We start from the raw sequence: 72,089 nt of genomic DNA, 5'->3' as shown, positions 1-72,089 counted from the left end.
AGCTTCCATGTATCCAGAAATACCACTTTTGGCAATATACTCCCAGGCCCCAAAACACACAGCAGAAATGCTATCTGCACTTCTATGTTCATTGCAGCACTATTCACAATAGTGAGAATCTGGAAACAACTTTTATGCCCAAGAATTCTCAATGATTAGTTAGAGAAACTACGGTATATCTAAACAATGGAATACTATGCAGCTGTTAGTGAAAATGAAGTTGTGAAGTATGCTTATAAATGGATGTACATGAAGAGTATCATGCTGAGTGTGATGAGTCAGAAGGAGACAGACAGATATAGGATTACGTTCATTTGTGGGATATGAAAAAACATAACTTTAGATTAATACCTTAGGACAGTAGAAATAAGGGCCAGGATGATTGGTCCACTGTTAGAAGCCTACCTTATGGGCTGCGGGAGATGGCAGTTGGGATCGAGAAGAGACCACTATGACAAAGATAGTTGGAAATGATCATGCTGGAAAAGAACTGTGAAGTGAAAATAGGTAAAGGAAGAAACATGGTAACCTATCAGTTCCTGTGTTGTAAACCATGATGCCTGAAAAGGGAGAGATCGGTAGATAGGTAGAAGAAAGGGAGAGACAGAGGGCGGGGTGAGGAGAGAGAGAGGGAGAGAAAGGATTTCAGGGGGAAAACTGGGGACACTGTAGGTGGGAAATGTTCACTGGTGGAGCAATGGGTCTTGGAACACTGTATGACTGAAACCTAATCATGAACAGCTTTGTATCTCTTTATGTCCTGGTGATTCAGTCAACCACTCAATGGTGATTCAGTCAACCACTCATGGTGATTCAGTCAATCACTCAATCAATCAATAAGTAAATAAATAAAAATCAACTCTTTGGGCCCAACCATACCTAGAGGGCACTCCAGCTTTATAGGTACATGAATCAAGTATTTTCCTTGTTTAAAATGAGTGTGGTATGAGTTTGTCACTTTCAAACATAAGAATTCTGATTAATCACCATGGAATGTTTGTTTAATATAATGTTTTCTGAATAATTTTTATGAGACAAGATCTGTGAATAAAACCTTCAAGTGAAGAAAATAACATTCAATTATTTCTGTTACTTATTCATTTATTCAATTATTATTATGGAGAATAGGATTCAGGTGAGAAAACAAGAAATCTTTTACTTATAGCATGAACCTCTAATGTCTGGACTGCAAATTTCTAACATCTTTAGAATGGCTATAATATAGCTAGTTCTGCTTGAGAAATAATTGACTTCTGTCCAATATTCTGAATTTTGCCTTATTGTGTGGCCTGAATAAGTACTTCTATAAATAGAAATTGTTAATTATCATTAGAACCCACTTGAATGTTAACAATAGTTGTGATTTATATTTTAATTTAATTACTTTTTCTAAAAGAGACAAATTTGGATGTGGCAGATTGAATCCCATTGAGTCCTGAAGAGGTCAGGGAGTAAATGACAATTATAGGAAGAATTTGATGAATTGGAGGAGGGGAAGGGCTTAAAGGCCAACATATTTCACCACCTGAATTTAATAAAATTTATTTATTACATTCTCATAATGAATGACAGCATCACTTGTTACAGCAGTTCAGGTGAAATATAGGATTTTTCTAAGAACACACACACACACACACGGATACATGCACACACTCTCTCTCTCTCTCTCTTACTCACACATGCATGCATGAATTCTATAAACTCAACATTCTCTCGCAATAGCACTCATAAACACACACACTTATAATCTCTTCCCATCTTTCCATCCTCCCCTGCAGTCCACACAACCCCTCATCCCTATCTCCAGCTACTTAAATACATGCTACCCATCTACAGTTTTCATCCAAGCAATTGCTAAAGAAACAACAAAAGTGTTCATGTGTGTACAGATTTACTCATTTTATTTTGCCTCTTTTATATACCTTAGGCATTCAACATTTTAAAAACGCAATACTGTTTATTATAGAATATACCACTGCCACCCCTAATATCTACAAGCTACTAGAGAAAAATAAATTATCAAAGAAGCTACACGACAGTCCTGAATTTTCTCGTTTGGTATCAATTAACCTCTAACAAGTTTTATAATAGGTTGGGTCCAAAATGCTGCTGCGTGTCAGTATTTCCTGGGGCACTATCTTGAGAATCCAAGTATGGAAACCCTTGCTCATAGCATTTTCACTCCCGGTGTGGGTATGGGCAGCAGCATTGGTACCTGACCACATTTTTTTTATGCATTGCCTCACTTTTTATTTTTTAATGCTTATTACTGAAACACCATGAGGTACAGTTGTAGACTTACAAATTTTTGTGCTTGGGTTTCAGTTATACAATGATCCAGTACCCATCCCTCAATCAGTGCCCATTCTCCGTCATTTACATTTTTTTTAAATTTTTGTTAGTGAAACACCGTGAGGTACAGTTATAGATTTACAAATTTCTGTGCTTGGGTTTCAATTGTACAATGATCAAATACCCATCCCTCCACCAGTGCCCATTTTCCACCACCACGGGTCCCAGTGTCCCTCCACCCCCATCCCCCCATCCCACCATGCCTTTGTGGCAGGGCATTCCCTTTTGTTCTCTCTCTCCTTTTGGGTGTTGTGGTTTGCAAAAGAGGCATTGACTGGCAATCATGTTGGTCTATACTCTACTTTCAGAATGCTTCTCCAATCCTGGGAGGATCCTCCAAACACCCTTTATTTGGTGCTCCTTACTCTATATGAGCTCCCTTTCCCCCTAGAATGTGTGGCTGGATTCCAAACCATGGAGCAAAACTCCTGGTATTAATCTCACTGGCCACTTTTTGAATGAAAGCTCGTGTCTCTGGTTCCATGCCAAACAATTTAAACAAGCATCTGTAATAAAGGTTCCCCACTTATTTTGTGAAATGAGGGTCTTTCTTAAGAGCCTTTCAGACTGGAGTGATAGCTCACTGGAACGACTGTGGACTTTGCCTGTAAAAGAAGCATACTCATTTCCTGGCACAACATAGTACCCTGAGCAACACTGGAAGAGACCCTTGAGCCAAAGCAGCACCTGAACATGACTGGATGTGTCCCCAAAGAACCAATAATCATCAGAACATCTAGTTAGAGTAACCGTCAACAAAATAGTGCCTCTTTTCTCCATTCATAGTACTCAAAGTTCTGACTGCAATATCATTAAGAATACTAAATAGTTCCCGTAAATTTTATTCTTCTTCATATATATTTACTCTAAAATAATTTAGATTTCGTTTTAAACTACAGGTAAAAAAGTAAAATTATACCTTTTTTAAAAAATTAAAAATAATGCCTATACATAGCCAGGTAAGACTCAAAACATAAAAAAGCAAGCAAGGAAGCAAGAAAGAAAGAAATTAAAAATTAAAAATAATGTTGTCTCCAGTGCTAAGGATCAATCACATATCATCATACAATGGAAGGCAAATTTTGAATCACTGAGTTATAGCCCTGTTCTTAAATATTTACAAAGGTCTTATTTGATGTCTCATTACATTTTCTCTTTTTATTAAAAAATGCTTTTTGTAGTAGACCTGATTGCCTCCTTACCTCCTACTTCATGACCTTTGCTTCTCTTGTATAATTTCAGATACATATTATATTTTAATATAAATAAATAAATATATATAAATATTATAAAATATTGTATATTTTAAGATATATATCTTGTATATTATAAGACCCAGTTGTCACCTTATCCTTCCTAAATCCATGCTTTCCTTTGACAGACTTTCCAAGATCATGTATGGCTTGCTTTAACTTGGCATAAATGGAAACCTTATTTTCTGTATGCTCTCACGCTAGAGGTGATGATGTTTTTGATCCTGGAGAAGTCTTTTCTGGGGAGTTTTCTGGCTGTTTCTACTTGACTTCAAAATATCTAAAGGTAAGTCTTCATCTTTTTTTTTTTTCGTTTTTGGGTCACACCTGGCGATACACAGGGATTACTCCTGGCTCTTCACTCAGGAATTACTCCTCACGGTGCTTGGGGGGACCATACAGGATGCTGGGAATCTAACCTGGGTAGGCCATGTGCAAGGCAAATGCTCTACCTTCTCTACTATAGCTCCAGCTTCCACCCCCCCATTCCCATAATTCATCATCTTGAGGGCCTCAGATTTTTACCTTTGATTTAGAAATTCCTCTTTACATTGACACAGTAAATTGAAACCACAAAACCATTGAATGGCATGTTATAATGGTAGCAACCATGAGCAAACATTGATAACCCATAAGTTGGCATGAATGAATTCTGTCTCAGAGGCTTCACTTCTGAGGATACCTGTCTGTTACGTATCCCAGGATCAGAATCTACATCAGGCCATCAGTAGAAATTTTCCACCCGAAAGCTAGCCATCCACTGGGATCAGAATCCTTGATCCATCTAACTTGTAATTTTTCATTCATGACTTGTTGACCTTGTTTCAGTTAGAGGCATCCAGAGCATAACTCAGCTTTCCAGCAGTTTCCACAAGAAATCCAAATACCTAAGAATGTTATCATTTCTGACGACACTGTTAAAGATTTTTTTGGAATCCCTCGGTAAGATACTATCATTATTGTTATAATATTACTGTTCTCCATAGTCCAGATCTCCCGAATGGACTCTCTACCCTTCTCACTCCAAGTGCAGACTCCCGTTTATGATGTTCCTGAATATACTTCTAATAGTTTCACACAGGTTCTCCCCTAAAGAGCACAAGTTAAGTTCATACCACTCCAAGTTCTTATTCCTAAACTCCCAGAGTCGGTTTGGTCCTCAAGCTTGTGTTCTCCCTTAAAGAAATACCGTGCTTCCTTTCTCCATGTCTCTCTTTGCTTGCTTTGTTAAACGAGTGTTCTCTCTTGAACATATATTCCATTCCACCCTACACCGGTTTAACAAGTTTCTAAGTGTTTTTCAATAAAATCTATTTTGCTTCACTAAACTAAATATTTTAAAGCACCAGAGCAATGTTAAAACTAATATTTGTATCTTTTAAACCACAAATTTTGAAAATGAAAGGTGGTAAAGCAATGGAATACTACTCAGTTGTATGAAGTGAAATCTTCTTATTATTTGTATAAAAATGGATAACATGAGGATATTATGTTTAGTGACATAAACCAGGCAGAGAAAGACAGGCATCATACAAGTTCATGCATATGTGGCATATGGAGAAAACAAATTAAAAGAATAAGTGGGACAGACAAACGTCTAAAACATTATTTATATTCTATGATTTATAACTCAATTAATAATGGTTTCTCATACACATAATTCCAACATGACACTCCTCATTCTCTCAAAAAATAACCCTTCCCTCTCCCCCAAAACCCCAAAATCCCTCCCTCCCAATCCCCTGACTCAATTGTGTGGATCAGTTCTCCCCGTACATTGCCCTTGAACCTTTGTTGCTACCTTGCTGTGTGTCTTTACATCCCATATATGAGAAAAATCTTTCTGTATCTGTTCTTTCCTTAAGGCTAACTTTACATGCATGATATCCTCTAGTTTCATCCAATGTTGAAAATTGCATAGTGTTGATCTTTTCAAAGCAATAAAAACAAACTATAGAACTATAAGACTATTTAGTTACCAGAAGGAAAGGTGTAATCAAAGTGGAAATACTGATCAATGGTGAATGACAGAGTAGGCCCTTTCAGTGGTGAGTGTAATATGATACCTGCATGTTGATTCTGCATAATCCTAAAATTTAAGCAGTTCTATAAGGTAATTATAAATAACAAAAAAGTATTTAAATAATTGACATTTATCTATGATTTTGACATATCTTTTGTGTCAAACTATCAGAAATAAAAATAAAGTGAGATAGATATATGGTGTATCACTATACTTTTAAATAAGAGAAGTGATGAAAATTTCTCTGTCTTGATGAACTGTCATATAAATTGATTCCAAAATCAAATTTATATACTCAAGGAAAAATAAAAGTCAACCAATTTAATCTTTTGCCTTCACTCAGGTTACCATCTATTGATCTCTGGCAGACAAAACAATTTTTATTTTATTTATTTTTAATTTTTATTAGTGAAACACCATTAGGTACAGTTGTACATTTACAAATTTTTGTTCTTGGGTTTCGATTATACAATGATCAAATGCCCATCGCTCCGTCATTGTCCATTTTCTACCACCATGGATTCCAGTATCCCTCCCACACACATCCACCCATCCCACCATGCCTCTATGGCAGGGCATTCCCTTTTGTTCTCTCTCTCCTTTAGGGTGTTGTGGTCTGCAAAAGAGGCATTGAGTGGTAATCATGTTCAGTCCATAGTCACAATTTTAATTTTCAAGGGATTTCTTGGCAGAGATTTGGCATTCTTTGCTAGCAACCAACTCCTTTTCTTCTGCTTTTTTTTCTAGAAATATATACTTATACTAAGACTGACTAGTCATGGCAGCAAATTGACAAATGTCCCTGTTTTTACTTCAGTTCTGTTGACTAATTATCATATATTATTTGCAGTGGATAGAAAATAACTGCCCAAAATTCTTGGGGTAATGGGAAATGTTTATTCTTCCCTTAGTTTGGAAAATCCCTGTCGCTAGTATAGTGACATTCATCGAAATTTGCAAACACAATGATTAATAAGAGGTAAATCATGACTGCCACTTCAAGGAAGAATGGGCCTTCAGCAGACATCTTCGTTTGCAGAAGGATAGCTCTGGCCTGGGTGTGGATAAAACATGAGAATTGTGAGATACTGGCAGTTAATACATGCTCTGAGGCTATGTGGTGACACCGCTGAGAAATGTGGAGAGCCCTGATTAGGTAGTGTCATGGGGGAGAATGGAATGATGAAAAGAAAGCAGAGCAACAGGACAAGGTGATAGATTCCTTTGTATAAAATTTTTCATCTCTATTGTATTAATCTGTGAAAAAGAGAACCAGCTTCTTATCATTCTTTCTGGCAATATATTATACTTAAATAGTGCTTCAGGAAAAAACCGGTCCCCTTGTTAGTTAATATAGCCCGAATATCTGTGAGGTCTTTGAACTCTATGTAAACACTGCTGATGACTTAAACCAATCTCACTATTTAACTACCTAAACTGCTATGGTCTCACCATTTAACTCTCTAAACTCTGATGGCTCCAAATCTTCTAAGATCAACTTTCATCTCTTCCATGATATCCAGGATTCTCTTCCCAACCTTCAACTCTCCCTTACTTTCTCCATCTCTCTACCAACTATGCTCTCCATGCCAAAATTTGCGAAGACAAGCTTTCTTGAAATATAGATAAGTTGACTTCTCTTTTTTTAACATTTAGGCAATTTTGATTTACAAAGTCATTTATAATGGAGTTTTGTCATACAATATTCCAATTCTAATCACACCACCAGTGTCTTCATCCCTCGACCAACAAACGACCCATTTCGCCCTGCATTCCCACCGATTTCCTTGACGAACACATTTTGAAGTGTAACTATTGTACTTTGGGTTCCATACTTACAGTGGTTTTGGCATTGGTGGTTAAGACATACACCTCTACTTTTTCATGCTGGCCTTCCTAGATCAATGCCAAATTATACCCTGTAGGGAAAATATATGAGAACAAATCATTAAGCTCCAAATTTTTTTGCTTTTTTTTTATTAGTGAAACACCATGAAGTACAGTTGTAGATTTACAATTTTTTGTGCTTGGGTTTCTATTATACAATGATCAAATACCCATCCCTCCCCCAGTGCACATATTCTGCCACCATGGGTAATATCCCTCCCATCTCCACCCCAACCCCCATCCACCCTGCCTCTGTGGTAGGGCATTCCCTTTTGTTCTCTCTCTCCTTTTGGGTGTTGTGGTCTGAAAAGAGGCATTGAGTGGCAAACATGTTCAGTCCATAGTCAACTTTCAACATGCATCTCCCCTCCTGGGAGGATCCTTCAAACACACTTTATTTGGTGCTCCCTTCTCTATCTGAGCTGCCCTTTCCCCTAGAATGCCCTGCTGGCCTCTAAGCTATGGAGTAATGCTCCTGGTGCTGATCTCAGCTATTCTTGGGTATTAATCTAGTATTTTGTTACTTTATATCCCCCAGATGAATGCAATCTTTCTATGTCTATCCCTCTCTTTCTAACTCATTTCGCTTAGCATTATACTTTCCATGTTGTACCACTTGTATGTAAATTTTATGACTTCATCTTTTCTAACAGCTACATAGTACTCCATTGTGTAGATGTACCAAAGTTTCTTTAACCTGTCATCTATTCTTGGGCATTCAGGTTTCTTCCAGTTCCTGGCTATTGTAAAGAGTGCTGCAATGAACAAACAAGTGCAGATGTCACTTTGACTATACATTTTTGCCCCTCTGGGATATATTCCCAGGAGTGCTATTGCTAGGTCAAATGGGAGCTCAATTTCTAATTTTTTGAGAATCGTCCATACTGTTTTCCAGAAGGACTGAACCAGTTGGCATTCCCACCAACAGTGAAGGAGTGTCCCTTTCTTGCCACATCTGCGCCAGCATTGGTTACTTTTGTTCTTTTGAATGTGGGCCAGTCTTTGAGGAGTGAGATGGTATCTCATTGTGGTATCTCATTTTGATCTGCATCTCCCTGATGATTAATGATGTAGAGCATTTTTGTCAGGTGCTTTTTTGCCATTCGGATTTCTTCTTTGAGAAAGTTTCTGTTCATTTCATTGCCCCATTTTTTTGATGTGGTTGGATGTTTTCTTCTTGTGGAGTTCAACCAGTAATTTGTATATCCTTGATATCAACCCCTTGCAGATCTCTGTTCGACGAATATCCTTTCCCATTCTCTAGACTGTTTTTGTATTTGGGTCACTGTTTCTTTGGAGGTGCAGAGCTTCTTAGTTTAAGATAGTCCCATTTATCTCTGTCTGTTTTCACTTGCTCGGCCAGTGGCGTGGCATCTTTGAAGATACCATTAGCTTCAATGTCATGGAGGGTTTTGCCAACTTTGTCTTCAATGTACCTTATGGTTTCTGGTCTGATGTTGAGGTCTTTAATCCATTTTGATCTTACTTTTGTACATGGTGTTAGGCAGAGTTCTGAGCCCATTGTTTAGATGTTAAGCTACAAATTTTTAAAATAATCTTTATACAATTTTGATCAAAAAGAAAATAGTGTGAACTGGAGGGGACAACCCTTGGCAGCCTGCAAAGCATTTTACTTTTCCACATTACAAAAGAGGAAACAGTGAAGGAGGTCAGTCATAACGCAAGTTAGCTGACCCTGCCGAGCTGTGGTCAGTAGGGGATTTTGTGCTCTTCTCTCCTTCCACCAGAAGTCCCAACCCTATTAGTTTTGTCTCTTAAGTTCCCATAAAACAAAAAAAGTTTTACCACACAGGCACCCATGTAATGAGCCTAGCCAAGGTGATAAAAATAAATTTCTGCTAATTCATAAGTTAAGCGTGGTGGTAGAAACTAAATATCATGTTTTTTGTATTGAATCAGCACGAATACACAAATTACAAACTTTTTCAGGATTCAGTTTCAATCATAGTATATTTTAACACCCAACCTCCACTAGTGTACAGTTTCATTGCTATTGTCCCCAGTTTCTCTCCCACCACTCCCTCTCCCAACCCCAAACGCCACCTGACAGCCTGCTGTCTCTACACTATGGCAGGCATATCTCTCTCTCTCTCTCTCTCTCAACTTTTGGGCATTATGGATTGTAATACAGATACTGAGAGGTTATCACCTTTGTTCCTTTACCTACTTTTAGTACTCAGTTCTCATCCAGAGTAATCACTTCCAAATATCATTGTCATAGCGGTCCTTTCTTTATTCCAAATGCCTGCCTTCAGCACTTGTGGCAAGTGTCCAACCATTGACCAATTCTCCTGGCCTGTGTTTCTGTTATCCCTGGGTATTAGTCTCATACTCTGGTTTTTTAAAACCCAAAAAGGGGTAGTCCAATCAGTATATCCCTTTCCTTCTAACTGATTTCATTCAGCATGATATTCTTCCTTGTACATCCATTTATAAGCAAATTTCATGACGTCAGTTTACTAACAAGTGCATAGTATTCCATTGTGTAGTTATACCATAGTTTCTTCTGGCTATTGTGAATTGTACTGCAATAAGCATAGAAGTGCAGATGGTATTTCTGTTATAACCATCATGTTTAATGTAGGTTTCCAGGTTCCATACATACTGAATCCACTTACAAACCCACATTTTATAATTTTTTTAACATAATATAATTTATTATGATGCTTTCTAAGAGACTGACGCTATTAACAAAAACTCAGGGAAAACATATTCTATAAAAGCAAAAAAAACCTTAAGAAATGATAACAGCCATATGTTATCGATAACAGCTCCTCAAAGATCCTTGATATATTGTCAATATCTTTCTATAGACTTAAAATTCTTCAACTTCATTTCTAAACATTATTTAAAGTTATATTAATTTTAATAGGTGCAATCAGTTTTATAGAATATGTATTTGATTCCTTCATATTTTGCATAAACAAAGTTTGAATTCACCATATCACTGTAGCACTGTCCTCCCATTGTTCATCAATTTGCTCAAGAGAGCACCAGAAACATCTCTATGGTGAGAATTGTTGTTACTGTTCTTGGAATGTCGAATACGTCACAGGTAGCTTGCCAGGCTTTGCCATGCGGGAGGGTTACTATCAGTAGCTTGCCAGGCTCTCGAGAGGAGCAGAGGAATCAAATCCAGGTTGGCCGCATGCAAGGCAAACGTATTACCTACTGTGCTATCGCTCCAGCCCATATATATATTTATAAATAAATATGTGTATTTACACACACACATACATATCTATATATTCATCTTACATGGCCCTTAAGCTCCAACTCTGATTTCTTCCTCCTTCAATTATTTACTACTTCTCTCCCCATAGTTGGGGCTCAACTAATGTGCCGAGTGCCTTCAGAATGCATTTCTGAGGCTATGATAAAGGCATGCATAACACATAAATGCAAAGAAGGCACAACGCATATGTAGATAAATGTTATATGGACACATAATTGAGATGACTAGTTTACACACTGTATTGGCTTCAAGTACAGTGTTCCTAATCTCAGCAAGTGTGTATTCATACTCCATGCATTGTGAAATATGCAGCTACTGTCCACAACCAACCAACAACACTCCCCCACATTATTCAGTCATTTACTTCCCCTCTTGTAAGCACCGTTTTGATGTCAGAGTGTAAAGGTTTGATTTTGTTTTTGTTTAATTAGTCCATTTGATATTTTTCGTTATATTCCAGAAACAAATGAAATATTTTTTAAAAAATAAAGGACAGGAGGTTATATCAGGCAACAAATGAAACAGTTGACGTGGTTGAGAACCAGCAAGAGTCTTTCAGGTCAGTGTGAGGAAAGGAACATCCAGTTTTCCTTCCCAGCATATTTCCAAAGGGCTGGCTTGGAGCAGGGTACATGCTGGGAAGAACAGCAGGACAGTCTCAGTGTCTTGAACATATAGGGGCCTATTTTTTTCTTTGAAATTGTAATGGTATTGACCTCCATTGCAAACCACAACACCCTAAAACAAAGAGAAAGCAAAAGGCATGCCCTGAGGTGGGGCTGGCTGGGGGAGATGGGGTGTGGGAGGGTCACTGGGTTCATTGGTGGTGGAGAATGGGCACTGGTGGAGGGATGGGTACTTGATACTTGTATAACTGAAACCCAAGCACAAAGGTATGTAAGTCTACAACTATACCTCATGGTGTTTCACTAATAAAAATAAATAAATAAAAATTAAAAAATTAATAGTGCTATCAGCTTGTATAAAAAAAGTAAATGTAATGGTGTTGACTAGATTATATCAAGATCATTTTTAGCTATACATTTCGATGATTCATCCTTGATTCACTGATTGATACTTTGAAATGTCCCAGTTCATTCTCATTCAGAGAAGTCATTTGTTTTTCCTATTATTGATGTGTACAGAGAATTTGTCACAAAATTCTTTATATAAAGTATATTGAGGGACTCAATGATAATGTTCTTATTACAATTTTGCAAAGAATTAAAAATACACTTTTAAAAGATTTTCTTTGTTCTATTTATAAAAGTTAAAGTACAGCAATTAAGGTTAACTCAATATTTTCTAAAGTTCTTACATTTGTATTTAAAAAATATTTTAAAAGATTCTGGGAGATGGGATGGGAAAAAGTCATGGATCCTTAAAGATGAGTCTTTGGGTGTGCGGGGCAGGGTAGTGTCTAGGAAAGTTGAGATCACACTCAGCTATGTGATCTAATCTCTATATATCTAATCTCTGAATTAGATACCAATGATATATCCTCACAGGTGTATTCATATGACTATCATGTACACTAGTGAGACCAAGTGAAATAATTCTTAGCACTGACATTCTTGGAAACAGAAGTAATAATCAGGTTTTTATGATTAAGTTCTTATGATTTCATAAGCAGTGTTTGTTTCATTAAGCAAACTGGAATGTCTTTAAAAGACCAAATATAGGAAAATTAATTCACTTTTAATTTAATATAGAAAATGCTGAATTTGCAGGTTAAATAGAGATGGATATCTTTTTCAAAAGTCTTATTGGGACACTATCCTTTACTTGTTTTATTAGGAACTGAATGTGGTAACCTATAATCTCTAATTCCATCTGTAGCCCTTCCTACTCTATCTCTACCAATCCAAATAAACTTCACTTTAGACCTAGTTTTCAGTAATCTCAACTAAACTTATAGTAAAAAATAAGTCTGATCAAATAATTCTGTTATCCCGCAGTTGTTGAAGATGCTTATACAAATGAACAGAATATTAAGAAATAAATTAAAAATCCAAGTTGTCACTAAAGAAGGCAAAGAATACATGTTGTAAGTGACCATATAAAAGAAAGAAAATTAAAGTCAATTCCTTGGTAAGTTCTGGTAGTCTTCCAACCATGTTGCCCATGGGGTAATCAGCTAGCTAAGTCTTCCTTAACTTGGATGTTCCTTGTTCACATCCCTGATATCGCTCTTTTCCTCCTCAGAACCCATTCCCAGTAAATCATGTGCTCACCAGATCTTGTTGTTTCAAGCTTTGTTTTCGCCAAATTTCAATTCCTTCCTTTTGCACTTATTGTCTCTTTTCCCATCATTTCAGACTTTTCTCCAGGCATTTTTTCCTCAATGAATACAACTTTCCTTCAAGGGAGTTGAAGCTTGTTCGTTTGGAGAGTTTACTGGGATCATTTTCCTCTAGCCATACATGAAAGGTAGCAAAACACTTTTCAAGTTGTTCTGTTCCCAGCCAGTCAACGACCCTTTCCTGGGAAAATTTGTTAGCAGTTTAGTCTCAGGTCTGTCAGAAACTGCATCCGTGTTCCTCCATTTCCAACAAAATAGTTACTGGTACCAAGCAAACTTAGTGAAATATATGTTCCTGTTAACCCACTTGCACTTGGGATCCATGTGAACACCTCCCACCTGGCTTTTATGAACCATGGTCATCCAGTTTGCTTTTCTGGAGGCATTCTGTTTCTCATCATTCCTCTCCGCAGCTAAGTGATGTGAAAATACCATCGTTAGTAAATGGTATGATTGAAAGCTCCAGAAGGAATGCCAGCCCTTTCATCTCTCTCGGATTTATATGTAACCTGTTCTTTGGAACCTATCTTATTTTCATATTTTTGTTTGGCTTATCATTTACGAAAAACGTGTTAACACAATTAAAAAACATCCCCCAACTCTCCCATGATGATCAACAGCTGTCCAGTTCCCTACCCTTCCCGGTTTCCCTGCCATCCATCCATCAGCCCATTAACTTTCCTAGGACCATCTCTTTCCGCCCCCACCTTCCAGGCTCAAAGTCAAGAGTACCGACCGCTTTGGGAGTGGTGACCTAGTGCGCATGTCTTAGTCCGGTACATCCCGCAACGCAGCCCCAACGACACTGATAACGTTGGTTCTTGTGTGAGCTGCAGTTAACAGCGATGTTTAGAGAAGGCTACAGGCACCCGGGACCATGGAAGACCACAGAGCAGCGCCTCAAGGTAATATAATTTGAGCTCTCCTGACAGAAATGTCCAGATGTCCTTGCCTGAAAGCAGGCTTGGCCACCGTGGGGAGGTTACAAATCCAAAGACTTACAGAGGCAATGGACCTCATTGTTGAAACTAGCTAGCAAAGGGTCACCGTGATAGCGACTCTGAATATTGTTGGGAATAAGGGAAATGGTGCAGACAGGGGTGCTGAACAGAGGGCCCTAGGACATGGTGACTTATCTCTGCATCTTCCAGGAGCTCATCTTCAGGTTTCATGCTGCAACTGTTTTCTTGGCTTGGTCCCTGTTAAGAGTCATCCTTGAATGACTCTGAGGGTGCTGACCACTCCTCTGGAAGGTTCATTCCCCAGTCTATGTGGTCGCATCCCCCAGCCATCATTTATGGATAGACCACCCAAACCTTTTAGAGATGTGTCTCAAATTTGGTTATTTTCCAAAGGTGGCCATGAGGCATAGACACAGCCTCCATGAAAGAAATTTAACTTTTCTTCTGGTCACCTTAGACTCATTTGCTTTCTTTAGCCTATTCCAAATTTATTCTTTTAATCCAAACCCCCAGACCGTGTCATTTCTCCCATTTTTTTGGAGGACACCAGGGATGGGGCATACTTGACTGTGCTCTGGTCTTACTCCTGGCTCTGCACTCAAGTTTCACATCTGGTGGGTCTCTGTTGACCCTAAAGGATTGCAAGAATTGAAATGGGTCATTCTTGCTTGCAGAGCAAATGCCCTGTCAGCTATAATCTTCCTCTGACCCTACCCCACTCTTCATCAGGCCCATGCAATTTCTCCTCTGATGGACTTTCGATCCCTGAACCAAGTTTCTCTTTCTCAGAGTCTTGATTATTCACCCTTTGTCCTCTCTATAACTTCCCATTCTTTCCCATGCCATCCTTCAACCCCCAGCCCCTCCCAAAAACAACCACGTTTGACAGCATCTCAAACTTCAGAACTTTTATTAACAACCAATTAACTACGATGCATCTCTTTAATTTGTTAAAAATGTACGACAATAAATAAACTGTGTATGGCATTTCTGTGTTTGTCTAAGGCAACTATCTGGTACCTCAAGTGGAACCTACCATTCCAGCTACTCACATTACGTAGCCATAGTAGAGAGAGATTTCCATCTCTTTTTCTCTCTCAATAAAGAACTGCACTTTCCCCAAAGAGGTGTGTTTGGCAGCGTTCTCACGCTCCTGCTGAGCCTTACTTTTCATAGCCTAACGCTATGGTCTCTGCTCTTTGGTGATGGGCTTTGAAACGACTGGCTCGGGAACATTGTACTTTCTCCATGGAATCGGTTGGAAACGGAAGTCTTGGAGGAGAAACTGACTCTAACGTTTCGGTGGAGACTGGCGCTTGTTCACAAAGAAAGGAGGAGCCTCCCGCTGGGGAGAAGTGATAGCTGTTGTCTTGTAGGAAGCAGGTCTGGAAGCTGCAGGCTGAGGAAAGGGCCGGCTAGTAGGATTCTGCAAACCTGGACGAAATGGGTTGGTTGAAATGGACTGAGCATGTTTGGCAGGACCAGGCAAAAATGCAGTGGTTGTCCGTGAAGAATTGGCAGCAGTTGGCTGAGCTGCATTGGTAGAGCCGGTCTTGGCAGGGTAAGCTGCAGCAGGAAGATGTGAGGCCACAGACTGTGGTCTCCGAGGAACAGGTCGAGCTTGAGGCCTCTCCATGGTCAGAAACGGCAAAGGTACCAATTTCACCTTCCCAGGAGGTGGCAGCTCAGACTGGGATGGAGATGAGCGTTTTTCAGCACGGCTTCTTGGTTTCTGTGCTTTGACCTGAGTTTTCTCAAGGCCTTTTCCATCCCAGGTAGCACCTAGCCATGGCTTGACAGCTGAGAATGGCTTGATTATCTTTGGGCTTCTTTGAGCTAGCCAGGACCTGGGAGGAAGAGATTCCAGGTTTCGTATCACTCTTCTTCCCCAGAGCATGAAACACTTGCACAGACTCCAGCATGTGCATGCGTAGGCAGCTGCGAGGCTTTTTAAAGGCCTCTTGGCAAAGCTCAGGTTAACTTTTCTTGCTTTTCATCTTGCCAATGGTGGGCTTTTCTTCTGCCTTGACCTTGTTCCCTGGATGCTTACACTCCTTAGCTTTCTTAGAGTTTACTCTGGTGTTTTCTATCTTCTTCTGCCCGTGGCTCTTTGTCTTGCTGATCCTGCTGGATGCAGCTTTCTGTGGTTTGCTGTTAGTTTTGTCCATGGTCACAGGACACCTATCACTGACTGCAGCATTATGAACAATCCCCGCTCCCCCTAGCAAGCATTCTTGGACTTTTGGTTGGATTTTGGCCTTGGATTCTCCCTCAAGAGGTTCAGAGCCTCATTTTTGTTCTTCCCTGTTGGACGGGAGGTCCCCTTGTTGCCACTTGAATTTTCATGCATCTGCTTCAGAGTGATGGTGTTAGTGGTGTTCATTACCTGCAGATATTTGCATTGTTCTAGGTCTACTGGGATCTGGTAGGTCTTCAGAGATTTTGAGAGCCCCGTTTTCATCTGGTCAAAATTCTTAACATTTTGTTCCTGAGTTGTAGTTGAGGTCAGCGCCAGGTTACTTTGGGCTGCAGATATTATGGGAAGTTCCCAAAGCTCAGGGGGTGGATTCCTCTCAAGTCTTTGAATCCTGCTAATGCAGGTTGGTGGCATTTCTGAAATTTGTGTCAGACCCAATGTAGGACCTGAAGCTTGCGATGGCAGGGAAGTCTCCATCCCCAGGAAATTCATCACTAAAAAGGAACCAAGGAAGAAATCAGTCCCTGGGAAATGAGAAATTCCCTCCACACAAGTAGTGGTGCAACGACAGTGCACCTACCAGCCATAGGCAAGGCATTGTTACTGGCTATTCTAAGGCTAATGGACAAGGCCCTGTGCTACAAGTGGAGGTAAATGTTGCAGTTCTTACTGTTTGTCATGTGGTGCTGCTGTTTTTGGTTCTATTTGTATTTGAAAGAGTTTCTGTGTAAACTTCACTTAAAAATAAGAGACTTGGAACAGAAGGATAGTCCATTTGGTAAGGCACTGGCCTTGCGCACAGCTGACCTCAGTTTGGTCTTTAGTATCATGTATGATCTCCTAAGCACATTCAGGAGTGATACCTAGCACAGACCCAGGAGTAATCCCTGAGCGGTACAGGCTATCACCCAGATTCAACCTGCTCCAAACTAAAGCTTTTTTTTAAAAAAATTAAAATAGATATTTTTAAACCATTAAGTTCCATACAGAGCTTAGCATTGTAAAGTAGTCTAGTCTCAATGTATTCGATTTCTTGAAAAAAATAATAGGACGTTCATATCATGCAATAGGGGTATGAATGATATAATCCTGGTGTATTACACTTAAATGCCACCAGTTTATGGAGAGTTTTCGTCTATTTTGACCCCAATTTTTGAATTTTGTTTCCCTTCTCTTAGTTTTACTCACCTTGAAAACTCGATTCTGTGATGGGTTGAGCAGACAGAGAGAAGTCGATTCCAGAGGAGGAGGCTGGTGGTTGGTTATTTGGGAGCTGGACACCCTTGAGAACCATAACCATTTCTCGCGATGAGTTGCTGTATGTTTGGGGCGCAGAGCCCTTTTGCCCTCTGTATGTCATGGAGTCATAGGACTGCAGGCCGGAAAGGAGAGTTCCCAGAGTGCCTTGATGATAGTAATACACCTGGCTTCCTTCCTGGTAGGGAAGTGACAGGCTTTGGCTCTGATGTGGAACCAGACATGGTGTTCTCTCAATAAGACTGGCAGAAAGTGATGGGTACACAGACACCGTGTTTTAGATGTCCAGGGTTCTCTCACAGTGAGCTGCCTTAGACATGGAAGAGACAGCAGTGTCTTGGTGAAAGACAGTTACAGAAAATGTCTCCCATGGAAGACTTCTCCTCAGCACTTCCTGCAATATCCCATTCCAAAACAATGGGGTAGGAAGCAGCTGAGGTGGATATATGAGACTGGTGAAACACTCCAGATAGCATTGTTGTGCTGAAATTTTGGTAAAGAGTGGCACTACCCATCAGTGGTTGGAAAAAGGTGCCAGAGGCTGAGGGTAGGAGCCAAGCAGAACTACCAGCTGGAGCAGATATTCTGGAGTAGTTGCAGACACTTCCTGTTAGGGAAGCTGCATTGTTCACCACGGGAAGGGAAGGCTGCAGAGTATGGGCAGTTCCCAATACAGATGGATTTTGAAAATTTTCTGTAAGGATCAAGAGGGTGATGAACAAAATCTGTGAGACTAATAATCTCCTTCAACGCTGAGAGGAACAGTATGATCTTAAAATTTAAGCCATCCAGATGCTTCTAGTACCAACAGTCAACTGAGTTTCCAAATTTCCAACAATTTAGGATGATTCAAAGCTTGGAACCTTTTGGCAATTTGTGGGTTTGATATCGTGCTCCCAATGTGAACACAGAACTGTAGAAGAACCAGGTGATCATGTCTGTTCCTGGATTTCTTGCTTCTAGATAGTTTCTCCTTACCCTAGCAATGCCTGTACCTTGCTCTCCTATTGACCCATATGTTATTTACTATAAGGCAAGCTTTTCCAAAATAGGAAGTCTAAGAGAATGGGTAATATTATCTGGACAAGAAGAAACCTGAGGGTCAGAAATGACAAAGAGACTTCATGTTTTCCAATAATTTTTATTGGGCATTGTAAGGAGTATAGTTTCGACCAATAACTGACAGTGATCTTGGGTTCTTTCTGGCTCTACACTGTGGAGTGACCCCTTGTAATATTCAGAAGAGTGTCTGCATTAACAGAGCTCCAACAGATTGGCTGTGTACAAGGCAAGTGCCTTATCCCCTCCAGTACTATATCTCTGCCCCTTACGAATTTCCAAGATTCGGACACTAAGCATGTGGACATTTTTACAGTACTCTGCATGATCACTACAAGGCCAAAAACCTGAAGGAAGATACCTTACATTAACATAGGCATTTGGGGTCTTTACAACTATTACCATTGTAATCATCAGGTTTCCATTAGACTTGTGCAATGAATATCTGCTAGTACGGTTCACTTATGACTTAATCTTGTTGATGCATTGAAGGTTACCCTGATTTTTCATCCACTTCAAAAATGATTACTTGAGTTTTTCCCAAGAAATATTTTTGGAAGGAAAACTTTATTTAAATTCTGTGTCTTAAATTGTTTAGCTACAATGTAGTTACTAATAACTCTAAGAATAATTATGCATACATAAATATAATTTTTCCAGGTCATGTGGTTTACATAGGAGGAAGTATAAAGAAAACATCGTGAAAAATATGTATCATAGAACTGAAAAAGAAGTATATAGATATCAATGAAATCTGGGGTCTGTAGCAAGCAGCATAGTACAGTAAGTTATGGAGAGCAGACCCAAGAGTAAACCCTTAATAACTGTGGAGGTGGTCTCAAACAAAACCAAATAAAACAGTCCAATAAGGTTATTAATAAATTGTTCCACATATACAATATGAAGAGTGTATTCTATTTTAGAAAAAACTGCTAGCCAAAAAACGGTATAGAAGTTGATTTTTGAGTGCGCGCTTTACCAGTCCATTAAAGAGAAAGGATTTAGCAGTAACTACATAACAAATAGAATAGGAATAAACGTGATTGTATTTATAGGTAAGAAATGTTTTAAATGAGTAAAATAGAGAAACTTTGTAATTACAAAAAATTATTCTCATCAATACCTCTGAATAGTAACCACCAAACAACATGTTTTAAACATAGCATATGATTTCAGTTTATCACCCAAACAACAGAAAGGACCATATAAAAAATTATCACAAAATATTGCAAATGTACTTTAAAATCCTAGAGTAGAATTAACTTTATTAACCTGGAAAACGTTCTTCTCAATGTTTAATAAATGACCACCAAAATCCCATTAAATATTTTTAATGTAGGAACAATCAAAATTAACAAATATGAGAAAAATGTATAATTCGACACGTGTGACTTGATTTTCCTATTTCCTCTTAGGATCTAAAACAGAAGTTGACTACTCTCAAAATACTCTCATGTTAAGAAGAAAAAATCACATGAAATAATATTTGTAAAGATGACAGCAACTTTAACGTGGAACCTAATTACCGCACAAATGAATCAAATCTCCTGAATCAAGTTAGAAAATACCACTTTTTTAATTTCAACAGGCAACGCGTACATGTACTTAAAATCCAGAACATCATAAAACATTGAAGATTCCATTTCTTCCACCCACCTAGATAACCACTATTATCTATTTATGGGATGCATCATTTCTAATGCATGTTTATATTCCAAACTGTCAAGTACTATGTACTGTGTTCTAAGAGATAGTAAGGAAAAATGTCACCAAGGATGCCTTTCTGATATACTGGTTTTCCTACTGGTACCCTACTCAAGGAACAGTATACTTTCTAGTCCTGGCATTTATTGAAGTAAATTGCTTTGACTTGCTCTCAGTGTATTTACCTCAGCATATTTAACATATATTCTTTCTTTTTTGATTTTAAATCCTTGGTTTTCTTCAACATTCAATCCAGACGGTTTCTGCTTCCTGGATAATTGCCGTCCACATTCTTTCATTCTTTCTTTCCTATTTTATTCTCCCTCATATCGTCTTGGTTTCGATTGGTCAATGTTTGATGAAAGTGATCCCAAACGTTCTTACCTTTGAGGGATTGCCTCCCTATCTCTCAGCACTACACACCTTCCCCATCCCCCAAATTTTCTTATTACCTGGTTTAAATAGAAAACTCAAAGATAAATGATTATTACTGTGTAATAGTACTATATTTAAAATACTTAAGTATAAATACAAGAGGAGAGACTATTACAGAGAAAACGTGCGAGTATGTATTAGCAGGTTTCCACAGCATCTACATTTTCTTTTTCTGTAAAAATACTGTCTCTGATTTACTTTTTTCAAAGGATATTATGTAAAATACACGATGAAAGGTAAAAAGAAACACAGAGAATCAACATATATATATGTTTGTATTTGAGGTCATAAATATGTCTAAAATATAAAGTAATCAATGAGGAAAAAAAGTTTGCATGTGAGAGAAAGAAAGCCAATGTCTAAAATCACACAGCAAATGTCAAAGTCAACAAAAATGAGGCTTATAAAATTCAACTTGAATACTTTCTTTCACTACTACATGTTGTTTTTACTAGACTGCTAAGTTTAGGGATGATAAATCTAATGAAAAGCTTTGAAAAGTATTATTCCTTACCTGACATGGTCAGAGAAGAGGAAATACTGATGAAAGGTAGACGAGAAGAGGAGACAGTACGAGAGTACGTCAGTAAACTGCAGCGGCTTAAGACCACAAGTGTCCAGTACAGATGACTGGTCAATGGTGATTGGTCATTGGCCACTGGTCAATTACTGGGATGATTCAAATTTTTTACAAACATCCGCATGGGAAACCCAAGGTTCTACCAGTTGGTGGTTGGTTTGGTGGGAGAATGATGTCATAAAGTAGGCAGTTGAAAGGTAGAGGCTAGCCAATCTGGAGGTCAGATTCCCAAGAAGAAGACCGGATTGGATAGAGAGAGGGGTAGAATGAAGCAGGCTAGGGAGATGGAATCCTACAAAACAGTTATAACAGTTTCAAATTCTTCAGACTATTGTGTTAGAAAACTACTCCCATTATACTCAAGAGCTTACATATTTCATTAATAAATCAAGAAAATTACTAAATAATCATTTTTATTGCACTGTTAAAGAAACAACATTCGGTATTCCTAGTATTTTTTATAACGTTTACATCACAGCGGGTAGGGCATTTGCCTTGCAGGAGGCCAACCCTGATTCCGATTCCTCTGCCCGGCAAGATACCCAGATACCCAGAATATCTTGCCCTCATAGCAAAAGCCTAGCAAGCTACCCATGACGTATTCAATAGGCCAAAACCAGTAACAACAAGTCTCACAATCTGTTGTAAGATGTTACTGGTGCAAACTCGAGCAAATGGACGAACCACGGGAGGATAGTGCTACAGTGTTATGATTGAAAAAAATGGTGGTTTCTTTCAATATGACAACACTTACTGTGATAAGTTGTAGATGAATCGAGATGTGTTAAAATGTAAAAATAATGAGAAGAAATTGTAAATGCACAAGTATCTTATTTTACAAAACAAACAGTTGTTCTCAATTTAAAACTCTAGAATATAAAGAAAGACATATGCTCATTTGTGTGAAAATCTTACAATCTGAAAGAAAAGATAAAAAGTAAATTAAGTGATCAAAAAACAAGCAAAACAAAGAACTAATGGCAATTAATATGATAGGCAAATGATGAATGTTTTAATAAATTACTGCTGTGAAATAAATCAGTATTTAGCTATTAAACTTGTATAGAAAACATAAGCATAAACCATGATCATATAATCTCTATTGAAAGAAGTGTAAATTCCTCGTAAACACAAGAGCAATTTTCAAGCTCACTTATAGACAAAGAGCACAAATTAAAATGACAAATTAAAATGTGTCCCCAAATTACAAACATTTAAATATCAGGTACCATATTTTCCTAGCAATGATGCTAAAAATAGATCTTTTCAAGTTATTTTATTGAGAATTAAATCTGTATAATAGTACGGCAATATATACTTGGTTTAAAGCAGTTTGATATTCTTTAAGTAAAATAGCTTTTGTGAGCGTATATGGAAATTCAGGGATCAAACCCATAACCTCACAAATGTGAGTCAAATATTTTATCACTGAGATATGTTTTCAACCACAGTTAGTGATTTTGGGTTTTTTCCTATAGTGTGAGGAATAGAACCCAAAATTTCATACTTGCAAGCCAAGTGCTTTAGCCCTGAGCTACATACCCAGTCACAAGTAAGTTAGCTTTTTTTTTTTTGGGTCACACCTCGCGATGCACAGGGATTACTCCTGGCTCTGCACTCAGGAATTACCCCTTGCGGTGCTCAGGGGAACATATGGTATGCTGGGAATTGAACCCAGGTCGGCCGCTTGCAATGTAAACATCCTACCAGCTGTGCTATCGCTCAAGCCCTAGTAAGTTAGCTTTTAATATCAGATCTGAAGTAAACAATCAGAAAAGTAGAAAAATAGATATAAATGTTCACAACAATATCATCTTAGCAGTAAAACATTGGAATTATAAAAAACTCAATAAAATGTTATAGTATCTGAGATTTATATTTTAAAGATTATACTTGTATATATACAGATATAAATACATAATTGAAAGACTCCTGCATTTTACTTGTATGTTTATTGTGGTTCTCTTTTCTTCTTAGTATAGTTATCCCATGAACAATACAAATTTGGACCTCTATATGATTTTTTGTCAATAATTATATTTTGAAACTTTTTTGGAGATTTGTATTGATGTAAAATAATTAAAGACGATCAATATATCCTAGAAATATCAAAAAATCTAAGACAAAGTATGCCATGCATGTATAAAATATATGCAGATAAGTTATTTGATTGGCCCCCCGGAATTAGTAGAGGGGTTAAAGCACTTACCATGAACACAGTCAACTGAACTAAATGGCTGGCATCACCAGGAATGACACTTGAGCACAGAGTCAGAAGTCCCAAGCACCACATACTGTGGCCAAAATACCCCACAAAAACAGAAATACAATTTATCACTTATTACTCTAAAATACAAATTCATTATAAAGTCCATTATAAAATCCATTACAATTTTTTTAAATGTATCAAAATTTACAGATTTACAGGCTACAAATAGCATTACTTGCAGACAATGTGAGTAAATATTATTAAAAAACCATCTTCTTGGTCAACAGCAGACTATCTCTTATATTTGGGGGTTTTCAAAAGTTATATAGCAGTTAGCACCCTTAACCTCTATGATATTCAAGAAACATTTATATGTTTTTCTTTTCTTTTCTTCCTTTTTTGTGGGAGGGTAGCACACCCAGATGGGCTCTGGGCTCACTTCTAACTCTGTATCCAGAGATCACTCCTGGCAAGGTCAGGGTTCTGGGGACTAAGCTCAAGTTAGCTGCATAAAAGGTAAACACCCTCTACATACTGCACTAGCTCTTTGGCCTATATGTTTCTTTTTAATAATGACATGTTAATAAAACATTTTTAATAATTAAAAATCATTTGCAAATTGTGTTTGAAGAACGCAAAGAATACATGTTGTAAGTGACCATATAAAAGAAAGAAAATTAAAGTAAATTCCTTGGTAATTTCTGGTAGTCCTGGAACCATGTTGCCCATGGGGTAATCAGCTAGCTGGAGCGATAGCACAGCGGTAGGGCGTTCGCCTTACAAGCGGCCAACATGGCCGACCTGAGTTCGATTCCTACGCCCCTCTCGGAGAGCCCGGCAAGCTACCGAGAGTATTCGATATGCCAGACACAGTAACAACAAAGTCTCCAATGGAGACGTGACTGGGCCCGCTTGAGCAAATCGACGATCAACGGGAAGGCCTTTACCTTTGTTCGCCTTACAAGTGGCCAACATGGCCAACCCGAGTTCGATTCCTCCGCCCCTCTCGAAGAGCCCGGCAAGCTACCGAGAGTATTCAATACGCCAGACACAGTAACAACAAAGTCTCCAATGGAGATGTTACTGGGCCCGCTCGAGCAAATCAGCTAGCTAAGTCTTCCTTAACTTGGATGTTCCTTGTTCACATCCCTGATATCACTCCTATCCTCCTCAGATCCCATTCCCAGTAAATAGTGTGCTCACCAGATCTTGTTGTTTCAAGCTTTGTTTTCAGAGGAACCGAAATTTCAAGTCCTTCCTTTTGCACTTATTGTCTCTTTTCCCATCATTTCAGACTTTTCTCCCAGCATTTTTTCCTCACTGAATACAACTGTCCTTCAAGTGAGTTGAAGCTTGTTAGTTTTGAGAGATGACTGGGATCATTTTCCTCTAGCCATACATGAAAGGTAGCAAAACACTTTTCAAGTTTTTCTGTTCACAGCCATTCAACTACCCTTTCCTGGGAAAATTGATTAGCAGTTTAGTCTCAGGTCTGTCAGAAACTGCATTTGTTTTCTTCCATTTCCACCAAAGTAGTTACTGGTACCAAGCAGACTTAGTGAAATATATGTTCCTGTTAATACACTTGCACTTGGGATACATGTGAACACATTTCACCTGGCATTTATGAAAGGTGGTCATCCAGTTTGCTTTTCTGGTAGCATTCTGTTTCTGACTATTCCTCTCCACAGCTAAGTGATGTGAAAATACCATCTTTAGTAAATGGTATGATTGAAAGCTCCAGAAGGAATGCCAGCCCTTTCAGCTCTCTCGGTCTTATATGTAACCTGTTCTTTGGAACCTATCTTAGTTTCACATTTTTGTTTTGCTTATCATTTACGAACCCACGACCCTGAGATTAAGAGTCTCATTCTCTACCGACTTAGCTAGCCGGGCTAGAACGAGACGAGAACAGTGCAGTCTTCTGCCCCCGTGCCTGGGTGTTCCTTCCCGGGGCCCCTTGGAGGGGAGCGGGTTGAGCTTTCCTCCCCACCCTGACCAGGGCTCTGGCAGCCGAAGACCTCCAGGACCAGCCACCACCATGCTGAGACCACTCTCCTCACACATCAAGGTACTGGCAGAGGGACAAAGCCACGCGGGTTCCGGGGCCGAGACCTCCAAGCCTACTTGGATTGGAGTCGAGCATCTTCCACCCAGATCCTCCAAATTCCAGTAGGCGGGGGTCACACCCACCACCTGGCCCCCTGGCGCCGTGTAATCCCATCAGCGGCCAAGACTCAGAGACTACAAAATCCAGATCCCGGACGAGAACAGTGCAGTCTTCTGCCCCCGTGCCTGGGTGTTCCTTCCCGGGGCCCCTTGGAGGGGAGCGGGTTGAGCTTTCCTCCCCGCCCCGACCAGGGCTACGGCAGCCGAAGACCTCCAGGACCAGCCATCAACATGCTGAGTCCACTCTCCGCACACATGAAGGTACTGGCAGAGGGACAAAGCCACGCGGGTTCCGGGGCCGAGACCTCCAAGCCTACTCGGATTGGAGTTGAGCATCTTCCACCCAGATCCTCCAAATTCCAGTAGGCGGGGGTCACACCCACCACCTGGCCCCCCTGGTGCCGTGTAATCCCATCTGCGGCCAAGACTCAGAGACTACAAAATCCAGATCCCGGAACTTTTCAGAACTTTCAGAACTTTTTTTTATGACATCTTATTGTCTCATGCCTACTTTGGACAAACTTGCAGGCTATCGAATGTAGCCTGCCCACAGGGCAGAGTCTGGCAAACTCCCCGTGGCGTACCAAATATGCCAAATACCAGTAACAATGATGGGTCTCATTCTCCTAAAGAGCCTTGAATATAATCTCAGAGCTAGGATGAAAGAGACGTTACTGGGGCCTGCTCGAGGCAATCGACGAATAACAGGATGATGAAATGATGAAATGAAATGAAAAAATCATTTACGAAAAACATGATAACGTACTTAGAAAACATCTACCAACTCTCCCATGCTGATCACCAGCTGTCAGTTCCCTACTCTTCCCGGTTTCCTTCCCATCCATCCATTAACTCTCCTAGGACCATCTCTTTCCACCACCACCTTCCAGGCTCAAGGTCAAGCGGTACCAACCCCAAGATTCTACCAGTTTGTGGTTGGTTGGGTGGGAGAATGATGTCATAAAGTAGGCAGTTGAAAGGTAGAGGCTAGCCGATCAGGAGGTCAGATTCCCAAGAAGAAGACCGGATTGGATAGAGAGAGAGGTAGAATGAAGCAGGCTAGAGAGATGGAATCCTACAGGAGAGTTATAACAGTTTCACCTTCCTCAGACTCTTATGTTAGAAAACTTATCCCATTATACTCAAGAGCTTACATATTTCATTAACAAATCAAGAAAATTACTAAATAATCATTTATATTTCACTGTTCACCAACATCATTAGGTCTTATTATTAGTATATTTTATATAACTTTTACAGCACAGTGGGTAGGGCATTTGCCTTGCAGGAGGCCAACCCAAAGTTTAATACACGCAAGCCAAGTGCTTTAGCCCTGAGCCACATAATCAGTCTTCAGCAAGTTAGCTTTTAACTACTGATCTTAAGTAAACAATCAGAAAATTAGACAAATAGATAAAAATGTTCACATCAATATAGACTTAGCAGTAAAACGTTACAATTATGAAAAACTCGAACATTTTATAGTCACTGAAATTTATTTTTTAAAAATCATGCTTGTATATAGACTAATGTAAATACATAATTGAAAGACTCCAAAGAAATGTAACTTCATTTTACTTGTATGTTCTTGTGGTTCTATTTCTTCTTAATATAGTTATCCCATGAACAATACAAATTTGAACTTCTACAAGATTTTTTTCAGTAATTACATTTTGAAACATTTTTGGACATTGGTATTGATGTGGAATAATTAAAGATGATCAATAAGGGGACCGGCACGGAGGCCCAGCTCTGGGCAACCAAGCTGAACGGCTCCTATTCCAACCAGGTACAGCCCGCCCCAAAGGGCATGGGAACCTCTGCGCGCATGCACAGATAGCTCCATCGTCGTTCCCAACTCCACGCTCAGTGCCAGGGACTCTTTCCGGAGCCGCAGCCGCATTAGCAGCCGCAAAATATTTTCCCACTACATATGCCATAGGAACCATAAGCTACCTTTTTCGATGGAAACTTCTCTAGTTTAGTTCAGTCACTAGAAACACAGTAGCCAATAACTCATAAGCATATCTTAACTCACACTGCATATCAAGCAGAATAGTAACAGTGAATGTTAAGGACTAAACCACAGTTTTCACAATGGTAAAGCAACGCAAAAGCCCACCAATCTTTCTTATTGAAGAGTCTAGCCCAGATGACACCAACAGTACTGAAGTGTTAGACAACCTCTCTGACAAGGAATTCAGGAGGGAGCTACTTAGGATGCTTAGGGAACTAAAAGAAACAAAGGAAAGCAATGCCAATAGAACAACAAGAGGATTTGAAGGCAGAAATGAGGAAAATGCAATCAGAAATGTCAGACCTGAAAAATCTTGTAGGCGAATTGAAAAACTCAGTGGAAGGCCTCAGCAGCAGAGTAAGAGCTGCTGAGAACAGAATCAGTGAGCTCGAAGATGAAGTTCAGAGACTCTCCAGAAAAGAGCAGAAAATGGAAAAGAGACTCACAATTCGGGAACAGATGGCAAGAGAAGATCGTGATGAAGCCAAGAGGAGTAACATAAGAATTATTGGAGTCCCTGAGGTACAGGAAGAAAACCTTGATGAAGGAGAAACTGTCAAAGACATCATTGCTACAACGTTTCCAGAGCTGAAGAAAACTTGTGACCATATTCAGCAGGCCCGAAGGGTACCAGCTAGAAGAAATCCGAATAAAAATACCCCAAGACACATTCTGATCAAAATGACCAAAACCTTAGACAGAGACAAAATTCTGAAAGCAGCAAGATCGAAGAAAGAAATCTCTTACAAAGGAGCATCCTTAAAATTCACAGCTGATTTTTCTGATGAAACCCTTATGGCCCGAAAACAGTGGTGGGACATAGTGAAAAAACTCAACTAAATAAATGCCTCCCCAAAAATATTTTACCCAGCGAGACTCTTATTCATAATAGAAGGAACAACACACAGTTTCACAGACAAACAACAGCTCAGGAAATTCATAGACTCAAAACCATGGTTACAAGTACAACTAAATGGGCTACTTTAAGGCAAGACAGGCCTCTCAAATACACTAAATTTCAACAGAACTATGGGACAAAATCCCATAACAATAATCTCTCTCAATGTCAATGGGCTAAACACAACAATTAAAAGACATAGAGTGGCAGGATTGATTAAAAAATTGAACCCAACATTCTGCTGCCTGCAAGAAACACATCTCAATAGTCAAAGCAAACACAGACTCAGAGTCACAGGCTGGAAAACAATCCTACAGGCAAACAGCTCCCATAAAAAAGCTGGGGTAGCCATCCTAATATCAGACCACATCGATTTTAGAGTGAGGAAGATCATAAGAGACAGTGAAGGCCATTTCTTATTGATCAAAGAATCTGTAAAACAGGAAGAACTTACAATAATAAATGCATATGCACCTAATGAGAGACCAGCAAAGAACTTAAAACAACTATTCATAGATTTGGAAAAAGACATCAACAGCAACACAATACTAGTGAGAGATTTCAACACTGCTTTGTCACCTCTTGATAGATCAACCAGACTCAAGCTTAGCAAGGACATACTTCATCTGAGGGAAACAATGGAAGAAAGGGACTTAGTACATATATACAGGAAACTTCATCCACAAAAAGCTGAATACACATTCTTCTCAACCGTACATGGAACATTCTCCAAGATACACCACATGCTGAGCCAAAAACATGCCTCCAAAAAATTAAGAAGATAGAGATGGTATCGACAATCTTTTCAGACCATAATGCGCTGAAATTATAAGTAAATCACATACAAAAACAGAAAACTAAATGAAACACCTGGAAATTAAACAGTTCTCTACTGAACAACGAGTGGCTTAGACAGGAAATCAAAGTGGAAATCAAAAGATTCCTAGAAACGAATGAAAATCAGGACACGAGTTAATAAAACTTATGGGACACAGCAAAAGCTGTGTTAAGAGGAAAGTTTATAGCTCTACAAGCATTCCTCAGGAAGGAGAAGTGAGCACACATAAGTTACCTAACCTCACAGCTTAAGAGCTTGGAGAAGGACCAAAAAATCGAGCACAACCCGAACAGGAGAAAGAAAATAATAAAACTCAGAGCAGAGATTAACGAGATGGAAACCCAAAAAACAATCCGAAAGATCAATGAAACCAAGAGCTGGTTCTTCGAGAAAATTAACAAGATTGATAAGCCTCTAGCAAAACTCACAAAGAAAGGGAGAGAGAAAACCCTAATAAACCGAATCAGAAATGAAAAGGGGGTCATTACAACAGAAACTACAGAAATTCAAAGGATCCTCAGGGAGTACTTTGAGAAACTGTATGCCATGGAACATCAAAACCTCGAGGAAATGGATAAATTCCTAGACTCCTACAGACTCCCAAGGCTGAACCAAGAAGACCTGGAATACCTGAACAGACCTATCACCATCAAGGAAATTGAAATGGTAATAAAAAGTCTCCCCAAGCACAAAAGTCCTGGTCCCGATGGATTCACTAGTGAATTCCACCAAATCTTTAAACAGGACTTACTCCCTATCCTCTTTAAGCTTTTCCACGAAATTGAAATATCAAAAACACTTCCAAACAGTTTCTACGAAGCAAATATCACACTGACACCAAAAGCAGACAGAGATAACACAAAGAAAGAGAATTGCAGACCGATATCGCTGATGAAAATAGATGCAAAGATCCTCACAAACTATTAGCAAATAGAATCCAACTACTCATCAAAAAGATCATACACCAAGACCAAGTAGGATTCATCACAGGAATGCAAGGATGGTTCAACATTCGGAAATCAATCAACATAATCCATATATCAACAAAAGAAAAGATAGAAAGCAGATGATTATATCAATTGACGCATGAAATTTTTAGTTGGTATTAGGCGACAAAGTGAGAGATGATAGTCCTGAGTGCCCAGATTGGGAAATATAACTGCGGCTGGCCACCCAGGAGAAGGCCACGCTCACTTCTGGCGGGACACACTCCCTATATGGTGGCCATGCCCCTGGCCCATCCCAGGGTCACTCCCACCCAGGATCCTGGAATGTAGGAGGAGCGATAGAAAATCCCATGGAGCTGCCTCAGGTGTCCCCTTCTGGACGGTGTCCAGTTCTGCAGGAAAACGCGGGGGGCTGGGGGTGAGGAGTGGTGGAACTGGCTTGTGCTCCCCCTACCCACCGGGAGGGGAGGGGCTGATTAGGTGATGGACAGTCCAAAGGAGCTGCTGCAGGTGTTCCCCGCAGGTGTCCCCCTGTGGAGGATGTCGAGTTCAGCAGGAAAAGGCACGGGGCTCTTGTTTTATTTTTACTTTCTGTTCCAATCTTAATGGTATCACCGTCTACTCAGTCAACCTAGCTAAACCCTAAAGTCTCTTCCACTTTGTCTTGCACAAGTCTCTGCTTTCTGACAAAAGGGAGGACCTCAGAATGCTGACATAAATCTAATACCCAGGGCCGCAGGAGATAGTGTAGTGCTTATGGAACTTGTCTCACATGCACTCAATTTGACTCCCAGCACCACATGATTGCCAGAGTATCAAAGGCTGTATAGCCTCGGAGGACCCCAAGCACCATGGCCACGTTTTCTGAGAATTGTCTGTAGGGCCCCCACACCTCCTGAGCATTGCTTTAACAGACTCTCCCAGCAACCAAAAATAATGTAATACCCCAGAAACATGTGCTTGTCTTAAATAGGGAGCCCCAATTGAGGTGAGGTTCACAAGGAAATATTGCATGAAAACATAAATCAAAGAGCAGGGGAGACAGTGTAAATCATGTGAGTACAGATCATATATTTGGTGAAATGTGTTAAGATTCAGATGCCCTAGTCTTCGCACCAGGGATATTCCTTCAAAAATGCCCCAATATACTGGAAAGGTTCTAGAACATTAGATGACTGAAACTCAATTATGAGCAACTTTGTAACTGTGTACCTCTTAGTGATTCTAATCGTTAAAGTAAATTTTAAATATACCCATCAAAGTAACCTTTTTACCACTAAATGGGAAAGATACTTTCTAATACTTATCCTCACCCAAAGCTCAATAGAGTGTGACACTTGCCAGGAAATGTCCTCCTTTGCATTTTTCTCATGATACTTATTAGTACTTCACTCTTCTGTTTCTTCCCTTTACTCATGCCAAATCTTCCCATCTCCCTTGCAAGCTCCTGAAACATTATCCATTCAACATTGATGCGCTTTGCCACTGCTCCTCTTGACGTCTTGTCCACGTACTGATTCTAAAACATAACATAGCTGCAATTACAGTATTCATGCCAAAGACAGTCATTGATATATCTTTGGGTTTAGCGTTCTACAAGCTATTGGCACACAAGTGAGTAACATTTTTTTCCTACAGAGAACACGAAAATAGTTATGCTGGATTTTAAAGTTCCATCAGTATTTTTAATGTTTTATTGAATATCTGTGATATAGACCATTACAAATCTATTCATAATTTGCTTCCAGTCATACAACGATCCAACTTCCATCCTTCCTCTAGTGTACATTACCCAAAACCAATATTCCTGGTTCCCTAAAACCATCCCCCAACAAACTACCCCCAACCCAGCCTGTCTCTATGGCAGGATCTTTAATTCTTTCTCTTTGTCTCCTTTTTATTTTGTGCATTAAGGGTCTCATACAGGTACTAAGAGGTCATTAAGTTTTTTCAAGGAATTTAGCATTTTTATCAGGAAGGTAAGGTTGGAGTAGCTTTGAGGTATGGAAATGACTGCTGAGGCTTCCATAAGTACAGGGCAGTGGCTGTGGGATGCCCATCCTGCCCAGAGAAAGCCTGCAGATTTCAGTCACAAAACACACATATGTGAATTTTCAGCTGTTATGTTTCAGTGAGAGCCATCCTGAGACGTTGGAAACCAGAGGAGGGCATGGTGGCGATTTTGTATTGTGGGAGAAAGTGGCTGCACTGGGTTCTGGTTGGGTGGGCACCAAACTAACCTGCCTCCCTCCGATTTACCCTAGTGTCTTCAGCCTTTTGCAGTTCCAAGGTTAACTGTGGCTGTTGACATCTTCCAGATTTGTCTATGGGTCTCTGAAACAAGACCAATGCATTAGCTTGTATAGCTGAGCCAGGGGTGGTTTGTGAACATGGCTCCCACACATCTTTCGGGAGTTTAATTTCTCGGGAAACGTAGTCCTGAGTTGTTGGGAGACAGCCAGAGGCACAGTGGACATTTGAGGTTATCTGGAAGCATGAAGACACCATCAGACTGTTGATGCACTCACCTGAGGGTACAGGTTGAATTCCTCCAGGCACTGCACAACCAGACTAACAAATATTCATTGAATGAATGAACGAATAATCAACATTTTCAAAATGTGTCTCTTTCTTGCATTTTAGAAGGGTAACTTCTAACAGGAAATTAATCTTCATGGTATAATCAAGACCTACGATTTATTCTTAATATATTTAATAAAAGCTACACATTTTGGAAATTTATACAAAGAAATTCTTTTAAATTATCTGTCTTCATAATTTACTTGTAAATTACTAAGATATCACTGTTTCTTCCACCGTTCTTAGCATAGAAATTTACAGACAGAATGTGCTAAGTAAAAATTCATTTTGGCACTTCTGTTCAATGTAGTACTGGAAGTACTTGGAATAGAAAATAGATAAGAAAAAGATATTAAGGGTTTTTCATGTATGAAAGGTAGAAATAATCTCTCACTATTCACAGAAGATATCATACTATATTTAGAGAATTCTAAAATCTCTACGAAAAAACTCTAGAGGCAATAGACTTTTATAGTAAAATTGCAGGCTATAAACTCAATACCCAAAAGTCTATGGCTTTTTTATATGCAAATAATGAGCGAGAAGAAAGTGACATGAAAAAGCAATCCCATTCACAATCGTGCCTCAGAAAACCAAGAACCTTGGAATCAGCTTAACTAAGGAGGTAAAGGACCTATACAATAGGAAATTTAAAAGGACACGAGGAAACGGAAACATATATACTGCTTATGGAATGGGAGAATTAACATTGTCAAAATGGCAATTCTCCAAGAAGCATTGTAAAAATTCAACTTGATCCCTATAAAGATACCCATGACATTCTTCAAAGAAATTGATCAAGCACTCCTGAAATTCACATGGAACAACAAACGCACACGAATAGCTAAAGCAATTCTTGGGGAAAAGACGATGGAGGCATCACCTTCCCCAACCTCAAACTCTACTACAAACGATAATAATGAGAACAGCATGGGACTGAAACAAAGGCTCAGCTGCAGACCAATGGAAAAGGATTGAATATACTGACACACACCCTCAAATATATAATCATCTAATCTTTGATAAGGGAGCAAGAAATGTGAAGTAGTTCAAGAGAGTCCTTCTAAACAAACGGTGCAGAAAAAAACTGGACAGCTACATGAAAAAAAAAAAATGGCTCAGATCTCTACCTAACACCATGCACAAAAGTCAGATAAAAATAGGTCAAAGTCTTCAACATCACACCAGAATCCCGCAGGTACAGTGATGACAAGGTCGGCAAATCCCTCCACTACATTGAAGCTAAAGGTATCTTCAAATATAACACGCCACTTGCCAAGCAACTGGAAACAGAGATAAACAAAGGGGACTATCTCAAATTAAGCAGCTTATGTACCTCAAAAGAAACAGTGACCAGAAACAAAGACTCCACCATGCGGGCAAGATACTCGCAGAAGCCTACCAGGTTCTCTGAGAGTGAGAACTGGACAATCAGAGTTGCTGTCTTCTAAATAAGATCCAGTCTCTGGATGTTGGCTATTGATGGCATTACATGGATCCAGGGGTAGTTCGTGGTTGTAACACTTAATTACTAGAAGATGGGGGATCTGGAAGGAGGGGGCACAGTCTTGATCTGAGCAGCCATGGAGGTCTCATCCCCCGGTCCCGCACATTTGGGTTCCTCTTCCAGTTCCTTCATGCAAGAGGCTCCTTCAAGCTTGAGAAGAGTGGTCTTAAGTGTACCTATGGCTGGTTGCAGAGGTCTTCAGCTGCCGGGGCTCTGCTCAGGGCGGTGAGGGAATCTCACCCAGCCACCTCCAAGGGGCCCCAGTGAGAAAAGCCAGGTACGAGGTCAGGAGACTGTTATTTTAGACATATTTGGAATTAATTTTAGATCGAAAAGTACACATCATTGAAAATACTTATGTGCTTAGTAATAAATTACTACAAACTTGTTCAATCATGTCAGAAACCCCACTCTGCTCAGAGAACTAGATTTTTTTTCCTGCATTTTTTTCCCTTTATTTTATTTTATTTTTTTTTACAGTTGTAGATTTACAATTATTTGTGCTTTGGTTTCAATTATACAATGATCAGATACCCATCCCTCCACCAGTGCCCATTTTCCACCACCATGGATAATATCCCTCCCACCCCCATCCCCCCATCCCCCCTGTCTCTGTGGCAGGGCAATCCCCTGTGTTCTCTCTCTCCTTTTGGGTGTTGTGGTCTGCAAAAGAGGCATTGAGTGGCAAACACGTTCAGTACATAGTCTACTTTCGACATGCATCTCCCCTCCTGGAGGATCCTCCAAACATCCTTTATTTGGTGCTCCCTTCTCTATCTGAACTGCCCTTTCCTCTAGGATACCCGGCTGCCCTCTAAGTTATGGAGTAATCCTCCTGGTGCTGATCTCAGCTATTCTTGGGTATTAATCTCATATTTTGTTACTTTATATCCCCCAGATGAATGCAATCTTTCTATGTCTATCCCTCTCTTTCTGACTCATTTCGCTTAGCATGATTCTTTCCATGTTGTACCACTTGTATGTAAATTTCATGACTTCATCTTTTCTAACAGCTACATAGTACTCCATTGTGTAGATGTACCAAAGTTTCTTTAACCAGTCATCTGTTCTTGGGCATTCAGGTTTCTTCCAGTTTCTGGCTATTGTAAAGAGTGCTGCAATGAACAAACAAGTGCAGATGTCACTTCGACTATACATTTTTGCCTCTCTGGGATATATTCCCAGGAGTGGTATTGCTGGGTCAAATGGGAGCTCAATTTCTAATTTTTTGAGAATCGTCCATACTGTTTTCCAGAAGGGCTGAACCAGTGGACATTCCCACCAACAGTGAAGGAGTGTCCTTTTCTCGCCACATCCACGCCAGCATCGGTTGCTTTTGTTCTTTTGAATATGGGCCAGTCTCTGAGGTGTGAGATGGTATCTCATTGTGGTTTTGATCTACATCTCCCTGATGATTAATGATGTAGAGCATTTTCTCATGTGCTTTTTTGCCATTCGGATTTCTTCTTTGAGAAAGTTTCTGTTCATTTCATTGCCCCATTTTTGGATGGGGTTGGATGTTTTCTTCTTGTGGAGATCAACCATTATTTTGTATATCCTGGATATCAACCCCTTGTCAGATGTTTATTCGGTGAATATCCTTTCCCATTCTGTAGACTGTCTGTATTTTGGTCACTGTTTCTTTGGAGGTTCAGAAGCTTCTTTGTTTAGGTAGTCCCATTTATCTATCTCTGTTTTCACTTGCTCGGCCTGTGGCGTGGCATCATTGAAGATACCATTAGCTTCAATGTCATGGAGAGTTTTGCCAACTTTGTCTTCAATGTACCTTATGGTTTCTGGTCTGATGTTGAGGTCTTTAATCCATTTTGATCTTACTTTTGTACACGGTGTTAGGCAGAGTTCTGAGCCCATTTTTTTGCATGTAGCCGTCCAGTGATGCCAGCAGAAGTTGTTAAAGAGGCTTTCCTTACTCCACTTCACATTACTTGCATCTTTATCAAAGATTAGATGATCATATGATTGAGGGGAGATGTCAGTGTTTTCAACCCTGTTCCATTGGTCTGCAGTTCTGCCTTTGTTCCAGTACCATGCTGTTTTAATTATTACTGCTTTGTAGTACAGTTTAATGTTCGGGAGGCTGATTCCTCCCATTCTCTTTTTCCCAAGAATTGCTTTAGCTATTCGTGGGGGCTTATTGATCCATATAAATTTCAGGAGTGTTTGCTCCATTTCTTTGAAGAATGTCGTGGGTATCCTTATAGGGATTGCATTGAATTTATTCAATGCTTTCGCTAGTATTGCCATTTTGACAATGTTAAGTCTCCTGACCCATGAGCAGGGGATATCTTTCCATTTCCTCATGTCCTCTTTTATTTCCTGAAGTAGCGTTTTGTAGTTTTCTTTGTACAGGTCCTTTACTTCCTTAGTTAAGCTGATTCCTAAGTACTTGATTTTCTGGGGCACAATTGTGAACGGGATTGTTTTTTTCATGTTGCTTTCTTCTCTCTCACTGTTTGCATATAGGAATGCCATGGACTTTTGGGTATTGATTTTATAGCCTGCAATTTTACTATATGAGTCTATTGTTTCTAGGAGTTTTTTGGTGGACGTTATTGGGTTCTCTAAGTAGAGTATCATATCATCTGCGAATAGTGAGAGCTTGATTTCTTCCTTTCCTACCTGAATGCCCTTGATATATTTTTCCTGCCTAATCGCTATTGCAAGTACTTCCAGTACTATATTGAACAGCAGTGGAGAGAGTGGGCATCCCTGTCTCGTTCCTGATCTTAGAGGGAAGGCTCTCAGTTTTTCCCCATTGAGGATGATGCTTGCTGTAGTCTTGTGGCACAGAGAACTAGATTTTTAATTACAGATCCGTTTTGCCCATGTGTCATGACTGAGAATCACTGTCAGTAGATATGAAACTCACTATACACAAGGATGCACACAGGTTACTATGAGTCATCTATGTTGTTAATGTGTGTTGGCCATTAAGCTTCACTGAGACCCTTTGTACTGTCCTTTATAGGAGCCACATGAGTCTCACCTTCCGTTCAAGTTGAACTTGTAATAAAGTGGAATGAAATCATCAATATGCTTCTCACCTCCTCCTTCAGGAGAAAAATCCTACATACATTCAAGGTGGTCAAAGTGCAGACAACACCATCCACCTTTTCCTGGAGATGTACACGGGGCTGAGGTGAGAACAGCAAAAGGCTCTAGTTTAATGGTCTTAATTAAGGTTTCAGGGAACGGCATTAAACAAACTCATATACCATCTTCCAAAAGAATTATTTTGTAAAACTGATGCCTAAGGTATGGTAAAAGATAATATGGTAAAAACCACATTTCTGTTGCTGGGATATTAGAGTTCTAAATCTATTTATTCATGCTGCTTTGAAATACATTCCTTGATTAGGAATCATTGTCTGCCATAGGAGTGAGGAAGGACAACACTCAAAGTAATAAGAAGAGAAAAATATGGAAAAATTAACTCCTACTAACTTTAACACATATACTAAAATTGAAATGATAAAATGATGAGCATGGTCCTTGCACAGAGATGATATGCAAACTTTTAAAGCATTCCATATTTTTGTTGCAAGAAGAATGAACAGGTCTACTTTAAGCTAAGACAATCCCCACAAGTACAAAAATTCTACATAAAGAGAGCACAAATCCCCATCACAACAATCTCTCTCAATGTCAATGGACTAAATGTGCCAATTCAGAGGCACAGAATAGGAAGATGAATTAGAAAACTGAAACCAACATTCTGATGCCTGCAAGAAACACGTCTGAACAATCAAAGCACCCATGGGCTAAAAGTAAAAGTCTGGGAAACAAGTTTTCAAGAAAATATCACCTCCACAAAGCTGGAGTGGCCATACTAGTATCAGACCACATGGACTTCAGGCTAAAGGTTATCAGAGACAGTGAAGGTCATTTCTTAATGATCATGGGATATGTACATCAGAAAGAACTCACCCTCCACAATGTATATGATCCTAATGACAGACCAGCAAAATATTAAAAACAACTTCTAATAGACTTATAGAAAAACATTGATAGCAACACAATACTAGAAGGAGATTTCAACACTTCTTTTTTGTCACTTCTCGATAGATCAAACAGACTGAAGCTCAGCAAGGAAATATTTTCTTTAAGGGAAGTAATGAACAACCATTGGCTTAGAGAAGAAATCAAAGAGGAAATAAAAAGGTTCCAGAAATAAATGAGAATGAGCACACGAGCTACCATAACTTGTGAGGCACAGCAAAAGCAGTGTTAAGAGGAAAGATTATCGATCAGCCACAATTCATCAGGAAGAAAGAAAGGGCCTACATGAATAAATTAGAGCTCAAGATTTTGGAAAATGACCAACAAAAGTAGTCCAAACTAGGGTGGAGGAAGGAAATAATAAAACATGTACCAGACATCAATGAGCTAGAATCCCAAAATACAATCCAAAAGACCAATAAAAGCAAAAGCTGGTTCTTTGAGAAAATCAATAAGATCAAAAAACCATGAGAAGCCTCTCAAAGAAACAAAGAGAAAGAATTCTAATAAATCGAATCAGAAATGCAAAGGGGGGTATCCTAATAGAAAGTACCGAAATCTATAGGATCATCAGAGATTATTTTGAGAATCTTGGCAGCAGGAAATGAGAGAATCTTGAAAAAATTGATAAATTATTGGATTCCAATTACCTCCCAAGGCTGAACCAAGAAGATTTGGAATACTTGAACCTATCACTACCAAGGAAATTGAAATGATGGTCAAAATTATACCCCCAAACAGAGTCCAGGTCCCAGATGGATTCAATAGTAAAATATTTCAAACCTTTAAAGAGGAACTGCTTCCAAAATTTTTAAGATTTTCCAGGAAATTGAAGAAACAGAAATACTCCCAAATAGTTTCTATGAGGCAAAGATCACCCTAATACTCAAATCGACAGAGACACCACAAAAAAAGAAAATTGCAGACCTATTTCCTTTGTGAATACAGATACAAAAATTTTCAAGAAAATACCAGCAAAGAGAATCTAGAAACTCAACAAAAGATCACACACTATGACCAAGTAGGTTTAGCTTGGGGATGCAAGGATGGCTTAACATTCTCAAGTGAATCAACAGAATACACCATCTCAATAAAATAAAGATAAAAGTCATATGATCATATCAATAGATGTAGATAAAGCATTTGATGAGATCCAGCACCCATTCATGATGAAAAACTCTCAACAAAATGGGAGTTGAACGTACTTTCCTCAATATAGTCAAAGCAAATTACCATAAACCCACAGCAAGTATTATTCTCAACGGGGAAAAACCAAAGGCTTGGAGAAGAAATCAATGAAATAGAATTCCAGAATACAATCAGGCACAAAACAAGTTACCCACTCTCAACACTCCTATTCTTCATAGTACTTGAAGTACTTGCCATATGATTTTGGTAAAAAAAAAAAAGATATCAAGGGCATCCATATAAAAAAGGAAGAACTCAAGCTTTTACTATTTGGAGATAACATGATACTATACTTAGAAAATCCCAAAGAATCTCCAAAAAAGCTCCTGGGAACAATAGATTTGTTTAGTAAAGTAGCATATTACAAAATCAATATCTTCTATGCCATGGCTTTCCCATATATTAATAATGAAAGTGGAAAAAGAGATAGAGAAAAACAATCCCATTCACAATAATACCTCAGAAAATCGAGTATATTGGAATCAACTAAAAAGGTTAAGCAACTATACCAAAAAAAAAAGAACCCCTACAAAACACTACTTCACGAAATAAGAGAGTATATGAGGAAATGGAATCACATCCCATGCTCATGGATTGAGAGGTTTAACACTGTCAAAATGGCAATACACCCAAAGCTCTACAAAGATTTAATGCACTTTCTATAAGGATACCCATAACATTTTTCAAAGAAATAGATTAAACACTCTTGAAACTCATACAAAACAATAAACTCCCATGAAGAACTAAAGCAATCTTTGGTAAAAAGAAGAAGGGAACACCTTCCCACACTTGCAATCCTACTACAAAGTTTTAGTAATCAAAATACCATGATATTCTGATAAAGACAGGCCTCAGATCAATGGAATATAGTCAAATATCCTGACACTAGCCCTCAGATTATTATTACCTGATCTTTCTTAAAGGCTCAAGAAATATGAAGTTGAGCTAGGAAGTCTCTTCAGCAACTGGTGCTGGGAATACTGGACAGCAATATGCAAAAAAAATGAACTCAGACCTCTTTATAGTGCCAGGCACAAAGTCAGATCAAATGTATTAAAGACCTCACTATCATACCTGAATTCTTAAGATATATGGAGAAAAATGTGGGAAGATCCCTTCATGACATTAAAGCTAAGGGAAACTTCTAGAATGAAACACCACTGACCAAGGAAGAGGAAGTGAAGATAAACATTTGAGACTACATTAAACTAAGAAGTTTCTGCAACTCAGAAAAAATGGTGACCATGATCGAAAGACAGCCCACGTAATGGGGAAAAATTATTTATGCAATACCCATACAATTAACCTCAAAATTCTGACTCCTGTATCATTAAGAACACTAAATAGTTCCCGTGAATTTTATTCTTCTTCACATATATTTACTCTAAAAAATATTAGATTTACTTTTTTTTAATTTATTTTTCCCCTTTATTTTATTTTATTTTTTTTTACAGTTGTAGATTTACAATTTTTTGTGCTTTGGTTTCAATTATACAATGAGTAGATACCCATCCCTCCACCAGTGCCCATTTTCCACCACCATGGATAATATTCCCCCACCCCCATCCCCCCATCCCCCCTGTCTCTGTGCAGGGCAATCCCCTGTGTTCTCTCTCTCCTTTTGGGTGTTATGGTCTGCAAAAGAGGCATTGAGTGGCAAACATATTCAGTCCATAGTCTACTTTCGAAATGCATCTCCCCTCCTGGGAGGATCCTCCAAACATCCTTTATTTCGTGCTCCCTACTCTATCTGAACTGCCCTTTCCTCTAGGATACCCGGCTGGCCTCTAAGTTATGGAATAATCCTCCTGGTGCTGATCTCAGCTATTCTTGGGTATTAATCTCATACTTTGTTACTTAATCTCCCCCAGATGAATGCAATCTTTCTATGTCTATCCCTCTCTTTCTGACTCATTTCGCTTAGCATGATACTTTCCATATTGTACCACTTGTATGTAAATTTCATGACTTCACCTTTTCTAAGAGCTACATAGTACTCCATTGTATAGATGTACCAAAGTTTCTTTAACCAGTCATCTGTTCTTGGGCATTCAGGTTTCTTCCAGTTTCTGGCTATTGTAAAGAGTGCTGCAATGAACAAACAAGTGCAGATGTCACTTCGACTATACATTTTTGCCTCTCTGGGATATATTCCCAGGAGTGGTATTGCTGGGTCAAATGGGAGCTCAATTTCTAATTTTTTGAGAATCATCCATACTGTTTTCCAGAAGGGCTGAACCAGTGGACATTCCCACCAACAGTGAAGGAGTGTCCCTTTCTCGCCACATCCCCGCCAGCATCGGTTGCTTTTGTTCTTTTGAATGTGGGTCAGTCTCTGAGGTGTGAGATGGTATCTCATTTTGGTTTTGATCTGCATCTCCCTGATGATTAATGATGTAGAGCATTTTCTCATGTGCTTTTTTGCCATTCGGATTTCTTCTTTGAGAAAGTTTCTGTTCATTTCATTGCCCCATTTTTGGATGGGGTTGGATGTTTTCTTCTTGTGGAGTTTAACCAGTATTTTGTATATCCTGGATATCAACCCCTTGTCAGATGTGTATTCGGTGAATATCCTTTCCCATTCTGTAGACTGTCTTTTTATTTTGGTCACTGTTTCTTTGGAGGTGCAGAAGCTTCTTAGTTTAAGATAGTCCCATTTATCTATCTGTTTTCACTTGCTCGGCCAGTGGCATGGCATCTTTGAAGATACCATTAGCTTCAATGTCATGGAGGGTTTTGCCAACTTTATCTACAATGTACCTTATGGTTTCTGGTCTGATGTTGAGGTCTTTAATCCATTTTGATCTTACTTTTGTACATGGTGTTAGGCAGAGTTCTGAGCCTATTTTTTTGCATGTAGCTGTCCAGTGATGCCAACACAATTTATTAAAGAGGCTTTCCTTACTCCACTTCATATTACTTGCACCTTTATCAAAGATTAGATGAGCATATGATTGAGGGAAGATGTCAGTGTATTCAACCCTGTTCCATTGGTAGATTTACTTTTAAACCACAGGTAAAAAGTTAAAATTATAAGTTTTTTAAAAAATAAAAAATAACCCCTATACATAGCCAGGTGCGACCCAAAAAACAAAAAAGCAAGCAAGCAAGCAAGCAAGCAAGGAAAAAATTAAAAATTAAAAAATAATGCCGTTTGCAATGCTAAGGATCAACCCCAGATCATCATTCTTTGCGTTTTTGGGTCAGACGTGGCGATGCACAGTGGTTACTCCTGGCTCTGCACTCAGGAATTACTCCTCACGATGCTTGGGGGTACCATACAGGATGCTGGGAATCTAACCTGGGTATGCCGTGTGCAAGGCAAATGCCCTACCTGCTGTAATATAGCTCCAGCTCCCCCCCTCCCCATAATTCATCATCTTGAGGGCCTCAGATTTTTACCTTCCATTTAGAAACTTCATCTTTACATTGACACAGTAAATTGAAACCACAGAACCATTGAATGGCATGTTATAATGGTAGCAGCCATGAGCAAACATTGATAACCCATAAGTTGGCATGAATGAATTCTGTCTCAGAGGCTTCACTTCTGAGGATACCTGTCACTACCTCCTTTCTGTTACGTATCCCAGGATGAGAACCTACATCAGGCCATCAGTAGAAATTGTCCACCCGAAAACTAGCCTTCCACTGGGATCAGAATCCTTGATCTATCTAACTTGAAATTTTTCATTCATGACTTGTTGACCTTGTTTCAGGCGGAGGCATCCAGAGAATAAACTCAGCTTTCCCGTTGTTTCCACAGGAAACCCAAATACCTAAGAATGTTATCATTTCTGACGCCACTCTTAAAGATATTTTTGGAATCCTACGGTAAGATACTATGATTCGTGTTATAATATTACTGTTCTCTATAGTCCGGTCTCCCCAAAGAACTCTCTACCCTCCTCACTCCAAGTGCAGACTCCAGTGTATCATGATCCTGAACGTACTTATAATAGTTTCACTCAGGTTCTCCCCTAAAGTGCACAAGTTAAGTTCATACCAATCCAAGTTCTTATTCCTAAACTAGCAGAGTGGGCTTGTTCCTCAAGCTTGTGTTCTCCCTTGAAGAAATACCGTGCTTCCTTTCTCTATGTCTCTCTTTGCTTGTTTTGTTAAATGACTGTTCTCGCTTGAACATATATTCTATTCCACCCTACAACTGTTTCACAAGTTTCTAAGGGTTTTTCAATAAAATATATTTTGTTTCACTAAACTAAAAATTTTAAAACACCAGAGCATTGTTAAAACAAATATTTTTATCTTTTAAACCACAAATTTTGAAAATGAAAGGTGGTAAAGCAATGGAATACTACTTAGTTGTATATAGTGAAATCTTCTTATTATTTGTATATAAAATGTATAACACGAGGAAATTATGTTTAGTGACAAAAACCAGGCAGAGAAAGATAGGCATCCTACAAATTCAGGCATATGTGGAATATGGAGAAAACAAATTAAAAGAATAAAATGAGACAGACAAACGTCTAAAACATTATTTATATTCTATGATTTATAATTCAATTAACAATGGTTTCTCATACACATAATTCCAACATTCTCTCAAAGAACAAACCCTCCCTCTCCCCCAATCCCCCAGAATCCCTCCCTCCTAATCCCCTGACCCAATTGTGTGGATCAGTTCTCCCCTTACATTGCTACCTTGCTGTGTGTCTTTATATCCCACATATGAGAAAAATCTCTCTGTATCTGTTCCTTTCCTTAAGGCTAACTTTACATGCATGATATCCTCTAGTTTCATCCAATGTTGAAAATTACATAATTTTGATCTTTTCAAAGCAATAAAAACAAACTTTAGATCTATGAGACTATTTACTTACCAGATGGAAAGGTGTAATCAAAGTGGAAAAACTGAACAATGGTGAATGACAGAGTAGGCCTTTCAGTAGTGAGTGTAATATGATACATGCACGTTGATTCTGCATAATCCTAAAATTTATGAAATTCTATAATGTAATTCTATAAGGTAATTTTACATAATCAAAAAAGTATTTAAATAATTTACATTTATCTATGATTATGACGTATCTTTTGTGTCAAGCTATCAGAAATAAAAAGAATGTGAGATAGAGATATGGTGTATCACTATACTTTTAAACAAGAGAAGCGCTAAAAATTTCTGTGTCTTGATGAACTCTCATATAAATTGACTCCAAAATCAAATTAATATACTCAAGGAAAAATAAAAGTCAACCAATTTAATCTTTTGCCTTCACTCAGGTTCCCATCTGCTGATCTCTGGCAGATGAAACAATTTTTATTTTATTTTACTTTTTTTAAATTTTTATTAGTGAAACACCATGATGTACATTTGTACATTTACAAATTTTTGTGCTTGGGTTTTGATTATACAATGATCAAATGCCCATTCTTCCACCAGTGCCCATTTTCCACCACCATGTATTCCAGTATCCCTCCCACACCAATCCCCCCCATCCCACCCTGCCTCTGTGGCAGGGCATTCCCTTTTGTTCTCTCTCTCCTTCTGGGTGTTGTGGTCTGCAAAAGACACATTAAATTGCAATCATGTTCAGTCCATAGTCAGAATTTTTATTTTCAAAGGATTTCTTGGCAGAGGTTTGGCATTCTTTGCTAGCAACCAACTCATTTTCTTCTGCATTTTTTTTTCTAGAAATATATACTTATACTAAGACTGATTAGTCATGAGACCAAATTGACATATGTCCTGTTTTTACTTCAGTTCTGTTTTCTAATTATCACAAATTATTAGCAGGGGATAGAATATGACTAGCCCAAAATTCATGGGGGAATGGAAATGTTTATGCTTTCCATAGTTTGGAAAATCCCTGTCACTAGTATAGTGACATACATCTAAATTTGTAAACAAAATGATTAAGAAGAGGTAAACCATGACTGCCACTTCAAGGAAGAACGGGCCTTCAGCAAATATCCTTGATTTCAGAAGGATGGCTCTGGCTTGGATGGGGGGCAAACATGAGAGCTGTGAGCTACCTGCAGTTAACACATGCTCTGAGGCTATGTGGTGACACTGCTGAGAAATGTGGAGAGCTCTGATTAGGTAGGGTCATGGGGGAGAATGGAATGATGAAAGAAAACAGAGCAACAGGACAAGATCATAGATTCCTTTGTATAAAAGTTTTCATCTCTAATGTATTAATCTGTGCAAAAGAGAACCAACTTCTTATCATTCTTCCTGGCAATATATTATCCTTACATAGTGCTTCAGGAAAAATACGCTTCCCTTGTTAGTTATTATAGCCTGAATATCTGTGAGGTCTTTGAACTCTTTCTATGTATACAGTGCTGATGACTGAAACCAATCTCACTATTTTAGTATCTAAACTGCAATGTTCTCATCATTTAACTCTCTAAACTCTGATGGCTCCAAATCTTCTAAGATTAGCTTTCCTCTCTTCCATGATATTCAGGCTTCTCTTCCCAACTGTCAACTCTCCCTTTCTTTCTCCCTCTCTCTACCAACTATGATCTCCCTCCCAAAATTTGCCAAGACAAGCCTTCTTGAAATATAGACATAAGTCGACTTCTCCTTTTTTTTAAATTTAGGCAATTTTGATTTTTAAAGTCATTTATATTGGAGATTTGTCATACAATATTCCAATTCTAATCACACCACCAGTGTCTGCATCCCTCCACCAACAAATGACCCATTTCTCCCTGCATTCCCACCGATTTCCTTGACAAACACATTTTGAATTTTTACTATTGTACTTTGGATTCCATACTTATAGTAGTGTTGGCATTGGTGGTTAAGACATACATCTCAACTTTTTCATGCTGGCCTTCCTGGATCAATGCCCACTGACACCATGTAGGGGAAATATATGAGAACAAATCATTAAGCTCCAAATTTTTCAAATAATCTTTAAACAATTCTGATGGAAAAGAAAATAGTGAGAACTGGAGGAGACAACCCCTTGTCAGCCTGCAAAGTCTTTTCATTTTTTCACATTACAAAAGAAGAAATCAGTGAAGGAGGTCTGTCATCACGCAAGTTAGGTGACCCTGCTGAGGTGTGGTCAACAGGGTGTTTTGTGCTCTTCTCTCCTTCCACCAGAAGTCCCAACCCTATGATTTTTGTCTCTTCAGTCCGAATAAAATGAAAAAGTTTTACCACACAGACATCTATGCAATGAGCCCAGCCAAGGTGATAAAAATAAATTTCAGCAAATTCATAGGTTAGTTATGGTGGTAGAATCTAAATATCATGTTTTTGTATTGAATCTGCAGGAGACACATATTACAAACCTTTTTATGATTCAGTTTCAATCATAGGATATTTTAACACCTAACCTCCACTAGTATACAGTTCCATTGTTAATGTCCCCAGTTTCTCTCCCACCACTCCCTCTCCCAACTCCAAACCCCACCTGACAGCCTGCTGTCTCTACACTATGGCAGGCACCTCTCTCTCTCTCTCTCTCTCTCTCTCTCTCTCTCTCTCTCTCTCTCTCTCTCTCTCTCACTCACACACACACACACATCCTTTGGGCATTATGGATTGTAATACAGAGAGGAAGAGGTTCTCACGTTTATTCCTTTACCTACTTTCAGGACTCAGTTCTCACCCAGAGTAATCACTTCCAACTATCATTGTCATAGTGGTCCCTTCTTTATTCCAAATGCTCGCCTTCAGCACTTGTGGCAAGCGTCCAACCATTGACCAATTATCATGGCCTGTGTTTCTGCTATCCTTGGGTATTAGTCTCACATTCTGGTTTTTTATACCAAAAAATGGGGTAGTCCAATCAGTATACCCTTTTCCTTCTGACTGATTTCATTGAGCATGATATTCTTCCCTGTACATCCATTTATAAGCAAATTTCATGATGTCAGTTTCCTGCCAACTGCGTAGTATTCAATTGTCTAGGTATACCATAGTTTCTTCTGGCTATTGTGAATAGTACTGCAGATGGTATTTCTGTTATAAATATCATGTTTAATGTAAATTACATAGGAAAATACTTCCCAGGTTCCAAACATACAGAATCCACTCACTAACAGAACTTTTTTTAATTTTTTTAAAAAATATGATTTATTATGATGCTTTCTAAAAAACGGAAGCTATTAACAAAAACTCAGGGAAAGCATATTCTATAAATGCCAAAAATAATAACCTTAAGAAAGGACAACAGGTACGTGTTCTTGCTCCTCAAAAATCCATGTGTTTCTTGATATATTGTCAATATCTTTCTATAGCCTTAAAATTCTTCAACTTCATTTCTAAACACTATTTAAAGTTATATTAATTTAATAGGTGTAATCAGCTTTATAGAATATTTATTTGATTCTTTCATATTTTACATAAACAACGTTTGAATTAACCATAGCACTGTAGCACTGTCCTCCCATTGTTCACTGATTCGCTCGAGCAGGCACCAGAAACGTCCCTATGGTGAGACTTGTTGTTACTGTTCTTGGCATGTCGAATACTTCACAGGTAGCTTGCCAGGCTTTGCCATGAGGGAGGGTTACTCTCAGTAGCTTTCCGGGCTCTCTGAGATTAGGAGAGCAATCGAACCCAGGTTGGCCACGTGTAAGGCAAACGTCCCAGCCCATATATATATTTATACATATATATGTGTATTTACACACACATACATATCTATATATTCCTCTTACACGGCTCTTAAGCTCCAACTCATATTTCTTCCTCCTCCAATTATTTACTACTTCTCTCCCCATACTTGGGGCTTAACTAATTTTCCGAGTCCCCTCAGATGCATTTCTGAGGCCATGATAAAGGAATGAATAACACATACATGCTAGGAAGGCACAAAGCATACGTAGATAAATTTCATATGGACATATAATTGTGATGACAAGTTTACAAACTGTATTCGCTTCAAGTACAGAGTTCCTGATCTCTGGAACTGTGTATTCATACTCCATGCACTGTCAAATATCCAGCTACTGTCCACAACTAACTAACAACACTTCCCTACCCATTTCAGTCATTTACTTCCCCTCCTATAAGGTCGATTTTGATGTCAGAGTGTAAAGGTTTGATTTTGATTTTGCTTTTGTTTAATAGTCCATTTAATGTTTTTCTTATATTCCAGAAACAAATCAAATATTTTTTTATAAAAGTAAAGGACAGGAGGTGATATCAGGCAACAAATGAAATAGTTGATGTGATTGAGAATCAGCAAGAGTCTTCCAGGTCAGTGTGAGGAAAGGAACATCCAGTTGTCGTTCCCAGCATATTTCCAAGGGGCTGTCTTGGAGCAGGGTACATGGTGGGAAGAACCGCAGGACAGTAGTAGTGTCTTGAACATATAGGGGCCTATGTTCTTCTTTGGAAATGTAATGGTATTGACCTCCATTGCAAACCACAACACCCTAAAACAAAGAAAAAGCAAAAGTGAATGCCCTGAGTTGGGGCAAAGTGGGGGAGATAGGGGGTGGGATGGTCACTGGGTTCCTTGGTGGTGGAGAATGGGCACTGGTGGAGAGATGGGTACTTGATTCTTGTAAAACTGAAACCCAAGTACAAAGGTATGTAAGTCTACAACTGCACCTCATGGTGTTTCACTAATAAAAATAAATAAACAAAAACTAAAAAATTAAAAGTGCTATCAGCTGGTATAAGAAAAAAATGTAATGGTGTTGACTAGATTAAATCAAGATCATTTTTAGCTATAGGATGCTATGATTCAGGTTGATTCACTGATTGATACTTTGAAATGTCCCAGTTCATCCTCATTCAGAGAAGTCATTTATTTCTTCGAGTATTGATTTGTACAGGGAATTCCTCACAAAATTCTTTATATAATGTCTATTGAGGGACTCAAGGATAATGTTCTTATTACCATTTTCAAAGAATACAAAAATACACTTTTAATAAGATTTTCTTGGTTCTCTATCTAAAAGCTAAATGACAACAATTAAGTTTAACTCAACATTTTCTAAAGCGCATCACATTAGTACTTGAAAAGAAATTTTAAAAGACTCTGGGAGAGGGGAGGAGGAAAAGTCCTGGATCTATAAGGATTAGTACAAGTCTTTGGGTGTGTGGGGCATGGGAGCGTGTAGAAAAGTTGAGATCACACTCAACTATGTGATCTAATCTCTATATATCTATTCTCTAAATTAGATACCAGCGATATATTCACACAGGTGTATTCATATGACTATCATGTACACTAAGGAAATCCAGGGAAATAATTCTTAGCACAGACATTCTTGGAAATTTAAGTAGTAATCAGGTTTTTATGGTTATGTTGCTATGATTTCATAGGCAGTGTTTGTTTCCTTAACCAACCTGGAATGCCTTTAAAAGACCAAATATAGGAACATTCTTTCATTTTTAATTTAATATAGAAAATGCTGAATTTACAGGTTAAATTGACATGAATATTTTTTTCAATAGTCTATTTGGGACACTGTGCTTTATTTGTTTTATTGCGAACTAAATGTGGTACCCTATAATCTCTAATTCCATCCCTAGTCCTCTCTTCTCTACTTGTACCAATCAAGACAAAGTTCACTTTAGACCTAGTTTTCAGTAATCTCAACTAAACATTAAAGTAAAAAATAAGTCTGATAAAATAATTCTGTTATCCATCAGTTGTTTAAGATGCTTACACAAATGAACAGAATATTGAGAAAGAAATGAACACTCCAAATTGTGTTTTAAGAAGGCAAAGAATACATGTTGCAATTGACCATATAAAAGAAAGAAAATTAAAGTAAATTCCTTGGTAAGTTCTGGTATTCTTGGAACCATGTTGCCCATGGAGTAGTCAGTTAGCTAAGTCTTCCTTAACTTGGATTTTCCTTGTTCACATCCCTGATATTACTCTTCTCCTCCTCAGATCCCATTCCCAGTAAATCATGTTCCCACCAGATCTTGTTGTTTCAAGCTTTGTTTTCGCCAAAATTCAAGTCCTTCCTTTTGCACTTATTGTCTTGTTTCCCATCATTTCAGACTTTTCTCCCAGCATTATTTCCTCAGTTAATACAACTTTCTTTCAAGGGAGTTGAAGCTTGTTAGTTTTGAGAGTTGATTGGGATCATTTTCCTCTAGCCATACATTAATGGTAGCAAAACACTTTTCATGTTTTTCTTTTCCCAGCCAGTCAAATACCCTTTCCTGGGAAAATCTATTGACTGGTTAGTGTCAGGTCAGTCAGAACAGCGTTCATTTCCCCCCATTTTCAACAAAGTAGTTACTGGTACCAAACAGAGTTGGCTAAAAATATGTTCCTGTTAACATATATTTGCACTTCGGATCCATGTGAACACCTTCCACCTGGCTTTTTTTGAAGGTGGTCATCCAGTTTGCTTTTCTGGTGGCATTCTGTTTCTCACTATTCCTCTCCACAGCTAAGTGATGTGAAAGTAACATATATAGTAAATGGAATGATTCAAAGCTCCAGAACGAATGTCAGCCCTTTCTTTTTTTTTTATTTATTTTTTTATTTTTTTCCCTTTATTATATTTTATTTTTTTTAAAGTTGTAGATTTACAATTTTTTGTGCTTTGGTTTCAATTATACAATGATCAGATACCCATCCCTCCACCAGTGCCCATTTTCCACCACCATGGATAATATCCCTCCCACCCCCATCCCCCCATCACCCCTGTCTCTGTGGCAGGGCAATCCCCTGTGTTCTCTCTCTCCTTTTGGGTGTTGTGGTCTGCAAAAGAGGCATTGAGTGGCAAACATGTTCAGTCCATAGTCTACTTTCGACATGCATCTCCCCTCCTGGGAGGATCCTCCAAACATCCTTTATTTGGTGCTCCCTTCTCTCTCTGAACTGCCCTTTCCTCTAGGATACCCGGCTGGCCTCTAAGTTATGGAGTAATCCTCCTGGTGCTGATCTCAGCTATTCTTGGGTATTAATCTCTTACTTTGTTACTTTATATCCCCCAGATGAATGCAATCTTTCTATGTCTATCCCTCTCTTTCTAACTCATTTCGCTTAGCATGATACTTTCCATATTGTACCACTTGTATGTAAATTTCATGGAATGTCAGCCCTTTCAGCTCTCTCGGTCTTATATGTAACTTGTTCTTTGGAACCTATCTTATTTTCGTATTTTTGTTTTGAATCTTATTTACAAATAATATTTTAACTCATTTGAAAAACATCCACCAACTATCCCATGATGATCACCAGCTGTCCAGTTCTCTACCCGTCCTGGTTTCCTTCCCATTCATCCATCACCCCATTGAGTCTCCTAGGGCCATCTCTTTCCACCACCACCTTCCAGGCTGAAGGAGAACCGGTACCTACTGCTTTGGAAGTGGTGACCTACTGCGCATGTCTTAGTCCGGTACCTCCAGCAACGCAGCCCCAAAGCCATTTGTGACGTTGGTTCTTGTGTGAGCTGCAGTTAACAGCGATGTTTAGAGCAGGCTACAGGAACCAGGGACCATGGAAGACCAAGGACCAGCCCTTCAAGCTAATATAATTTGAGCTCCCCCCACCAGAAATTTCCTGATAACTGACTTCGCTACCTTGGTGAGTTTACAAATCCAAAGACTTACAGAGGCAATGGACTGCATTGTGAAAACATGCTAGTGAAGTGTCACCGTAACAGCAACTCTGAATATTGCTGGGAATAAGTGAAATGTTGCAGCTAGGGGTGCTGAACAGAGGGCCCGAGGACATGGGGACTTATCCTTGCATCTCCCAGGAGCTGATCTTCTGGCTTCATGCTTCAATTGTTCTCTTGGTTTTGTCCCTGTTAAGAGTCATCCTTGAATGTCTCTGAGGGCGTTGATCACTCATCTTGTAGGTTTATTCCCCAGTGTATGAGTTCGGATCCCCCAGGCATCATTTATGGATAGACCACAAAAAACTTTTAGTGATGTGTCTCAAATTTGGTTATTTTTGAAAAGTGGCCATGAGGCATAAACACAGCCTCCATGGAAGAATTTTTACTTTTCTTCTGGTCATCTTAGACTCATCTTCCTTCCTCAGCCTATTCCAATATTATTCTTTTAACCAAAAACTGCAGACCGTGCCATTTCTCCCAATTTCTTGTGGAGGAAACCAGGTATGGGGCATACTTGATTGTGCTCTGGTCTTACTCCTGACTCTGTGCTCATGTTTCAGATCTGGTGGGTCTCTGGGGACCATAAAAGACTGCAAGAAATGAACTGAGTCCATCTTGGTTGCAGAGCAAATGCCCTGTAGGCTATACTCTTCCTCTGACCCTACCACACTGTTCATCAGGCCCATGCAATTTCTCATCTGATGGGTTTTATAACCCTGGACCAAGTTTGTATTTCGTAGAGTCTTGTCTATTCACCCTTTTTCCTATCTCTAACTTCCCATTCTTTCCCATCCCATCCTTCAACACCCAGCCACTCCCAAAAACAACCACAGTTGACAGCATCTCAAAATTCATAACTTTTATTAACAACCAATTAACTATGATGCTTCTCTTTAATTTGAAAAAATATATTAGAATAAATAAAAGGTGTATGGCATGTCAGTGTTTGCCTAGGAAAACCATCTGGTACCTCGAGTGCAACCTACCATTCCAGCTACTCCCATTACGTAGCCATAGTAGAAAGAGATGTCCATCTCTTTTTCCCTCTCAATAAAGTTTTGCACTTTCACAAAAGAGGTGTGTTTGGCAGCGTTCTCAATCTCCTGCTGAGCCTTCCTTTTCATAGTCTCACGCTCTGGTCTCTGCTCATTGGTGTTGGGCTTTGACATGACTGGCTCCGGAACATTGGACTTTCTCCATGGAATCAGTTGGAAACGGAGGTCTTGGAGGAGAAACGTACTCTGACGTTTGGTTGGCGACTGCCGCTTGTCCACAAAGAGAGGAGGAGGTTCCAGTTGGAGGGAAGTGCCAGCTGCTGTTGTAGGGAGGAGGTGTAGTAGCTGGGGGGTGACGAATAGGCCGGCTAGTAGGGTTCTGCAAACCTGGTCAAAATGGGTTGGTTGAAATGGACTGAGCAAGTTTGGGAGAATCGACAAAAATGGAGTGGTTGACCAGAAAGAATTGGCAGCAGTTGGCTGAGCTGCATTGGTAGAGCCAGGCTTGGCATGGTAAGCTGCAGCAGGACGATGTGAGACCACAGATTGTCGTCTCTGAGGAACAGGTCGAGCTTGGGGACTCCCCATGTTAAGAAAAGACAAAGGTACCAATTTGACCTTCCCAGGAGGTGGCTGCTCAGACTGGGATGGACATGAGCTTTTTTCAGCACTGCTACTTGGTTTGTGTGCTTTGACCTGAGTTTTCTCAAGGCCTTTTCCATCCCCTGTAGCACGTAGCCATGGCTTGACAGCTGAGGATGGCTTGACATCTTTAGGCTTCTTTGAGCTACTCAGGACCTAGGGTGAAGAGATTCCAGGTTTTGGATCACTCTTCTTCCCCAGAGCATGAAACACTTGGAAAGAATCCAGCATGTGTATGCCTAGGTAGTGGCGGGGATTTTTAACGGTCTCTTGGAAAAACTCAGATTGACTTTTCTTGCATTTCATCTTGACAATGATTGGCTTTTCTTCTGTCTTGACCTTCTTCCCTGGCTGCTTACACTCGTTAGCTTTCTTAGAGTTTTCTCTGGTGTTTTTTGTCTTCTGCTGCCCATGCTTCTTTTTCTTGCTGATCCTGCTGGAGGCAGCTTTGTGAAGTTTGCTGTTAGTTTTGGCCGTGGTCACAGGACACCTATCACTGACTGCAGCATTACGAACAATCCCCGCTCCCCCTAGCAAGCATTCTCGGACGTTTGGCTGGATTTTGGCCTTGGGTTCTCCTTACAGAGTTTCAGAAGCTTCCTTTTTGTTGTTCTGTTTTGCATGGGAGGTCCCCTTATTTCCACTTGAGTTTTCTTGCACCTGCTTCAGAGTGATGGTGTCAGTGGTGTTCATTACCTGCAGATCTTTGCATTGATCTAAGTCTACTGGGATCTGGTAGGTCTCCAGAGGTTTTGAAAGCCCAGTTTTCATCTGATCAAAATTCTTAACTTTTTGTTCCTGAGTTGGAGTTGGGTTCAGCGCCAGGTTACTTTGGGCTGGAGATATTATGGGAACTTTCCCGAAGCTCAGGTGGTGGATTACTCTCAGGTCCTTGAATCCTGCTACTGCAAGATGTGGGCAATTCAGAAATTTCTGTCAGACCAAATGTCTTCCCTGAAGGTTGCGATTCCTGGAAAGTCTCCATCCCCAGGAAATTCATCACTAAAAAGGAACCAAGGAAGAAATCAGTGCCTGCAAAATGAGATATTGGGTCCTCAAAACTAGTGGTGCAACAACTGTGCACCTACCAGCAATAGGCAATGGATTATTACTGGGTATTCTTCGGATAATGGACAAGTCCTTTGCTCAAAGATTGGAGGTAAATGTTGTAGTTCTTACTGTTTGTCAAGTGTTGCTCTTGTTTTTTGGTTTTCTTTGTATTTGAAAGAATTTCTGTGTAAACTAACTTGAAAAATAAGAGACTTGGGAAGAGCAATATTACATTTGTTAAGGGAATGGCCCTGCGCACACCTGACCTCAATTTGATCTTTAGTATCACTTATTATCTCCTAAGCATCTTCAGCAGTGTTCCCCAGCACAGATCCAGGAGTAATCCCTGAGCACTTCGGTCTATGACACAGATTCAATGTCCTCCAAACAAAAGGTTTTTTTAAAAAGTAATTATAGATCTTCAAACTAATAAGTGGCATATAGAGCTTAGCTTTGTAATGTTTTGTACTGTTAATTTATTCACTTTCATGGAAAAATAAAAGGGCGTTAATATGATAGAATAAGAGTATGAATGAAGCACTACTTCATTATGATATTTGTGCTGAAGTACAGATTCTAGGTTTCATGATTTGAGTCAGAATCTCTGAACCACAAGTGTATTCAGAACCTTGCTGTTCATTTTTGGAAGGGAAAGTTAAAGTGGTACCATTACAATTAGAGTTCTGAAACTTCTTAAGAAAATAACAAAATACTAGTTTAAGACATGTATTTTACTTTCAGTGTGGTAATTCTGGAGGACTGCTGAAATAGAAAAGTGAAAAATGTGGCATTCCCTGCCACAGAGGCTGAGTGGGATTGGGTGTATGGGTGGTGGGAGAAATACTGGGAACCGTGGTGCTGGAGAATGGGCACTGGTGGAGGGATAAGTACTCCATCATTGTATAAATGAAATCGAATCACAACAATTTGTAAATCTACAAATGTCCCTCATGACGTTTAACTAATAAAAATTAAAAAAATGAAATAATCAGGGAAAAAATGTGCTATTTTTTTCTCTGCTCCTGACGTTTCATTATAAGAGACTTAGGGCTGGAGCGATAGCACAGCGGGTAGGGCGTTCGCCTTATAAGCGGCCAACATGGCCGACCCAAGTTCAATTCCTCTGCCCCTCTCAGAGAGCCCAGCAAGCTACCGAGAGTATTTGATATGCCGGACACAGTAACAATAAAGTCTCCCATGGAGACGTTACTGGGCCCTCTCGAGCAAATCGACGATCAACGGGAGGAAAAAAAATAGATGTCCATTATACTATCATAACTTCCAATCTCAATTAGGAGGTCTTATACTGAGTGTGAAAATAACATGCTGTAAAATGAGTGAGGGGAGAAAACATGAACTGAGTTTTTTTTAATTTAAAAATCTCAGTGTATATGAATACTACCTGTCTACGAACAGTTTTCCTCTTTTTTGATACCAATTTTTTAATTTTCTTTCCCTTCTCTCAGTTCTACTCACCTTGATAACTCGATTCTGTGATGGGTTGAGCAGACAGAGAGAAGTCGATTCCAGACTGGGAGGCTGGTATTTGGTTATTTGGGGGCTGGACTTCCTTGAGAACCTTAACCATTTCTCGCGATGAGTTGCTGTAAGCTTGGGGGGCAGAGCCATTTAGCCCTGTGTATAACATGGAGTCATAGGACTGCAGGCCGGAAAGGAGAGTTCCCAGAGTGCCTTGATGATAGTAATACACCTGGCTTCATTCCTGGTAGGGAAGTGACAGGCTTTGACTCTGATATGGAACCTGAGATGGTCTTCTCTCAACAAGACTGGCAGAAAGTGATGGGTACACAGACACCGTGTTGTTGGTAACTAGTGTTTTCTCATAGCGAACTGCCATAGACATGGAAGAGACAGCGGTGTCTTGGTCAAGAATAGTCATAAAAAAGTCTCCCATGGAAGACATCACTTCAGCACTTCCTGCAATATCTCATTCGAAAACACTTGTGTAGGAAGCAGCTGAGGTAGATATATGACTCTGGTGAAACACTCCAGATAGCATTGTTGTGCTGAAATGTTGTAAATATAGGCACTACCCATCAGTGGTTATAAAGATGTGCCAGAGGCTGAGGGCAGGAGTCAAAGCCAGAACTACCAGCTGGAGCAGATTCTCTGGAGTAGTTGCAGAAACTTCCTGTTAGGGAAGCTGCATCGTTCACCACGGGAAGGGAAAGCTGCAGAGTATGTGCAGTTCCCAATACAGATGGATTTTGAAAATTTTCTGTAAGGAACAAGAGGGTGATGAAAAAAATCTGTGAGACTAATAATCTCCTTCAACGCTGAGAGGAACAATATGAACTTAAAATTTAAGCCATCGAGATGCTTCTAGTACCAACAGTCAATTGAGTTGCCAAAATTCCAACAATTTGGGGTGATTCAAAGCCTGGAACTTTTTGGCACTTAGTGCATTTGGTATCGTGCTCCCAAAGTGAACACAGAACTGTAGAAGAGCCAGGTGATGGTGTCTGTACCTGGATTTCTTGCTTACAGATAATTCTCCTTACCCTAGAAATGCCTGTAGCTTGCCTCCTATTGAGTCCTATGCTATTTCGTAGAATGGAAGCTTTTTCAAACTAGGAAGTCTAAGAGAAAGGGAAACATTCAATGGACAAGAAGAAACCTGAGGCCCAGAGATGGCAAAGAGATTTCCTATATTCCAATAATTTTTATTGGGCGGGGCTTGGAGTGGTGTAGAGTTTGGACCAACAACTGACAGTGATCTTGGGTTCTTCCTGGCTCTACACTCTGGACTGACCCCTTAGAACATTCGGGAGAGTGTATGCTGTGACAGAGATTCATCTGGATTGGCTGTGTACAAGGCAAGTGCCTTATCCCCTCCAGTACTATCTCTATCTGTCCCTTAAGAATTTCCAGGTTACACAAACTAAAGCATGTGTTTTTTTGGCCAGGATCCTGCATGATCACTACAAGGCCAGAAACAAGAAGGAAGATACCTTACATTAATTTAGGCATTTGGGTTCTTCACAACTATTACCATTGTAATCATCAGGTTTCCATTTGACTTGTGAGTTGAGTACCTGTTACTTATGGTTCACATACGACTTAATCTTGTGGATGCATTGAAGTTTACCCTCATTTTTGATCCACTTCAAAAAGGACTACTGGATTTTTTTCCAAGAAATGTTTTTGGAAGGAAAACATTATTTAAACTCTGTGTCTTAAGTTGTTTATCTACAATGTAGTTACTAATAATTCTAAGAAAAACAATCCATATTTTTCTATTTCATGTGATTTTCATAGGAGGAAGTGTAAAGAAAACATCATGAAAAATATGTATCACAGAACTGAAAAAGAACAATACAGATATTAATGAAATCTGGGCTCTGTAGCAAGCAGCATAGTACAGTAAGTTATGGAGAGCAGATGCAAGAGTAGGCCTTGAATAACAGTGGATGTGAGCCCAAGCAAAACCAAATAAAACAGTCCAATAAGTTTATTAATAAATTGTTCCACATATACAATATGAAGACATTATTCTATTTAGAAAAAAACTGCTAGCCAAAAAATGGAATAGAATGAGATTTTTGAGTGCACACTTTACCACTCCATTAAAGAGAAAGGATTTACCAGTAACTACATAACAAAAAGAAAATAGAAGTAAACGTGATTGTATTTCATAGACAAGAAATGTTTTAAATGAGTAAAATACAGAAAGAAATTTCGAAAGTACAAAAAATTATTCTCATCAGTACCTTTGAATATTAACCAGCAAACAACACGTGTTAAACATAGCAGAGGATTTCACTTGATCACACAAGAAACAGAAAAGACCATTAAAAAGTGATCATAAAATATTGCAAACTTACTTTCAACCCCTACATTAGAATTATATTTATCAACCTGGAAAACATTCTTCTCAATGTTTAATAAATGAGCACCGAAATCCAATAAAATATCTTTTATGTAGGAAAATCATAATTCACAAATATGACGAAAATGTGTAATTAGACCTGTGAGACTTGATTTTTCTATTTCCTCTTAGGATTTAAAACAGAAGTTGACTATTATCTAAATACTCTCATGTTAGGAAGAAAAAATCACATGAAATAATATTTGTAAAGATGACAAGCAGCTTTAACCTGGAACCTACTTACCACACAAATGAATCAAATCTCTTGATTCAAGTTAGAATATACCATTTTTTATTAAACAGGCAGCGCTTACATGTACTTAAAAACCAGAACGTAATAAAAACATGAAGATTCTGTGTCTTCCACCGCCCTAGATCAGCACTATTAGCTATTTATGGGGAGCATCATTTCTGAAGTGTGTTTATACTCAAATTGTCAAGTACCAAGTACTATATTCTAAGAGATAATAAGGAAAAAAGCCAGCTAGGATGGCTTTCTGATAAACTGCTTTTCCTACTGGTACCTTTCTTTTTTGATTTTAAATCTTTGGTTCTCTTCAACATTCTGTACAAACGTTTTCCCCTTCCTTGATTATCGACGTCCCTATGCTTGCTTGCTTGCTTTCTTTCTTTCTTTCTTTCTTTCTTTCTTTCTTTCTTTCTTTCTTTCTTTCTTCTGTCTTTCTTTCTTTCTTTCTTTCTTTCGTTCTTCCTTTCCTATTTATTTCTCCCTCATATCGTCGAGGTTTCGATTGGTGAATGTTTGATGAAAGTGATCCTAAACTTTCTTAACTTTGAGTGCTTGCCTCCCTACCCTCAGTACTCCACACCTTACTCATGCCCCATATTTTTTTATTACCTGGCTAAAATCAAATCTCAAGATCAATGATTATTACTTTGTAATATCACTATATTTAAAATACTGAAGTATAAATACAAGTGGAGAGACCATTACAGATAAAACATGCTAGTATATATTAACAGTTTTCCACAGCATCTATATTTTCTGTTTCTGTAAAAATACTGTCTCTGATTTACTTATTTTCAATGGAAATCATGAAAAATTCACTATTAAAAGGAAAAAGAAACACAGATAATCAACACTCATATATATATATGTATTTAAGTATGTGTGTGTATTTGAGCTCCTAAGTATGTCTAAAATATAATGTAATCAATGAGGAAAAACACTTTGTATGTGAGAGAAAGTAAGCCAATGTCTAAAATCACACAGCAAATGTCAAAGTCAAGCTCAAATGAGGCTTATAAAATTCTACTTGAATACTTTCTTTCATTACTCCGTGCTGTTTTTACTTGACTGCTAAGTTTATGGATGATAAATCTAATGAAAAGCTTTGAAAAGTATTATTCTTTACCTGACATGGTCAGAGAAGAGGAAATACCGATGAAAGGTAGACGAGAAGATGAGATGGTACGAGAGTACGTCTGAACACTGAAGCGGCTTAAGACCACAAGTGTTCAGTACAAATGAGTGCTCACACGTGATTGGTCATTGGTCACTCGTCACTTGCCATGATGGTTCAAATTTGTTTACAAACTACTACATGGGACCCCCAAGATTCTACCAGTTGGAGGTTGTTTTGGTGGGAGAATGATGTCATAAAGTAGGCAGTTGAAAGGTAGAGGCTAGCCAATCAGGAGGTCAGAATCCCAAGAAGACCACCGGATTGGATAGAGAGCATGGTAGAGTGAAGCAGGCTAGGGAGATGGAATCCTACAAGACGGTTATAACAGTTTCACCTTCATCAGACTCTTGTGTTAGAAAAATATTCTCATTATACTCAAGAGCTTACATATTTCATTAACAAATCAAAACAATCACTAAATAATCGTTTATATTACACTGTTAAAGAAAGCACATTTGGTATTACTAGTATATTTTAGATAACGTTTACAGCACAGCAGGTAGGGCATTTGCCTTGGAGGAGGCCAACCCTGATTCTGATTCCTCTGCTTGGCAAACTACCCAGTGTATCTCATCCACATAGCAAAAGCCTGGCAAGCTCCCCATGACCTATTCAGTAGGCCAAAACCAGTGACAACAAGTCTCACAATTTGGTGTAAGATGTTACTGGTTCCCGCTCGAGCAAATGGATGAACCGCGGGAGGACAGTGCTACAGTGCTATGATTGAAAAAAATTGTGGTTTCTTTCAATATGACAACACTTACTAGGATAAGTTGTAGATGAATCCAGATGTGTTAAAATAAATAAAATGAGAAGAAATAGTAAATGCACAGGTATCTTATTTGTACAAAACTAACAGTTGTTCTCAGTGTAAAACTGTAGAAGATAAAGAAAAACATATGCTCATTTGTCCAAAATTTTACAATCTGAAAGAAAAGGACAAAAACCAAATTAAGTGATCAAAAAACAAGCAACACCAACAAATAGGGTCAATTAATATGATAGGCCAAGGATGAAAGGTTTTAAAAAATTAGTGCTGTGAAATAAATCAGTATTTTGCTATTAAACTTGAATAGAAAAAATAAGCATCAAACATGATCATATAATCTCTATTGAAAGAAGTGTAAATGACTAGTAAACACAAGAGCAATTTTCTTTTTTTTTTGAATTTTTGTTTTGTTTTGTTTAGTTTTATTAGTGAAACGCCATGAGGTACAGTTTTAGACTTACAAGTTGTTGCACTTGAGTTTGAGTTATACAGTGATCGAGTACCCATTCCACCACCAGTGACCAATCTCCACTCCCACCAATCCAATTATCCCTCCTACTCCCCATCCCCCATTTCACCTGCCTCTTTGGTAGGGCACTACCTTTTGATCTCTCTCTCCTTTTGGGTGCTATGGTCTGCAGAAGGGACATTGGGTGGCAATCCTGTTCGGTCCTTAGACTACTTTCAGCAGGCATCTCCCATCCTGGGCAGATCTTCCCAGCACCCTTTATTGGGTGCTCCCTTCTCTATCTGCACTGCCTTTACCCCTAGACAGTGCAGCTGACCTCTAAGCCATGGAGTGAACAACCTGGTATTTATCACAGCTGTTCTTGTGTGTTAGTTTCTATTTTGTTCCTTTATGTTACCCAGATGAATGCAAACTTTCTATGTCTGTCCCTCTCTTTCTGACTCATTTCCTAGAGCATAATATTTTCCATGTAGTACCACACAAGAGCAATTTTCAAGCTCACTAGTAGACAAAGAGCACAAATTAAAATGAGAAATTAAAATTTCCCCCAAATTACAAATATTGAAAAATCAGGTGCTATCTTTCCCTAGCAAAGATGCTAGAAAATAGATCTTTTCAAGTTATTTTATTGAGTATTAAATCTGTATAATATTTAGGCAATATATAGCTTAAAGCAGTTTTATGTTCATTAAGTCACTGTCACTGTCACTGTCCTCCCGTTTTTCATCGAATTTCTGGAGCGGGTCCAGTTAGGTATCGAGTGTGAGACTTTGTTGTAAGTTAGCTTTTGTGTGTGTATATGGAAATTCAGGGATCAAACCCCAAACCTCAGAAATGTGAGGCAAATATTTTACCACCGAGGCATATTTCCAACCACAGTTAATGATTTTGCTTTTGCTTCTATAGTGCGAAGAATAGAAACCAAAATTTCATAGATGCAAGCCAAGTTCTTTTGTCCTGAGCTACATATCGGGTCATAAGTAAGTTAGCTTTTAAGAATTGATATTAAGGAAACAATTAGAAAAGTAGACAAATAGATATAAATGTTCACATCAATATCATCTTAGCTGGAAAACATTACAATTATAAAATCTCAATAAACATTTTATAGTAACATAAATTGTTTATTTAAAAATCATACTTGTATATAGACTAATATAAATGCATAATTGAAAGACTCCAAAGAAATGTATGTCCATTTTAATTGTATGTTTATTGTGGTTCTATTTTCTTCTTTTTTTTTCCCTTTATTTTATTTTATTTTTTTTACAGTTGTAAACTTATAATTTTTTGTGCTTTGGTTTCAATTATACAATGATCAGATACCCATCCCTCCACCAGTGCCCATTTTCCGCAAAACTGGTGGTGCAACAACAGTGCACCTACCCGCAATACGCAAGGCATTGTTACTGGCTATTCTAAGGAAAATGGACAAGGCCCTGTGCTCGAAGATTGGAGGTAAATATTGTAGTTCTTACTCTTTGTCATGTGGTGCTCTTGATTTTTGGCTTTCTTTGTATTTGAGAGAGTTTCTGTGTAAATTGAATTGAAAAATAAGAGACTTGGGACAGAGGGATAGTACATTTGGTAAGGCAATGGCCCTGTGCACAGCTGACCTCAGTTTGATCTTTCGTATCACCTATGATCTCTTAAGCATCTTCAGCAGTGATCACCAGCACAGATCCAGGAGTAATCCCTGAGCACTTCGGTCTATGAGACAGAATCAACGTCCTCCAAACAAAATGTTTTTTTAAAAAAAAATTATAGATTTTCAAACTAATAAATGCCATACAGAGCGTAGCATTGTAATGTATTGTACTCTCAATTTATTCACTTTCATGGAAAAATAAAAGGACGTTAATATGATAGAATAAGATTATGAATGAAGCACTACTTCAGCATGATATTTGTGCTGAAGTACAGATTCTAGGTTTCATGATTTGAGTCAGAATCTCTGAACCACAAGTGTATTCAGAACCTTGCTGTTCTTAATGGAAGGGAAAGTTAAAGTGGTACCATTACAATAAGAGTTCTGAAACTTCTTAAGAAAATCACAAAATACTAGTTTAAGACATGTATTTTACTTTTATTGTGGTAATTATTGAGGATTGCTGACATAGAACAGTGAAAAATGTGGCATTCCCTGCCACAGAGGCAGAGTGGGATGGGGGTTATGGTGGTGGGAGGAATACTGGGAACCGTGGTGCTGGAGAATGGGCACTGGTGGAGGGATAGGTACTCCATCATTGTATAAATGAAACCAAGCACAATAATTTTAAGTCTACAACTGTCCCTCATGATGTTTAACTAATAAAAATTTAAAAATAAATGAAATAACTAGGGAAAAATGTGGCATTCTTTTGTGTGCTCCTGAAGTTTCATTATATATAACCTAGATGTCCATTTACTATCATACCTTCCAATCTCCATTAGGAGCTCTTATGTTGACTGTGAAAATAACATGCTGTAAAATGAGTGAGGGGAGTAAACATAAACTGAGTTTAGTTATGTTCTTTTTATAAACTTAAAAATCTCAGTGTATATGAATACCACCTGTCTACGGACAGTTTTCCTCTTTTTTGACCCCAATTTTTGAATTTTCTTTCCCTTCTCTCAGTTCTACTCACCTTGATAACTCGATTCTGTGATGGGTTGAGCAGACAGAGAGAAGTCGATTCCAGGGGACGAGGCGGGTATTTGGTTATTTGGCGGCTGGACCTCCTTCAGTACCATAAATATTTCTCTAGATGAGTTGCTGTAAGCTTGGGGGGCAGAGCCATTTTGACCTATGTATGACATGGTGTCATAAGACTGTAGGCCAGAAAGGAGAGTTACCAGAGTGCCTTGATGATTGTAATACACCTGACTTCGTTCCTGGTAGGGAAGTGACAGGCTTGGTCTCTGATGTGGAACCTGAGGTGGTGTTCTCTCAACAAGACTGGCAGAAAGTGATGGGTACACAGACACCGTGTTGTTGGTATCTAGGATTTTCTCATAGCGAGCTGCAATAGACATGGAAGAGACAGCGGTGTCTTGGTCAAGTACAGTCACAGAAAAGTCTCCCATCGAAGACTTCCCTTCAACACTTCCTGCAATATCCCATTCCAAAACACTCCGGTCGGAAGTAGCTGAGGTGGATATATGACTCTGGTGAAACACACCAGATAGCATTTTTGTGCTGAAATGTTGGTAAAGATAGGCACTACCAATCAGTGGTTGGAAAGAGGTGCCAGAGGCTGAGGGCAAGAGCCAAGTAGAACTACCAGCTGGAGCAGATACACTGGAGTATTTACAGACACTTCCTAGTACGGAAGCTGCATCATTCACCATGGGAAGGGAAAGCTGCAGAGTATGTGAAGTTCCCAATACAGATGAATTTTGAAAATTTTCTGTAAGGAACAAGAGGGTGATGAAAAAATTCTGTGAGACTAATAATCTCCTTCAACGCTGAGAGGAACAATATGAACTTAAATTTCAAGCCATCGAGATGCTTCTAGTACCAACAGTCAACTGAATTTCCAAAATTCCAAGAATTTGGGGTGATTCAAAGATGGGAATCTTTTGGCACTTTGTGTATTTGGTATCGTGCTCCCACAGTGAACACAGAACTGTAGAAGAACTGTAGAAGAACCAGGTGATGGTGTCTGTACCTGGGTTTCTTGCTTACACATAGTTTCTCCTTACCCTAGAATTGCCTGTAGCTTGCTATCCTATTGACTCCTATGCTATTTCCGAGAATGGAAGCTTTTTCAAACTAGGACGTCTAAGAGAATGGGAAACATTCTCTGGACAAGAAGAAACCTGAGGCCCAGAGATGGCAAAGAGATTTCCTATATTCCAATAATTTTTATTGGGCGGGGCGTGGGGTGGTGTAGAGTTTGGACCAATAACTGACAGTGATCTTGGGTTCGTCCTAGCTCTGCACTCTGGAGTGACCCCTTAGAACATTCTGGAGTGTGCATGCCATGAAAGAGAATCAATTGGATTGGTTGTGTACAAGGCAAGTGCCTTATCCCCTCCCGTACTATCTCTGTCTGTCCCTTAAGAATTTCCAGGTTACACAAACTAAAGCATGTGTTCTTTTGGCCAGAACCCTGCATGATCACTACAAGGCCAGAAACCGGAAGAAAGATACCTTACATTAATATCAGCATTTGGGGTCTTTACAACTATTACCATTGTAATCATCAGGTTTCCATTTGACTTGTGCCATGAGTACCTGTTACTTTCAGTTCATATACGACTTAATCTTGTTGATGCACTGAAGGTTACCCTCATTTTTGATCCACTTCAAAAATGACTACTTGAGTATTTCCCAAGAAATGTTTTTGGATGGAAAACTTTATTTAAACTCTGTGCCTTACGTTGTTTATCTACAATGTAGTTACTAATAATTCTGAGAATAATAATGCATACATGAATATAATTTTTCTATTTCAGGTGATTTATATAGGAGGAAGTGTAAAGAAAACATCATGAAAAATATGTATCACAGAACTGAAAAATAAGTATATAGACATTAATGAAATCTGGTCTCTGTAGCAAGTAGCATAGTACAATAAGTTATGTTAGGAAGACCCAAGAGTAAGCCCTGAACAAACAGTCCATGTGATTCCAAACAAAACCAAATAAAACAGTACAATAAGGTTATTAATAAATTGTTCCACATATACAATATGAAGACAGTATTCTATTTTAGAAAAAAACTGCTAGCCAAAAAATGGAATAGAAGGTGATTTTTAAGTGCACACTTTACCACTCGATTAAAGAGAAAGGATTTACCAGTAACTACATAACAAAAAGAAAATTGGAGTAAACGAGATTGTATTTCATAGACAAGAAAAGTTTTAAATGAGTAAAATACAGAAAGAAACTTCGAAAGTTCAAAAAATTATTCTCATCAGTACATTTGAAAATTAACCAGAAAACAACACGTGTTAAACATAGCATAGGATTTCACTTGATCACACAAGAAACAGAAAAGTCCATTTAAAAAGTGATCACAAAATATTGCAAATTTACTTTCAACCCTTACATTAGAATTATATTTATCAACCAGGAAAACGTTCTTCTCAATGTTTAATAAATGAGCACTAAAATCCAACAAATTATCTTTAATGTAGGAAAAGTCAAAATTCACAAATATGACAAAAATGTGTAATTAGACATGTGAGGCTTGATTTTTCTATTTCCTCTTAGGATCTAAAAACAGATGTTGACTATTATCAAAATACTCTGATGTTAGGAAGAAAAAAATCACATGAAATAATATTTGTAAAGATGACAAGCAGCTTTAACCTGGAACCTACTTACCACACAAATGAATCAAATCTCCTGATTCAAGTAGAATATACCATTTTTTTTTATTTTAACAGACAGCGCGTACATGTACTTAAAAACCAGAACGTAATAATAACATTGAAGATTCTGTGTCTTCCACCGCCCTAGATCAGCACTATTATCTGTTCATGGGGAGCATCATTTCTGAAGCATTTTTATACTCAAATTGTCAAGTACCAAGTACTGTGTTCTAAGACATAATAAGGAAAAAAGCCAGCAAGGATGGCTTTCTGAGAAACTGCTTTTCCTACTGGTACCCTATTCAAGGCATAGTATCCTTTCTAGTCCGGGCATTTATTGAAGTAAATTGCTTGGACTTGCTCTCAGTGTATTTATCTCAGCATATTTAATATATATTCTTTCTTTTTTGATTTTAAATCTTTGGTTCTCTTCAACATTCTTTCCAAACGTTTTCCCCTTCCTTGATACTTGACGTCCCTATTTTACCACCGAGGCATATTTCCAATCACAGTTAATGATTTTGCTTTTGTTTCTGTAGTGCAAAGAATAGAAACCAAAGTTTCATACATGCAAGCCAAGTTCTTTTGTCCTGAGCTACATATCACGTCACAAGTAAGTTAGCTTTTAAGAATTGATCTTAAGTAAACAATTACAAAAGTAGACAAAGAGATATAGAGTTCACATCAGTGTTATCTTCTCATTAAAACATTACAATTATAAAATCTCAATAAACATTTTATAGTAACTGAAATTGATTATTTAAAAATCATACTTATATATAGACTAATATAAATACATAATTGAAAGATTCCAAAAAATGTACCTCCATTTTACTTATATGTTTATTGTGGTTCTATTTTCTTCTTAATATAGTTATCCCATGAACAATACAAATTTGGACTTATGTGAGGTTTTTTTTCAATAATTATATTTTGAAAATTTTTATACATTGGTATGGATGTGAAATAATTAAAGATGATCAATATATCCTAAAATTATAAAAAAAATCTAAGAAAAAGTATGCCATGCATGTATAAAATATATGCAGATAGTTTATTTGATTGGACCCCAGACTTAGTATAGGGGTTAAAGCACTTACCATGCACACAGTCAACCCAAATTAATGGCTGGCACCACCAGGAATGACCCTTGAGCACAGAGTCTGAAGTCCCAAGCACCACATACTCTGGCCCAAATACCCCACAAAAGTAGAATTATAAATTATCACTTACTACCATAAAATACAAATTTATTATAAAGTCTATTATAAAATTCATTATAAGTTTTTAAATTTATCAAAATTCACAGATTAACAGGCCACACATATCACTACTTGCAGACAATGGAATTAAATGCTATAAGAAAACCATCTTCTTGGTCAGTAGCAGACTATCTATTAAATTTGGGGGTTTTCAAACGTTATAGATGAGTCAGCACCCTTAAGATCTGTGTTACTCAAGAATCAGTTATATGTATTTCTTTTCTATTCTTACTTTTATGTGGGGAGGGGAGCGCACCCAGATGAGCACTGGGCTCACTTCTGACTCTGTATCCAGAGATCACCCCTGGTGGGCTCAGGGTTCTGGGAATTGAACTCAGGTTAGCTTCATACAAGGTAAACACCCTCTACATGCTGCACTAGCTCTTTGGCCTATATGTTTCTTTTAGAAAATTACATGTGAATAAAGCATTTTTAATAATTAAAAATCATTTCTAATAAAAAGTTTAATTAAAAAGTTTCATGCAGGCAAATACTGTTTTAATTATTAAAGTAAATTTAAAATTAGAATAAAACTTGATAAAGCATAGAAACCTAGCAAGCAATAGGTGGTATATATCTTATTTGCAAATTGGTAACTGTAACACATTGTCCTTTGCCATTTCAAGGATGAGAGGAATACATAGAGTAGATTTGTTCACTCAAAATGCTATATTGTCTCCTGGATGCTTATTTAAAAATACTTGCCAAAGTGCCTGTTTCTCAACGTTTTGAATACTATAGTCCTTTTTGCTATTGTTAGATCTTTCTCTTGTTTTATTTTTACATTATGTTCCAATTTTTTTATTTTTAATTTTTAAATTTATATTAGCGAGACACCATGAGGTATAGTTGTAGACTTTGAAATTTTTCTGCTTGGGTTTCAATTACACAATGATCAAATACCCATCCCTCCACCAGTGCCCATTTCCCACCACCACGGATCCCAGTATCCCTCCCACTCCCCATCCCCTCATCCCACCCTGACTCTGTGGCAGGGCATTCGCCTTTGTTCTCTCTCTCCTTTTAGGTGTTGTGGTTTGCAAAAGAGGCATTGAGTGACAATCATGTTTGGTCTATAGTCTATGTTCAGCATGCTCTCCCATCCTGGGAGGATCCTCCCAACACCCTTTATTTGGTGCTCCATTCTCTATCTGAGCTGCCTTTTCTGCTAGTGTGTGTGGCTGGTCTCCAAGGTATGAAGAAAAATTCCTGACACTAATCTTGGCCACTCTTGGGAGTTGGTCTCCTATTTTGTTATTTTATATTCTCCGGGTAAATGCAATCTTGCTCTGTCTGTCCCTCTCTTTCTGACTCATTTCGCTTAAGGATACTCTCCATGTAGTACCACTTGTATGTAAATTTCATGACTTCATCTTTTCTAACTGCTATCTAGTACTCCATTGTGTCAATGTACCAAAGTTTCTTTAACCAATCTTCTGTTCTCGGGCACTCAGGTTTTCCCCATATTCTGGCTATTATAAAGAGTGTGTGCAGCTCACTCTTATGGATAGGGACACAGCAGGGATTTTGCTTCTGACTGCTTTAATTTGGGAATTTTTGAAACTTTGAAATTGCCCTCGCTGAAAGCTGTCTTTCTTATCACACACAGTCTCTGATTTATAAGAAGGCTGTTAACCAAGGTGAAGATTTCTCTTCACGTGTGGGAAAGGAACAGGATTAGCAGTAGGGTTGAGAGACTTAGGGAATGAGACACAGGACCATACACCCCCCCCCCATAATGGCGCTGTGCACCTTCCAAAACTAGGGACTAGTATTCTTGCTCAAGCAGTGAGGTTTCCGCCAGAATGCCTCTTTCATCAGAAATCTCTCAAATTTTTCATTTGAAACTTTAATTTTTTCTTTAAAATTTTTTAATTAAATGCACAATTACACAGATACACAGCTAAAAATTTGTGATTGAGTTTCCGTCATAGTGTTCCAACATCCATTCCTTCATGACAGTGTACATTTCCAACCACCAATGCCCCCATTTTCCCTCCTGCCACCCAACCCCAGCCAGCCTCTGTGCTTTATGGCAGACGATTTTCTTCTCTCTCTCACTCTGTCTGTCTGTTTTTCTGTCTCTGTCTGTCTCTGTCTCTATCTGTGTCGCTGTTTGTCTCTTCCTCCACGCCCCTACCCCCACCCGATTCTCTTCTGTTGGACATTATGGTTTGCAATACCGGTACTGAAAGGTTATCATGCATATCCCTTTCCTCCTTTCAGCATTCAGTTCTTCATGTGACCTTCATTTTAAATCCCAACCCATTTTAAGATTGGTAAGAAACAATAAATCAATTTCTGAAAGAAGATGGCACCAAACCCATCCAAGGGACCCAGCCTGCTGAGCTGCTCTTCCTTCCGGAAGACATCTCTCTTGCTTCCTGAAAGAACAGCGAGGGAAGAGGCAAAGTCCTGGACCTAAGCAAACAGAAGAGGGGAACAGTTATCTAAAAAACATACCAAAAGAGACATTGAGTGGCAATCACGTTTGGTCTATAGTCTACGTTCAGCATGCATCTCCCATCCTGGGAGGATCCTCCCAACACCCATTATTTGGTGGTCCCTTTTCAATAAAAAAAAAAATAAAAAATAAAAAACATACAAAAACAATCAGTTTTGATTCACTTAAAATATGGAAATTCTGAATTTCCCGAGTAAGAGATTTTCCCTGGCTTCACTGAAAGGATTAAAAATTAAATTGCATAAAATAGCTTTGTAATGGCCCATCTCATGGTGATTCAATTAAAAAATAAATGAATAAAATTTGAATCAATCATAAAGATTAAAACTGCCACAGCAAATACAAGCACCTTGATTTGAAGAAGATAACTCACATTTGAAAATAGAGAGAGAAGGACTAAAACAAAGTGAAAAAAGCAAATGACTACAAAGGAGGTCATATATATAGTAGCTAAGGTGGGAGGAGTTGGTGCTGGAATATACTAAAAGGTATTTATGATTCAAGGATTCACACCCGGAGGTCTTATTGCAAAATTATGAAAATATATATAACTATGTCACAATACCCACAACCATGTATGGTGAGACTCTAAATTAGATACCAATTATTTATTAACACAGATGTATTCATACGCCTATAATATGCTCTAGTGATATCAAGGGAAATAATTCTTAGCACTGACATTCTTGGAAACTTAAGTAGTTATCAGGTTTTTATGATTAAGTTGTTATGATTTCATAGGCAGTGTTTGTTTCCTGAACCAACCTTTAATGTCATTTAAAGACCAAATACAGGAATATAAATTCATTTGTAATTTAATATAAAATAAGCTGAATTTCCATGTTAAATAGAGATGGATGTCTTTTTCAATAGACTATTTGGGACACTGTCCTTTACTTGTTTTATTAGGAACTAAATGTGGTACCCCAAAATCTCTAATTAAATCCCTAGTCCTCGCTACTCTACTTCTACCAATCAAAACAAACTTCATTTTAGACCTAGTTTTCAGTAATCTCAACTAAATATTATAGTAAATAATACATCTGATCAAATAATTCTGTTATCCAGCAGTTGTTTAAGATGCCTACACAAGTGAACAGAATATTGAGAAAGAAATGAACACTCCAAATTGTCGTTGAAGAAAGCAAAGAATACATGTTGTAATAGACAATATAAAAGAAAGAAAATTAAAGTAAACTCCTTGGCAAGTTCTAGTAGTCTTGGAACCATGTTGCCCATGGGGCAATCAGCTAGCTAAGTCTTCCTTAACTTGGATATTCCTTGTTCACATCCCTGATATCACTCTTTTCCTCCTCAGATCCCATTCCCAGTAAATCATGTGCTCACTAGATCTTGTTGTTTCAAGCTTTGTTTTTGCTAAATTTCAAGTCCCTCCTTTTGCACTTATTGTCTCTTTTCCCATCATTTCAGACCTTTCTCCCAGCATTTTTTCCTCTGTGAATACAACTTTCCTTCAGGGGAGTTGAAGCTTGTTAGTTTTGAGAGTTTACTGGGAGCATTTTCCTCTAGCCATACATGAAAGGTAGCAAAACACTTTTCAAGTTTTTCTCTTCCCTGCCAGTGAACTACCCTATCCGAGGAAAATTTGTTAGCAGTTTAGTCTCAGGTCTGTCAGAAACTGCATTCGTGT

At 38.6% G+C, this 72,089-nt stretch overlaps 1 pseudogene; it reads left to right on the top strand.

Annotated features, from left to right (window-relative positions):
• The first annotated feature begins 37,889 nt into the window (after positions 1 to 37,889).
• On the top strand, positions 37,890 to 37,990 carry LOC130025891 (uncharacterized; annotated as a pseudogene).
• The last annotated feature ends 34,099 nt before the right edge of the window (positions 37,991 to 72,089 follow it).

Source organism: Sorex fumeus, unplaced genomic scaffold, assembly GCF_029834395.1.
Source record: "Sorex fumeus unplaced genomic scaffold, SorFum_2.1 ptg000032l, whole genome shotgun sequence".
NCBI classification, from domain to species: domain Eukaryota; kingdom Metazoa; phylum Chordata; class Mammalia; order Eulipotyphla; family Soricidae; genus Sorex; species Sorex fumeus.
The sequence above is the reverse complement of the archived record's forward strand: the minus strand, read 5'-3'. Positions and strand labels throughout refer to the sequence as shown.